General features: G+C 43.3%; 2 protein-coding genes across 4 annotated transcripts; both read left to right on the forward strand.

Annotated features, from left to right (window-relative positions):
- Nucleotides 1–7,070: 7,070 nt before the first annotated feature.
- On the forward strand, nt 7,071–9,135 carry evx2 (even-skipped homeobox 2). Of its 2 annotated transcripts, none has more exons than XM_076170089.1 (3): nt 7,071–7,464; nt 7,678–7,943; nt 8,521–9,135. In XM_076170089.1, exons 1-3 carry the CDS (start codon nt 7,071–7,073, stop codon nt 9,133–9,135), a joined length of 1,275 nt encoding a protein of 424 aa, XP_076026204.1. The 2 variants fall into 2 exon arrangements, with proteins under 2 accessions (XP_076026204.1, XP_076026205.1); XM_076170090.1 differs by having other exon boundaries at nt 7,711–7,943.
- Nucleotides 9,136–17,271: 8,136 nt separating this feature from the next.
- On the forward strand, nt 17,272–25,762 carry lnpa (limb and neural patterns a). Of its 2 annotated transcripts, none has more exons than XM_076170085.1 (13): nt 17,272–17,357; nt 17,885–17,940; nt 18,147–18,188; nt 20,394–20,581; nt 20,661–20,719; nt 20,814–20,854; nt 22,220–22,303; nt 22,396–22,447; nt 22,540–22,776; nt 23,787–23,892; nt 24,050–24,120; nt 24,563–24,718; nt 24,804–25,762. In XM_076170085.1, the coding sequence occupies exons 2-13, from the start codon at nt 17,914–17,916 to the stop codon at nt 24,971–24,973; spliced, it is 1,233 nt and encodes a 410-aa protein (XP_076026200.1). In that variant the 5' UTR covers nt 17,272–17,357; nt 17,885–17,913; the 3' UTR covers nt 24,974–25,762. The 2 variants fall into 2 exon arrangements, with proteins under 2 accessions (XP_076026200.1, XP_076026201.1); XM_076170086.1 differs by lacking the exon at nt 17,272–17,357 and adding an exon at nt 17,462–17,679.
- Nucleotides 25,763–71,776: the final 46,014 nt, after the last annotated feature.

Here is a 71,776-nt window from a genome sequence, read left to right on the forward strand (position 1 = left end):
CCGTGTAAACGCGTGTAACCTTCCTCCTCTCGCAGGTTTTACGGGCTGCAGGAGCCAAACTGCAGATGAGAGGAGCGTCAGTCTGGCTGCTATCCGCCGTCCATTGTCCTTGGTAATAAACTTGCTGCTTCCCTCGTTCAAGTTCCCATGCAGGCTGGGAAACGTCTCCGAGAAATGGGACCGAAAATATTCAACCACGCAGGGGTCCACGATCACAGCGGGTCGTTGGTTCGAATCCCCTCTGAGTTTAAGTCTGTGATCCCTGCAGCAGCGATGAGACAATTAGTTAATGTGCAGCAAATAATCACAACTCCCTAGAAAAATGATCAAAAATCTAAACTGTGTGTTAAATTAAGGTTGTAATTTTAGTAGTTAAGATAAATATAAAGAAGTTAGTGGATTAACATAAAAGCTAAATAGTATAAAGGCTGTAATAGGGTTCGTAAAGGCCTGAATGTGGCGCCGTCCTGTTTTTCGTAGGACGGTTCTGGCCGCAGTGGAGCTCTGATGAGGCTTTGATCAGTTTCATCAGGATCCATACAGTCTGATCTCTTCTTCTTCTGTGGTTTATACCCGCTGCTGAAATATGAACCAAATCCCTTCAGCTTGCTCGTTTGGTCCACAGCTTCAAAGTAAAGATCCGGGCCGAAACATGCAGAAGTACAGAGGGATCCGATCACACACACACTCACAAACTCTTTCTCACACGTACACACCAACAAAAGAATGAACGGGAGAAACAAAGGGGTTTGGGAAATATACGAAATGTCAGTCAGCGTTTCGTTTAAACAAACACAAGCTACATACTGATACACGCAGCACAAACATGTGTGCATGAGTGTGAGTGTGTGTGTTTATAATCATAATCCCGTGTTTATCATAACGTTTTAAAGCTGCTCAGAGTGATAAACAAGACAAATCCTAGTCTGACTGAAAGTTAAACAGCGCCTGAAGCGTTTAGCTGCAGAGTAAACTCACACTTGATTCAATATTTAACACGAGAACCTTGAAAATCTGATTCCTATTTTGTCCATCTCACGCCAGACTGAAGCACATAACCGGGTAGAATCTTTAACCATAAATATATTAGTATTATAATTCAGATTTGCTTCAGATTTGCTTCAGATTGACATTTCTCTCATTTTAGATAGGAGCACACTGAGTCATCATGTTCGGCCTTCAGCAATCTAATAACCTAACGAATTGTTATAATTATAGCATATAAAGAACAAATGCATGACTTTATATGATATAGAAAATATAAGCTCCTCAAAATGTGTTGAAATCATTCTTAATTTCCTTTTTTTACCCTAATTTTGCTTTCATCTCCATAGAAGAATGAGCAGAGCAGTGAAAGGAGGAGCGGCTCGGTTTGTCCCTTAGAGGCATCCGTCTCTTGTCCTGCGGCTGTTTGCATTCACTACAGGCGGCCACTAGATAGCGCCCTCGCTCAAGGTAAACGGCAGCGCGCAGAGGAGCAAAGGCCCAGGCAGTACTGAGACGTCCATGTGGCCTAAAAGAGACTTAGAGGCGAAAGAAACAGACAATTATGACAGAAATAAACATCTTTGGTCAATTATAAGCAACTAAACTATTACTTTTTAATGTTTTCAGGTCTTTTTGGGTGAGTAATTGACCTCAGACACAGAAAATAGTTCCTTTCTGATCAAAGGTTTCAGAGTGTAAGAGGACAAAGACACAGTTTAGGCTCTTACTCAACTCTGTGCTATTAACTAGTATTAAAATATGATTTGAAATCCATATTTTCCTGCACATTTAATTGGTCCAGATATTTTATGTGCTGCAATTAAGGATTTGTATTTCTTTTTAATGACCGTATTGGATTCAAAGATGTATATAAGCTTCTCTGGCAGTTTAAGATGGAAGATCCAAGATGGAAGTGTAGGCGTTTATACAACTATGCCATTAAACTTCATAAACATCATTCAGCCAGAGGGATTTAATTATACACACCTTAAAGTTCTTCTGACAGCAAGTTTTGTTGTCATGCCTGGAATTGGGAAAGTTTATTCTCCATAAACTCTGGGACGGACATTTGTGTGAGTCAGCAGAGCAAAGCTGCTGGAGCTCGACATGAAGCTGATCAAGCAACAAATCTGAGTCACATCAACCAAGTGAGACTGACTGTGCTTGCAGGGAGTTAATGGTGCAGAATTCCTCCCACATGCCCACTGACACGTTGAAGCCACCTGTGATGTTCCACGTCTGGAGCAACGTTCTGTCCAAGAGGCACAACACCAACAAACCTGAGGCGAGCGGTGCAGCGGTGGGGCGCGGTGAGGGAGCAGAGGGGCGATCTGGAGCTGCTGGCTCGCCTCTGAGACAGGAAAACTCACAAACACTGAGGGAACAATAAATTTCAAAATGCTTCGAGGCATTTTGACATAAGAGTGAGCTGTCAGCAGAAGCTTGACTGAAGATACAAGAGACCCAGACACACTAGGAATGGACAGAATGCTTTATCAAGAAGGAAACAGCCTCCAAACCTCCATGTCACTGAAATACTGTGTGTGAAGAAGAAGCTTTAATGTGAGCCTCATTACTTTACAATATAGGCTGTATATATATCTATATCTTCAAACAATTGAGTCAACAGTTACACACATGCATCTGTATAGTTAGTTAATGATCCTGTGGCGTTCTGCAGTATTGTGGAAACAGTATAATGCTGTTTGGCTGACTTGTGCAATAATTAACACACAAATCATTTGTAATTTACATGAATGCAAGTCAATTAAAACCTATAGGGAACACACAGAACATTATGTACAGTGTGCATCCATGGTAACATTTTGTATAATTCATTGAAATCCTCATTACATCCTGATAAAAAGAAAAAAGAAAAATATGTCTTTGTAGCGCCTACTCATGGAGTCTTGAGTCTTTCCCCTATGTATACATATATCTAAATATATATACTATTCACATGACTTCAAGTCAGGACTAAACTAATGAAGACGTTTGCTTGAGGTTTGTATTTTCCTTCAAGCTGTGCCATTAAAATGTCTGCAGAACAAAGGTGTGATTCTTTCCAACTTCTCGTCGGTGTATAACAACATCTCATGTGCCTTTGAAAAAGAATCTGCAGGAGCGGTGTGTCTTAAATTAACACTCAGCCTCTGGTGATCTGGACACAGAGAGCTTATTCTACACTATCCTATCTACTCATCAAATATTCCATTATTAAAGCTGCATTAAACAGTTTTTGGCCACCAGTGAGCTGAGGAATTCCAGCAGAAAGTGACTCACGCAGCGCTGGCTTGCAGCATTATCACCTAGTAAAGCTTGTGTGTGTGTGTGTGTGTGTGTGTGTGTGGGGGGGGGGGGGGGGGCACATTGACCAGAGACGGAGCAAAGTTATCTGGAGTTGTTTTCTCTGTGCAACAGATTGTTTTACTGCTGGAACAGAAAGCAGCTGAGACACGAGGCAATGTGAAGGCCGTAAAAATAGGAGGCAAAAACCTACACAGAGCTGCCAAGTGCACTGATAAGTCACTGTGGATTTGATTCTACAAGCAAACACAAGCTTTGGCTGCTGTGCACTTCATCCTGACATTCCTTTCCTTAAAATGTCACTTTGTTCTACATGTGTGATTTTTAGTGGCCACATTAGACAAGAAACTGAGATAAATGAGTAAAATGTCAAAGTAGAGCCTGACAGTGAGTGATTGTGATCCCTGACCTATATTTGTCACCCTCTACTGGCAGCAGCAGGTCATGACATGAAATGTTTGCCTGGTCCAGAGGGAATTCTGCTATAATTTGCATGTTAGAATGTAAATCACATCAGCCAAACGTGATAAAACTGCAACTAATATTTGCTCTGGTTTGAACTGTTTGTGTACATTACATTTTGTTTGCACACACACACACATGGAGAGAAAGAGCGAGAAAGAGCGAGAAAGAGCGAGAGAGAGCGAGAGAGAGAGATCCAGATGATATTTTTAAAACCACCAAAGTGTTTTTATGAAATCTGAAGCACATAACAACACAGCAGATAAATCCTTGATATGAGAAACAATACAATTGCTTCCACCCCAAAATTTCACATCACTTTTGAACATGATGGTTCCATTAAAGATATATGAAGTCATAATCTCTGGCAGGTGCCATCACTGTGTAGCTTGATCGTCCCTCCATCCCAGTTAATAACCTGCTTATTTAAAGACACAATCTGTAAAATGTGGGTTTGGCCCGAATAAAACATCGGAATGGGAATGACCTGCATTCAACACCTAAATATGTGGAATATGTGAATATTGCTGTTTGCTTGTAAGTCCAGATTCCACCAGTAGGGGGCGCTACAGATATATGTTCTAACACAGCACTCAATGTAAAGATTCCTATGGGGATGGAATGAAGATTTCAGATAGACAGGTTTTGTTCATGAAAGGTAACACAATTTAAAATGTGATATGTTACAGTTTTTACAAGGCTTTGGCACATCTGTGACCCCAAGTGTGTGTGTGTGTGTGTGTGTGTGTGTGTGTGTGTGTTTTACATGCTTATTTGCTACAATTATACAAGCTTCATTAGCTCACTTATGTCATGATGTTGAACTTCCACTCTGTGCCTATAGTTGAGATCATCAGTTGAGACTCCTTTACACCTTCATTTAAGCTTCTATTTATATGTAGAGCTTCTAAATGGACTTCATTAAAAAAGGTGAAGTATTGTAGATGACTGTGCCTCTGGATCTCATCTGTCACAGGAGGGAGTTTGTTTCATTTACAGTTTCAGTCTTGGCTCATGTGTTAGATCACATTTTGTAAATCTCAACGAGAATGATGTTTATTCTAATTTTCACTGCTTTTTAATAACAGTGTTAATTTCTCACCTGTTTGGATCAGACTGAGTTTAAAGCAACTTTGAGGCATCTTTATGTGAGGATTTGTCTCTAAACCAGCCAGTGGGCCCAAGATGTCTCTGAAATACAGTTGGACAACAATTATTCAACCAAAGAAACATTAAATTCAACATGTTAACTATCTGTTTATTGTGATGTCCAATACATGTCCAATAACACATACATGGAGAATATGAATGTAACCAGGAACTAAGACATAAACCTTGACACTGACTGTATTCGCATGGGGGGGATGAATGTTCCTGCACGCAAATATGACATCATGTCTGTTATCCCCTGATATGTTGAGCAATTTCATATTTGGTTTACCATCTTAACAGAAATTGGCAAAAGTCAAAAAAGTAGCACGTCCACATGAATGAATGCCAAAGAAAAATGTACGCACAAATATTTATCTAACTTATTATTCACTTATCCTGGAGATTGGGGTTGAAGACATGAACAGATCTTAATATGAAGGAAACGTCAAATTAAATAAATGTGCATCATGTTCTGTCTGTGGTACTGATTTTGAATCTGATATCCAGTAAACCAGACAGACAGACAGACAGACAGATTTAGGTGCCACATACTGTACCTAACCTTCACCTCCCAGCACCCAACACCGAGCAGTTCCCATCCTGACCTGCAGGAGGCGCCAGAGCACGCTCATAGAGCCTTCAGACGGCGGCTCGTGGCTCGGTGCTCGTTTCATGTGAGTGGAGCTCCGCGCTGTTGTTACTCTGCGTTACAGTTAATATGATCCACACACGAGACAATCATTTTAGATATAAAAACTCAAACTAAAGCTCACAGAGAGAAAGAAAGAACTGAGACGCTTCATCACAACACACACACACAGAAATACTGCTCAGGGTCAAGTGTGTGAAGTTGTTCTTATACTCAATAAAAACACGTGTAAATATAGAAAAATATGAAAACGTATGCAGAAAAATTACATTTAAAATGTCAGCTCGGTATCGATTGTTCATAATGCGTTTTTAACGATGAATTAGTGAGAACAGAAGCAGCCGGTGTGCAGGCACAACAAAGCTATTTTACACAGCAGAATAAATATAAATGTGAGTGCTGTTGTAGTTATGCTAAACCGGTAATAGTGTTCTAATTATCACCACATCAAAATGAGCTTCTAACGAATAAAGAGGAACCAAATCTGAGTGAAAACAAAAATAAATGTGACAATAAACAACAAGGGGAAGGAGATTACGATGAGGATAATAATGTTTATCTCTCATCGCTTAACTTGCACCTTGTTGTTGTTTAATTCGTTGTTTCACATTTAGAAACTAGAGGAGGAAGTTGAAAAAAATGATAATAAACGAGAAAAAGAAAGATTTAACGAGATTAAAGAGGAGAAGGGCGATTAGAGAGAGAGAGGAGAGAAAGGGAGAGAGAGGGAGGGAGAGAGAGGGAGGGCCGAGAGAGAGAGAGCGAGAGAGAGAGAGAGAGAGAGAGAGAGAGAGAGAGAGAGAGAGAGGGAGGGAAACAATAGAGAATCAAAGCATGATAATATTCCTAAATGAAGAGGGAAATGTTGCGGCGCTCATTTTATTAATCAGACTGTCAATTTCACCCAAGAGGCCGAACCCAGAGCGCGATCAGAGGCAGACTGAGGGACCAGGCCAGGGACACGCACCTCCTCGCTCCTCTGCGCTCCTCTTCCTCCCTCCTCTCCCTCCTCTTCTTCCACTTGGATATTATTCGTCTGACCGAAGGCCGCCTCCATCATCAAGTGACAGCCCTCTCCTATTTATTTGCTTATAAACCTGTTACAATAAATGATCATTGGAGCGACGTCAGCCGAGCGTTTTAACAGCGAGCAGCAGCCGCACTTTTTGATGAATGACATTTCTCTCCGCTGCACGCAGGGAGGACGCACGGCTCGTCCTGAGCAGCCCGCAGCAGCAGCAGCATCAGCAGCAGCACCAGCAGCACCAGCAGAAGCCGCGGCAGACGCCCGGGTCCAGATTATTCTTTTTGCGTCTTGCGTGTATAAAACGCTTTAGAGCCTCATATTTACAGACAGTTGCAGAGTTGCATGAGGTTTTAGCTCGGACACAACTCATCGCTGCTCCAGCCGCCTGGACAAAAGTGTTGTTGTTGTTCCTCTTCTTCTTCTTCTTCTTTCCGCCCCCTCCTCATCCTCCTCCTCCTCCGCCTCCTCCTCCTCGCTATAGGCTTAATGATGGAGAGGATAAGAAAAGAGATGATATTGATGGAGAGGAGTCTGCACAGTCCCGTCGCGGGGAAGAGACTCACAGACACGCCGGGAAACTCAGTATTGGAGGCCCTGGAGAACTCCCAGCACAGCGGCCGGTTAAGCCCGAGAATAACTTCAGCTTCTCTGCATGGAAACCTGGGGGACATCCCGACCAAAGGCAAATTTGAGATCGACAGTCTGTTCGGAACGCATCACAACAGCGAGAATAACTCTGCGTCTGAAATCTCGTCTTCGGAAAACAGAAAGAAAATGAGTCTTTATTCCGAAGTTTCTCAAGAATCCGATATTAACAGCGATGTGGAGGTGGGATGTCCATCGCACCGCTCACCCAGCCAGCACAAGGAGAACAACAAAGGTAACATTTACTACTATAACACTATTTTATTATATTTTATTTCAATTTTATTTTTGAATAATTTTAAAATGAAAGTAAAAATATTATTAATATTACTACTACTATTATTTCATTATTTGTATTATATTATTTTGTATTATATTATTTTAATTATTTAATTACATTATTGTATATATTTTTGTATTTAATTGGACGTATATCTTTCTATCAGAGCCCATATGCATCATGTCTTCTCCTCTTCCTCAGGTTTCTCTGACAGTAATTCGGGCTCTAGCTCAAACTCCCTTTCCAACATGAACGGAAATTCGGCAGGAGGATCAAACAATTCCAATGCAGACCAGGTCAGACGGTACCGGACCGCGTTCACCCGGGAGCAGATCGGCCGGCTGGAGAAAGAGTTTTACAGGGAAAATTACGTTTCCAGGCCGAGAAGATGTGAACTCGCGGCAGCGCTCAACCTGCCGGAAACTACGATTAAGGTACAGAGTCATCTTTGATTCATTCTCGTGTCTGTTTTCTTAACGCGTGTTAATGCTGAACATAGAATATTAAATAGAAAATGTAAGCAAATATTTCAATAATACAAATACATATTTGAGTCCTATAAATATACAAAAGCACCTGTCCTACAGATGAATAGTCTACAAGCTGCAGTAATTCATCTTATTTACATTTTAGGCTGAAGTGTAGTGATTTAATTGGAGCTTTGGTCAATAACAACATTTTTTTTTTTACAAATGTATTCAGTATGATTATTTACAAAAAATATATTAATGTAATGTATTGATTGTTTAAAAATGAACTGCAAATGTAAATGTGGAACAACTGCTTTAAAAAAAACGGGGGGGAAAAAGAAAGAAAAAAATTAGTAAGAGTGTATTTGGTCATTGAATGCAGCATCGTGTCTCTGCTCGCCTGTGGTGTTCAGTAAGAAAATGTTTGAATTGAACGCGGGGTCGAGTGGGTGTGTGCTTCATGTGCACACACTAATTACCTGCAGAGGTGTGTGTTTATGTGTGTATGCATGCTGACCATGGGCCTTGTTTATGTGTGCAGGTGTGGTTCCAGAACAGAAGGATGAAGGATAAGCGGCAGCGCTTGGCGATGTCGTGGCCTCATCCGGCGGATCCCAGCTTCTACACTTACATGATGACGCACGCGGCAGCTACCGGAAGTCTACCGTACCCTTTCCACTCTCACATGCCTCTGCACTACTACCCGCACGTAGGGGTCACCGCGGCCGCAGCAGCCGCCGCCGCCTCGGGCGCCGCCTCGTCACCTTTCGCCACTTCCATTCGGCCCCTCGACACCTTCCGCGCACTGTCCCACCCGTACTCACGGCCGGAGCTCCTGTGCAGCTTCAGGCACCCGGGACTCTACCAGTCACCCGCAGGCCTGAACAGCTCGGCGGCGGCATCGGCGGCGGCGGCAGCGGCAGCGGCAGCGGCGGCTGCGGTGAGCGCCCCGTCCTCCGGGCCCTGCTCGTGTCTCAGCTGCCACAGCAGCCAGGCGGCCAGCGTGCTGGGCGCCAGGAGCGCCGGAGCGGACTTCACCTGCACAGCTTCCGGGCAAAGATCCGAGAGCGGATTCCTGCCTTATTCCGCCGCCGTGCTCAGCAAGACCTCAGTCCCGTCACCTGACCCGCGAGAGGACGCGTCACTCAACAGATAACTCAGCGTCCCGTCCAGTCTGCTTCCAATAGCACCGAGGGTAAAGCATCCCAGAATTAGGCTGCATTCGAAACCCAAACACACATACACACCCACACCCACAGACAATTTTACATCTTAGCCCAAAAGACTAAATGAGCACACACATCCACACACACGTACACACACGGCACCAATAAGTCTGGATTCACATCTAAAATAGGTTTGTGTAGTTGCTCCTGTGTTGTGCCAGTTGAAAGCATATTTCAGTGAGCTGAGCTGGGGGGAGAAGAGTGTGTATCCACCACCCTCACCTCACCTAACATGTCACTCCAAATTAACTTAGGCTCCTTGTCACCTCTCCTACAAAGGCCCCTTCTTAACTAGAGAGGCCCCACAGCAATATCGATACACTGGAATCGATCCCAGCTCCATATTTATCTGGGTCAAATCTCAAACAATCAGAATAACAAAGCCAGCCTGAGCCATCTCGACTATAGAGGGGAGGGGATCTTTTTAAAGATAGGAGCGTCAGATAATGATGTCCCATATCCATTTAGATACTGTAGCACCAGCTCGCTTCCTCCACCCAGCAGCAGCAGATCTTTCTTCACTAAAGGCCTAATGGACTGGGAGATGTTTGGCAGCATTATAGCTTGTCCAGCACCCAGCCTCAGCTCCAGGGACGCGCCTAATCAGCTACAAGGTGCATCTCATTTTCCACCGCGCACACACACGTGTCAATTTTTATGTTAATAATGAGAGGATCATGACAAAAATTGCCAATCATGTACCTAGATGGAGCTCCTTTGAATGCGTGGCTGCAGGAAAGTTCCTCGTTTTGAGACCCGCTGTCAAGTGCTAACAACCCGCGGAGGGAAGTCATTAGACATACAAAAGAGCCGGAGCCAGCGGACATCCGGGGTACACAGAATGCTCAGTATATTAAGGGGTAATATTGGAGATATGGATGGTTCAAAAGTGTGATTTACAAAATATCTCAAGCCCTGAAATGTGTTTACTGATAAGAGAAAATACCTCCACACACACACATACACACACACTCACACACTGCAGTATAGCCTGTATGTTTTATTTACATTGCTGAACCTCATTATATCAAAGCCAGTATTTCCATAATCCCTGCAGGACCTCCTCACTCAGCACACACACACACACACACACACTCATACACACACACATACACTAACGGGACCCGGCAAGGCTTAAGTTCAGACCAAACAGCCTTTGCTTTACAATCTGTCTGCGCCTGTAAAAATTGGCTACGTGCTATTTAATTTGTTCCTGTTGGGACATCACCACCAATATGTTAATTATCTAACATGTCAACTGTAAATCGTCTGATAATTTAAATTTTTTTGGTTTGCAAATATCCTACTGATAGCTGACCGAATTCGATTTCTTGTGTGTGGATGGTTCGAGGCTATTTGAAACATTTTGATTTATTTATTATTCATTTATTTATTCTATGTGACTTGCTGAATGTTTTATTTATTTTAGTTTTTTTTATTTATTTGTTATTATGTTAAACCACTGGATGTAGACGCTCAATAGGACCATCACATGTAGCCTATAAACCAATTTGGAACTGTGAACTCGCAAAATAAACCCCACCCCCTAAAAATTCCTAATCTGTATTTCGTGCCAAAATTTAAGAGGAAATGAAGGTTTTTTTTTGAAAAAGAGGCTTTATACTGTAAAGGGCTGAAGAACGAGCACTGGAATCTAAACACTGAAAGTACTATTGGCCTTTTGTCCCCATAGGGTCTCTGTGATAACTCTATATCTCTGTATTTACAAATATCAATGACTGTATGAATTTAAATATTTTAACTTGAAAATAATGTGCAATATGAAATGTAAATCATGTTATTTATTGATCGTGTTTGTTCTTGGAAAATAATAAAAAAAAAACTTTACACAATCCTGACTCTTCACATTAAAAGCACCTAAATCCTCACCTTATCTAACTATTACCTGAAACAATGTTAATATCTGGATTTATCAGCGTGGAAAATACACAAATAATACATATTAATTTTCTATAAGGGGAAACTCAAACTATGCATCCATGTAAAGACGTCTGAGCCCATACTTGGTTGCCGTGACACCATTTCTATACCGGAAACGCTGCTTCACATTAATTAAAAAACGCGCGAGGTGGAAAAACAAGAGGGAATATGAGGCCCGCGTGCCATCACGGGTCATTCCGGCCCTATAATTTACCATTATTTTTACATTACCTCTAAATGATACAAGCTGATACTGTCGTTAATTGCGCTTGGTTAAAATATAGCCTCCACCAGAGCGGCCCCGGGGGACGCGAAGATAAGTTGCTTTTTTGAACGTCCCCATTAAAAGAAATAGGATTAGGGCAGCACATCCGGCCGTGATGTATCACCGTGTTTCCCTGCTCTTTACTAAAGCGAGGGCTGCACCCCGCACACAACAAAGGCGCCGAGATAGATGGAGGTGTGAAGAGATGAAGACAAGAAAAGGGCCAGAAAACACTAGCCACGATAACGCGATCAGCCCGGTGCAAGAGTGAGAGAAGAAGAAGAAGAAGAGGAAGGAGAGGAGAGGAGGGAGAAGGTGAAGAAGAAGGAGAAGGAGAGGAGGAGGAAGATGATGAAGAAGAAGGATTCATCATAAAGGCGCAGAGAGAGGAGCGTCTGTGTCTGTCACCTTCGCTGAATGCTTTTTGACAAGAGAATAAATCTTTGGCTTGTTTAATATATTTTATATTTTCTTTATTTCGGTGCTAATAGAAAACCCAAATTAAATGTCCAGCAGCGAGATAGAAATGCAAAGATCGATGATCCCGCTCCTACTGTCCAATCAGCCCTATTTAATTGACTGTATTTTCAGGGTAATTGAACTGCTTGTTGTAAATTGAGGATTTTATAGAAACGACATGAAAACTACATTTACTGACATTCATCGCATCTTTGACATTGATTATCTGATCAGCGCCGTGTCATGCTAACCTCCAATTCTTCATTACACACTGTTTATGAGCTGTTACGGAGCAACTTGCTTGTTCCAGAGTGATTGATTGCCTTATTAACGCGTGTTCTTGTAAGTGTGACCGGACTGATTACGATGCATATGTTTAGAATAATGTTTCATTTAGCTGACTGCGAGTAATGCAGGGTGACAGCTGCTGCGGGAGGACAAAAAACCCAAACTACAGGGAGCAAGCGGGGCCAAAACGCATTTAAGGTGGAACTGGAAGAAACAACACAGAGGAGGGAAAGGAGAGACACGCGTGGTCCAAACGCAAGACAACTGCACGATCAAAGTTCCGCGGGGACTCGAACGCAAAGCGAAACAGTGTAACACTTGTTTCCCTCCGAGCGTGTGTGTGTGTGTGTGTGTGTGTGTGTGTGTGTGTGTGTGTGTGTGTGTGTGTGTGTGTGTGTGTGTGTGTGTGTGTGTGTTTGTGTGTGTGTGTGTGTGTGTGTGTGTATGTGAGCGATGACTCCATCATAGCTCCTTCTTACAGCATATTGTCGTCACATTCACATTCAGAAACTACAGCGCATCATCTGATGCGCTGTAGTTTCTACCACTGACACACCAGCTGTTTCATCATTTGTCTGGCCAAATGCAAAAGCGCAGCCAAAGTCAATCAATTCTCATCAAAGATCCCGTCCCCCCACAACAATTGCCAAAAGGCACTCCGGCACTCTCTCCTGCAGGTTAACGGTGAGCAGCGTGTTGGTGGAGCAAAGTGAACCCTCTGCCCTGATGAGGAGATTTATGCAGCCATTACGCTTGTAAAGCATCTCTGCTCTGTTTGTCTCAAATCATTGCCTCTGTTCAAATGTTACTTTCATATATTACATGACATTAATTCAACTATAGCTCATTAAGACAGAATGAAATGGTTAAATTAACTTATCAACTCATAATGATGATGAATGGGGCATTAATTCAGATACAAGCTGGGCAATTTGCAATTTTGCGCGTTTTGATGGTTCTCAAATAACATTTAATATAGCGGGTCATCCCCTCAATCAATTACACGCGTGTATGAGTCAGTCGAATGGAAAATCCTTGTTTCATGCATATGTATTGAAACGTGTTCTCAATTATCTTGGGAAATTGCTTTTATTGGCTTAAAGACTGTTTCTTCCAGTGGCCATGTTCACGCTGTACACGGTTAAGGTGGTGCAATAAATAAACAGTCTTTTACTTTAAACATGTAACATGGATACATCATCTATATAATAAACAGTGGTGCTTAAGGGGGATTATTTAAATGATCATCTGAGACAACAAACGATATAAATAGATGCATTTATTCAAACAAAAATAGCATTTATTTTGCAGCATGTGGTTTGTATTCAAGCTTCTTCTTTATGACGTTTACCTTTAAAGGGTATTTATCAAAAAATCTAAGATTTGATTGCGTCAGTTGATAAAAGCGAGGAAAAGATCCCCCCTCAGGCACTTTATGGAGCCATTCAGACATACAGTATGAGCTCTTATTAAAAGGTAAAGAAGAAGAAGGAAGTGACTGAAATATGTATTTACAAAAGGGGTGGAATCTGAAGATGTTTCTGTTCATGTCCAGAGTGGATTTCTGTTCTGTTCCTCTGTCCCACTTTAATTATGACTGTGGACTCACTGAGGTTCACCTTGTCCATGTCTCAGTGGAATTAGTGTAAATGTGCAGCTCTGTGGGGGTTTAAAGTCACAGCTCTCCCTCCCATTAGCCCCACTGGCATCACTGCGGCACTGCCAAGCCACAAAGGGGATTTAAGGGCTAATTTAGATTTTTTTTAATCACAACTTTGATTATAACGACTCAACCTGAATTGTGAGAAAGTCATTATTCTATGGTTTTTATGGTGGAATCTGAACCCCAAGAGTATTTCATTTGCAATTCAAGAACACGAACATGAAAATTATTTTATTCCAAACATGTGTAAGAATATGGTAATTTTTGAAGCAATAACACAATTTTAAAAACAGGGTGTTTGAACGCTACAACTTCCATCTATACATTATTGACAACCAAGCACATTTAATAGGGCGATAAGGTCAAAAAGGAAGAATGAAGAATGGACAAATTTGATTGTTTTTGTGTTTGTTATTCATAAATTATGTCGTGGATCTAAAACACAAATCTGGTTATGGCAGATGCATGGCACACACAGCCATATTCCATAATGGCGTAAAACCATTCATTTCTCCAAATAAAGTTGGTTGCTCAGTCAGTCAGTCATGTTCTGATACACTTGAGTGGAGCTGCAGTTCAACAGCATTTTTTTTATTTTTCAAAGCAAAGCATAAAAACAAAGCAACAAAGCACAAATATTGGTCTTGCATTTATTTAGCATTTAATTTATTGCAGGAGATGTTCAAGTATCCAAGCAAATATCTGTTTTGGTTTATTTTGACAACATTTTGGAGAAATAATATCACTGCTGTTTTTGCTTTGTGTCCATTGAGCCATGAGTGTTACTGCTGCTTATTCTCTGGATTCAAGTGACTCTAGTGTTCTTGGTGAATGAGAAATAGACGGCAGTAGCTGATTGATAATAAATAAAGAACGTTTGTAAAAAAGGAAAGTTTGGTTAAATCAAATTGTGACACAACAACGGGAAGCAACTGTTCAAGAAGCCCATGTGGATGCGTTCAGGCACCGGCTCTTATAGGGTCATTAACTATCAACCCTATCAAACTAACACTTTATCTAATTATATAAATGTAAAATCATTCAAGTCATGTTCTCTATCAAGAAAAAATTATAATAACAATAATAATAATAATTGTAACCCAGTTTTTGTTAAATCAAATCTGCTACTTTCCCTTTCTCTCTCTCATTCTTTACATTTTGTCAACTGGAGGTTAAAATTGAAGCTATAAAGTATGTTCTATTATATTAGAGTAAAAGCGAGTGTAGATACAGTGCAGATTAGCATGAGCTTCATTAGTGTTTGTGTTAGTGTACAGAGGCAGATGGTTCTGGGACTCTATAATGAGTCTGAATATGTATAATGGAAACCTGGTGACCTGCTGGACCCAAACCTCCAGAAGGAAACGTGTCTGTCACTGATGGGACATTAAACTGGCCGAAGCTGTTTGCTTTCATCGTGAACTAGGAGAACATTAGAGCCTTTTTATGGTGATGTGTGGTGGACGTTCTGGTGTTGCTGCTGAGTCATTACCTGTAATCTGAAGCTGAGTCCATGTTTCTTGGGCCGGTCTGCACGTCTGCTTCACCTCCTGTCTGAAGCTGAGATTTTCCAATTCTGTGGTGTAAAGAACAGCAACACATTTAGCTTGCAGTTATGAGTTTGTGCCACACCCTCCTGCTTTTTATCACAATATTCAGTAATGTCCCAGATTTACACAATATTTTGATAAAGCCCCTCTAAAACTGATCCGTTTTCTGAAGCTATTCTTTGTATAAACCGCTTAAATTCAGCTTAAATGTAGAAGAAAGTGACTACATTTACCTGCACTCAGTACTATGATTATTTGGAAGTACAGTACATGCTCATGATTAAGATAATTAAATGTGTGTCACATATACACCAGGATATGATTGAGAACAGCATAAATCAGAGTATGCTCAGATCATCACCCATATATTCTCTATACACGCTTTTGCTGTATAGGCGAAGTACACACCTCTGAATGCATTACCTCTATGTGTGATCTCTCCTCATTCAGTACTTATTACTCATATTTGAGCTGTAATCACACTACAAGTGTTGTGTGACTTGAGGGAGGTGTGTTTGTCCAACCAAATGTATCTGTGGTAGACTATTTTAAATCCACAACTTCGCAAACAGAGAACTGAACCAACATCTTTGTGACAGTATCAACACAACCATTGATTCATTGGGTTCATTGATTGATAAGTTCTAAGCCTACTCAGTTGTTGCAACTCTTCATTTCTCCAACATCATCTCCTGACTTTGGTAGCTCTGGAACTTGTGTCTTAACTCAAAGGAACCCTGCAGATGTGCCATAACACTTAAAGAGCGATGCCACGTTAACATCAAATACAGCCCTCGCTCACTTTCATATATGCCGGGCTCAAAACTTATCAATCACACCTTTCGTAAGTTTCATAGTGAGAGGATTTATCTCAGTGCTATTATATTGGGCTGCGACTAATTGTACATGTGCTTCTATTGAAGTCACTGAGTGCAGAACAGGACTAAGCTGTCCTGTCCATGGCCTGATGCTTAATTGGCCTTTTTCCTTTACAAAAAAAACTAAAACTTTAAATTATCTACGTACCAGAAATGGTTCTTGTTCCTCCGTGAGCGCTTTGTCGAGATCACAAAGTGGCCCGCATTCATTAGTGTCCGTCGCTCTTGGCGTTCCTACAGGGTAAGAGAAGGTTTGTCTGAGGAGAAATGGAAAAGGACGCAACCTACAAACAGAGTGTGTGACCTTTAGCAGAGTCAAGGTTGCTTAAGTTAATTGTAGCACGTTTGTTAGAAGCTGAACTTAAACCTGGACCGTACCAACTCAGCATCCAACACAAATATGGCCAACTAAGTGCCTAACTAACCTAACTATGCTCTCTCATAACACAATTACACATATGAACTCACAATTAAACAATATTTCCAATACAAAATGTTTTAAGTAGCTTTATATAACGCTTATCTAAAGATGTGTTTACGTAATTAACCAGCAGCTGAGCTTTGAGTGGATCGCTTAGCAACCAATCAGAGTGACAGCAGTGTTAGCAGTTCACTAATTAGGTTCTAGATGATTTTTCTCGGCAACCACAGACACGTTATTATTCACTCTTCATCTTCATCTGTCCCTCTCTTCATCACCTTCAATGCAAACCTCGCCTTGAAGCTTCCCTCTCTTACAGCAGGACTGAGCTCACTGAGTGTATACGTTCACTGTGTAACTGTGTGGGCCTGTGACTGTACATGACTATGGACTTTGGTAATGAAACTTTGCTATACTACTAGTATTGTTACTACCAGTACTCACACTAATAGTGCAACAACAACAACAACAACAACTAATACTCCTATTTAATGGAGTCAAAATGGAAGTTAGGACTCGAAATGGAATGTTCTGTTCTTAGTTCCTCCCCTCACCACACACACACACTCTTGCACACACTCTTACCCACACACACCTTCACACACTCTCTCACACACCCCCCTCCTGTGTGCAGACAGTAGCAGTGCTGTTTCCCGGGACTCAGGCTGGTCTAAGAGTCCCGTTAAGGTAAAAAAAGCCCCTTTACTTCTGTGTGTCTGCACTCTGAGCTAACTCGTCGTCTCTCTCGTCTCGTCGCCGTCGAGACTAAACACTTGAAACTTGGTGTTCGGATGAGGAACTTGCAGGCTGCAGGGACGTTGGCGCCGCTAGCCACGTAGCCACTCCGCCGCGCTAGCTGCTAGTGAGCTAACGGGGAAGCTAACGGGTTTACTCTTTAACTTTGTACTGTTCAAAGCTCCAGGCGAGTTACAGCTACGGTCACCTTTGACCCCGGACTGTAACTAGGCTGCAAAGAAATACGGGTAACGACCACAAACGAGTTAGCAGCGTGAGTGTAAAGTTTGCTAACTTAGCGGGAGGAACTTGATAGGAGAGTTAAATGTCTGGATGCAACAAGATCGCGTTAGCCAAACACGACTGAACTGTGCAGTGACTGGAGTGGGAGAGAGTGTGTGTGCGTGTGTTTGTGTCGCTCTCTCTCTCTGTGTGAGTGTGTTTGACTGTAAGCTTACTGGCGCTCCTCTGATCAACAGGTGGTCAGTCCTCTGCAGTAACAGGAGCCATGGGGGCTGTGATCTCACGGTGGAGGGTCCGTATACCTTATTATGACCTCATCTCTCTCTCTCTCTCTCTCTCTCTCTCTCTCTCTCTCTCTCTCTCTCTCTCTCTCTCTCTCTCTCGCTCTCTCGTCATAATATGGGAAAATTAAATAAAAACTTTTCTCTAATGTATTTTCACAGTTTTAATTGTTTTAATTAATCTCGGATTTTGATTTCTTCATGTTTTCCCTCACAGGCTAAACCTTCCACTGTGGAGATATTGGAAGGAATCGATAAGGTACGTTAAGATGATCTTAAGTGTTGTGTTCTATAGGAGCAGAATAGTTTGATACAGATTTGTTTCCTCTTGTTGCCTTGGCGGGTTATGAAACACTGCGGTGCAATATGTCAACATAAGCAGTGAGAGGGTTGGTTCCTTGTCTAAACATATAGTGGCTTTACTGCTCTGGTAATATGATCGCCTGGATTTACATTAAGGACATGACAAGGACAGAGGACAGGACATTAAGAATTAGAAGCATGGAAACAGTTTGTGGGTCTTGAGAGATGAGTTAAGATTGTTTGTTGTGATTCACAGTATTAACCCTAAACATATTGGGCCTTAACACAACTTAAATGTATCCCTTACTCACTCACACACACACTGAGGGTGATATTCATATTTCATTTTGGGGAAACACCTTAAACCAGGGAGGCAGTGGCTCAGTGGGTAGTGCTTCCGCTTGGGAACCGGAGGGTCGCCGGTTCGAGCCCCTGCCGAGGTGCCCCTGAGCAAGGCACCGAACCCTCAATTGCTCCCCCCTCTGCGAAGGGTGGTAATGTAATGTAAGTCGCTTTGGATAAAAGCGTCTGCCAAATGATCGTAATGTAATGTAATGTAATGTAAACCCTGGAATCTGCCAGCGTGTCATTGGATCTATTTGCTATATTTGCCACAGTGTTGCGTCATTTCAAACAGCTTCCTCCCAGGCAGAGCTCTGGCTCTCTTGTTGTTTGGGCTCCAGTTCCTATGAACACAGGTGATCCTGAGACGGTTCATACGACCTCCGACCTCACCGGCTTGGTTTAAACGGCCGCTTCAGTCTCACAGAGGCAGCGTTTTCTCTCATGTTGTGTTTCTGTACGCCGAAGCTGAATAGGTCATGTAAATCCCTGGTGGGTTTCAGATATAGACTGGACTGGAGCTGTGCACAGGAAAGGACCAGAACTTAACCCTTTAAGGCCGACTGGACATAAGGCAGCCATGTTGTGCTTAGATAAGATAAGATAGAACTTTATTGTTGATGGAAATTGTTGTGCAACAGGAGTGTGTGTAGGACAGATCAATGTTTATCCCCATGGTGACTGATCGGACTCGGGGTCTTTCCCATACCTCCTCCAGTATGAGTCTATTTCCAGCAGGTGTCCTTGGCTGGAAAGTATTGCCTGTATGTATGCAGGCGACGCGTCCAGGCTTCTATGCGTTTCAACAGCGTCGGTATTAATAGCCAGCAGGATGAACTGTTCACGCCAGGCTTTTGTTGCTAGGAGCACATCTACTGCCCTTGTCTCTTAGAAGGACACACACACGCACGCACGCACGCACGCACACACACACACACACGCACACGCACACGCACACGCACACACACACACACACACACTCCTCAGTCAGGAGGAGGAGGAGCTCTGAACGCTTCGTCTCATTTGCTTGATTACACACAATTATGCTGTTGTGTGACTCCCTGGGTTTGAGATCAGCGTGTGCTTAGAATGACGCACTCTTATATGACACACACACACACACACACACACACACACACACACACACACACACACACACACACACTGAGGCCTCCAACTATATTTGGATGTATGGACCCTTTAAAGCAGCGGTGTTACACTTCCATCATTATACAGAGACAGATGAGTCGTGTTGGATGCAAAGTGGCAGTGAACTGTGTGTGTGTTTGTGTGTTTGTTGGTGCTGATACCGATATGCTGCACGCTGTCATAAACCCGAGGGTGAAGCCAGCATGTGTCTCCAGTGTGGAGGCGTGTCTGGACCCTCTCTGCAGCCTGATTGGCTCTCTGTAGGCGCGGGTCTTGATGTCTAAGCCCATCCGTCCTCCCTGCTCCCTGCACAATCCACGTCCGTTTACTAAATGAACTTTCACGCTTGACCTGCCGATGTCCGCCATCATTTATGATGAGTCGCAACTCTCTTTAGGTTTATGGAGGAGAGTAGAGCGGACGAAGCAGGGGGACGTTTACAACTCTAGTGTGTGTGTGTGTGTGTGTGTGTGTGTGTGTGTGTGTGTGTGTGTGTGTGTGTGTGTGTGTGTGTGTGTGTGTGTGTGTGTGTGTGTGTGTGTGTGTGTGTGTGTGTGTGTGTGTGTGTGTGTGTGTGCGTGTGCATCGTAGTTACACCTGGCTGTTTAGCCTGTGTGTGTGTGATGTATGTATCCTGTATGAACGTGTGCTTCTGTCTCGGCCTCCTCAGGATATCCAGACTCTGGAGGAATACAGCGAGAAGACTCAGCGTCAGTTGAAGGTGTGGCTGGGCCGCCTGCTGCTCTACTCCTCTCTGCTCTACCTGCTCACATGTGTGTTCGTGTACTTCTGTTACCTGCCCGAGCAGCTGATGGGCCGGCTGGTTCTGTCTGTGCCCTTCCTCATCTTCCCCTTACTGTAAGTAAACCCCCCGCCTCCTGATCCGTCACGTCTGGAGCAACTACACACTCTGGTTTACCCGTTTCTCTTCTCTCAGAGTTTGGCTTCTTCGGAAAATGCTTATCGTCCTGTTTTCAAGAAGATGCGAAAGAAACGGTAAGGGCGTTTCTGTTGTTAATGCATCCAGACGGTGCTGTAACGCTCATTCTTCATGTCTCTAACCTCATTTTCTACTAATGTTTTATTTCAGATGACAATTTGGAGGATCTTAAAGGGCAAAAAAGGAAAATAGTAAGTAACCTTGTATCAAACCTTGTGGAGGATTTGATATTTGTCGTCTGTGCGTTTCCTGCACGTTTCCCTTTAGAGCACCTGTGACACCAGGAGCGCGGCCCGCTGCTGCCAGCCTCCTGACGCTCGTAAAGCAAAGCTTGTGAGTTACGGCGTTCACGGCCGGACCGAGTCGCCCCAGAATGACTATAACAGAATGATGGCGCGTGTTAAATGCGAAATAAAGATACAAAAGACTCGCTAAGACTCACACTCACCACAGAGCCAGATTATAGATGGGACACTTTCAACACCAACGGATTCCTCCTCCCCTCGCACGTCTTCCTCCTCCTCCTCCTCCCAACTCTCTAATAACCCCCCTTGTAGATTCCTGCGCCTCCTCCATCCATACGTAAAGCAAACACGGCTACATTCCAACATTAAAGAGGGAAAAACATGATGTTTATGCTTATTTAACACAATTTCCTCTGACCCGTGCTTCTGCCCGGCTTTTGCGAAAAAGAAGGCGGCGGCTGTTCAGGTTTAGCTGCTTCTTGATGCCATCAGAAAACTGAAATATTTGCCGCCATGCGTGCACAAAGCGAACGCTGACAGCGCGTGGCTGGCAGTTTGAAACAATGGGCGCCAAGCATGTCAATTTTGATCTTTAAGACTTCGCCGTGAAACAATGAGTAGCGTCACTATTCACTATTTCAATAATTGCATTGTATTTCCCGCGTTGAGAAACCAAGAGGGCCGAGCAAATTATCTCTGAACATCAATCCCAGCAGCTTGAAGGAACTGCGACGCGACGCGACGACTGGAAGCTCACGTGTCAACGTCTGTGAGTGGCAGCAAGCCGGCGCGTCACCCACGGCAACACACAACTCGTAATTGTTGCATTAATTGCGCTTTAATTTGGTTGTCTTGGTTGTGTTTTTTTTTGTGAGCGCCGCGAGGAACGTGTTGGAAACAACGGTATCGCAACGCCGTTATCGATCCTCCTCAGTACACACACACACACGCTATCTGATTGGTACCGTGACTTTAAAGCACTTTGCTAATGTCATTTTAATTAATAACGTCGGGCGCTGGAAAGGAATGAATCTGAGGAATAGCTCTGTCATCCTCTGTCAAGTGTAATAACTTTCAATAATTAGGGCTGATGGATTTTCACACTCTTCATTATCGAAGTAGTGAATGTAATTATTCTTCATATTAAATGTGAATAATTAGATATGTTTGCTGATGTTGAATTTAAGGGGGGGGGGGCGGCGGCGTTCTCCTGCCTTCTCCCAGTCAAAGTCACGTCATCGTTGCTGCCTTCTATGATATCAAAGTTACCTGAGACGCTGATGTCTGAATGTGTCTCTGTCCTCTTTACAGCTGGAAGAAGTGATGGAAACGGAGACGTATAAGAACGCAAAGATGATCCTGGAGAGATTTGATCCTGAGTCCAAGAGAAGAGTTGTGAGTTCTGCCTTCTTTCTTCGTTTAGTTTGGAGATGTGAAGCTGTTTGGTGTCGTTGTGTTGCTTATGTAACTCTTATTTGTGTTTGAAGGAGCTGGAATCCACCGCGCTCGTATCTCAGATGACTCCCAAACCAGGACAAGGTAGCTCTAGAGTTGTCACAGCGACGGGTTCACACTCCAGGATGCTCCCGCTCTCCCTCTCCCGTCTCTTACCTCCTGTTTCCCCTCTCCAGATCTCCGCCAGCGTCACGTCGGCCAGAGGATCCCCCCGGCGGCGGCGGCCCACCTCCCTGGCGGCGGTGGCGGCGTCCTCCCTTCTCGCACTCCGCTCGCCTCGGGGCCCACCTACCCCGGCCGAACTTCCCACTCTGCTCCTGGCGGACCCCCAGAGAGGGGCCTGTCTGCCGCCGCAGCTCAGCAGAGCTTGATGAGGAAGCCCGTGACCCCTGGAACACCTGTTCCTGGAGCCGGTGAGCTACCTGCACACAGGGGGACCACATCATAATGTGCTCCATTAAGGTGTGATTTACTCTTCCCCGCCTCGCCGTCCCCGCTCGCTCAAGGCTCTGCGGTGTGTGTGTGTGTGTGTGTGTGCTGTCAGCCAGGGGTGGTGTGTGTTGTCGTTGTAATGTATAATTGGATGATAGGAATGTAGTTTTGTGGAAGTTTAAAACCTTTCTTTAGCGGTTTTGATCTTCGGCAGGAACGTCAACTCCCGAAAGCGACAGAATCTCTGCAGAGGAAGACGGACATCTGTGGAATGAGGAAGTTTAGCATATTCCCTATAAATTACATCCGGACTTTTGAGCGTTCAATATAAGATGCAAATAGGAGCGAGCGGTAAAGGAAACGCCGCACCTGGAGGAAGCAGCGCGGCGTAATTGCCATGCGGAATACCAACTGTGAGGCGAGATCACGTTAACTATGATTAATTAGCCGCGCGCGCATTTGTTCTCAGGGGCGACGGCGGAGGAATGCGGCTAAATGTCTTTTAATGCGCGGCGAAATTACCTTTGGCATCGGGCGCGCCGCCGCACAAATGGCTTACATGACTTGATGTTATCACCTGCATCCGCTGGAAAATTGGAAGTGAAAAGCAATTTGACACAAAGAGTCACCGCAGAGTTTCCATATGTTGGTAAATTAATAAGCAGCAGGAAGCCCAGGCTCTGCCAAGTCTCACAGAAATGACCAGTCATCTTCCTATGATTGCTCTTGATGTTGGATTATATTAATTACGACTCACCGACACAGCGGGGGACCTGGACGTGCTCTGCAAGCGAGATCCGCTTCCCCGAGTCATTATGAATAAAGGGGGAGCCAGGTTTTTTGGGGGCTGAGATTCATCACGGCTCCGGCGCCTCACTGTGAATCTCCTCCTCCTCCTCCTCCTCCTTCTACCTCCTGTTTACCGCCATTTGTATTCCTTGGCTCTGGGGCGGCGTGCAGCTAACAGGCGTGTGTGTTGTGCTTTTTACAGGGACGCACCCCCCAGGCCCGCCCCTGGCCAGGCCCGTGTTCCCCCGGGAGAGAGGCACCATGGACCGGGTTATTGAGTATCTGGTGGGAGACGGCCCTCAAAACAGGTACGGCCACCTCGCACACGCAACAGAGCCTCACTTTGGAGCCCCGTCTCGACCAATCTGAGGCTCACGCAGCGCCCAGATTAAAGTCCGAATCATTCCCGGAGATTAGCAGCGATCTACTCAGACTTCTGTGACGTCTCTTGTTCCCCCCCTGCAGATACGCTCTCATATGTCAGCAGTGTGTGTCCCATAACGGCATGGCATTAAAGGAGGAATTCGAGTATGTCGGTAAGACTCGCACAAACACACACACACGCACACATGCACACACACACACACACACACACACACACACACACACACACACACACACACACACACACGCACACGCACACACACATGCACACACACACACTCTCTTCTTTGTCAGTCTCCATCAAACATGGCCTGCGTGCCTTCATTTGCCCTCTAGCGTTTGGCAGCACAGTATATCACGCCGCTCTTTAAACGCCTCCGCCACCACCGACCTCCGTAAGCAAAATCATAACAAGATTGAATATGCACGCCGCCGCCGCACATCAATCTGCCGCGTTTATGCATCTCGGGCATTTTCGCCATTGGTTTCGTATTCATGTATATTAATCTGCGTCTGTTAGGAAATGTGGCGGCGCCTCCAGTGACAAACTGAATATAAACGTGTGGACGCCGTGTTTTTATTTCTGTCGCCTAGCTTTCCGATGTGCGTATTGTTATTTCCTGAATCCGGCGAGAAAGATGAGGCCTCAGGCTCCCAGACTGCACGAGATGGCCGGCGAGCACAGGATGCTGCCTGAGACGCCCGCGCCGACGACCGACGCCAGCGCAGACGACGGCCACGCGACGTTAGGTAACAGCTCCAGATCTCAAACCCTACAGCGATAAACAAAGACCTGTAGATTTGACTTAAAGGAAAATGTCTCTTTAAATCTTAGAAGCCAGCAAGATGGCCGACAGCAGCGCCGAAGCAGACGCCCAAGAGCACGACGCTCCCGCCCCAGAATGCACCTCTGCGTCCGAAGAGCAAGCGACCCCAGAGTCCCTGGACCTCCCGTCTGACAAGTCAGACCTGGAGCAGGACGTGTCTGCCATGGAGGTGGAATAGAGGAGCGGGGGGAACGCCGCCTCGACTCCCAACCAACGCTGGACGTCACCTAAGCCAGCAGAGATCATGTTGAAAGTGACGTTCAAGCGTACAAGCAAGCCTTTTCTTTTCAGAATCGCTTTTATAGTCGTTTACAACAAAGAGGACTTAAACACAGAAGCGGCACAAACACACTGGTACTGTAATCTCTCTCTCTCACACACACACACACACACACACACACACACACACACACACACACACACACACACACACACACACACACACACACACACACACACACACACACACACACACGTTTACACAGCAGGTCAGAGGAAATCCGCCAAAAGCTTTCATGTCAGTCTTGAATGTTGTTTTTGAAGAGTTTCTTATTTCTTTCTCATTTCAATCTTTTTATTTGTGTTTTGACTGAACGTGTCGTATTATATTCTATCAGGTGAACGCAGAAATGCAAACTAAAGAAAACAGAATACATTTCTATTTACGGGGAAAAAATAAAGTATAGATTTGTTTCTGTAACACTGTAGCACAATGTTTACACAGCCATGTTACCATAGCAGCCAGGCTCGTATGCGTCTATGGCTCAGAAAAACGAGGAACGGAAATGAACCCGGGTGCCTTTTTACGCTGTCTCTATGTCCGAGTGTCTGTCTGTCTGTCTGTCTGTCTGTCTGTGTGATGAACTTATATACACGTTAGACAATAAAGCTATTTAATGAGTTCAGTTTGGAGTGACAGTGTGATAGAATGTCTGTTTGTGTCTGAATCATTTGAAATAAACGTTTTGAGAACATTAACGCGTCTCCTCATATTCATACTAACGTGCAAATGGAGTCCGATCTCATGCGTTTAAGCGTTAAGTGTGTGTTCGTCGTGTCAGTTATGGTGAATTGCTCCCCGTGTGGCGTTGAGGCGGGGGTCATGTTGAAACATTCCATTTTCATTAGCGGGCCAATTTTAGCTTGTGATGATTTGATTTTGTCTCATTGATCATGTGGGACGGTGTGAGATAATGGTGCTGACACAGAGCCTGACCACTCTTGATTGCTTGACCTCCGCTCATTTGCCACCAGAAAGTCATTGCAGCTCCACGCCAAAGTTGCCCTCGGCGCGTCACGTGACTTCACTCCCTCCTCCCCTTTTTTGTTTCCTCCCCTGAAGATACACCGTGAACTATCGGTGAGGTCAACATCCCCGCCGCTTCTATGGGTTTTGATAATGTATGTTTACAGAGACGTGACCTCCCGGGCTTTGTAATGCATCAATGTGACACCGGCAGTAACGCCTGATTCCACCGCATGCTGCTTGAGGTTTGACCTCTGACAAAGAGCCGAACAAGGGGAAAAAAATGGGACATCAATAGGACGATGTTTGGCCGTGGCACCGTCGGGAGGTTGCTCAGTATGCCACGTGTGTGTGTGCGTGTGTGTGTGTGTACATCATAGCGTGTAAAAGAACATCTCTGCGCACATGTGATGGATTGAAAATGTTTGAGTAATATGTTTGGTTGCACTGCTCACGTTTAAATCAATACGTTTCACTTGACAGTCAGTAGAATTATTGTGCGTTTTGGTTTTTTGAACCGAGCGAAGCAGCATTCCATCTTTTTTTTCTCTTGGCTGGCAGTTTTTGCTCAAATCAAAAGCGTATCATTTATGGAAGATTTCACACTCAGGACAGATGGAGTGATTACACTGAAACAGTTGGGAATGCTGTTAAATTGTGTTCTTTGCTTTTAAAAATCTATTGTTACTGCAGCGCTGCAAAACATTTGAGTGCTGAGATGATTTTTATTGGGTGGAAAGTTTAAGGCCTATTAAGGTTCAATCAATATGTGAGACGGCGTCGAGACTCCACGCCTATTCCACATCATACCGACCAATCAAAGCTATACTCTTTACATTACGGCCCAAACGGCAGAGAGGCTTCGGTGTCCGATTGTCCGCAGCCGTCACAGAATTCCATCTGCGGGCGCCGTCGCAGGAACGCTAATTAATTTCCAAGGATGACAAATGACACAGAAAGCGCCGGTGCCAAGGTAATTCTGAACAAGCGATGAAAATGTACAGCATGTTCCCCCCTGAGGTCCACAGTCCTTTTCATACTCATCTCTCACATGTGCATCGGAGGCCACTTGACTCAAATTTATACTGATCTTTTATATATACCCAGAAAAAATGGCAGATAAGAAACATAAGTGTTCTTGATATTGTGTTTTGTCATATCTAGCAGCACAAAGATTGAAATCCTGCGAAACAATTTTCTGAAGAAATGAAAGAGCGTGGCCTCCGTGAACCCTGGAGGAGAATAACCCCGCCGTGCGAGGCGGAATATGAAACGCAGCCACGGAATAAGTAAAATAGACAAGAGCGCCGGGCTTGTCACTTTTCCATTTGCTGCCCCCGGAGTGTGAGCACTTCACCATTCGCTTCATCTCAGTGAAGACCTTCATCGATATGCTCTATCTACAGTAGAGAATGCGAAAAGAGCAGCGAATCACACGGAGGTAATAAAGGAGGGAGTCTCTGCACATTTACAACGTTTCTGTCAATCACCAAATAGACTGCAACATAGGAAGACATAAATACGGTGGGAGGAGGCTGAGGATGAGTGTCACACAGGCAGTTAACATGGCGGGGGTATTAGACTTCACCACTGGCTCTTGACAACAGCATCATTACACAGTAATAAGAGCACAATCTCCTTCAGAGAAGCATTAAAATCAAATTAGATGATACAAGAGCTTTGGCTTGATGATGGGGCTCCCGAGCAGTGGATCTTCTGCTTATTAGATCGTCGCCGCTCGGGCTTGAATTACCACCCGACAAAGTTGAACAGCTTCTCACAAAAGGTCATCAGCCTCGGAGAAATGAGTTTTTAACATTCGACTCATTTGAAACCACCTCGCCCCAGATGGATGACTTCCATTTTTTCCACTTTCTATCTGTCAAATGGCGAAGGCGCGCTGGCGAATGCATGATGCCTGCAATAAAGCGCGGCAGTTTACAGCAGGAGTGACATTCAGGGATCAGGGAGCATTGTCGTTCTGTGTCCTATCTTGAACCCATTACACCACTGAGCAGTGACATCTGTTTGAGCGCTGATACAATATGACAATTATTACTGCAAACAATCTACTCTTGTGTCTTAATTATGTGCTGAACTCAGAGGACAGAAGAAGAAGAAGAAGAAGAAGGAGGAAGAGAGGAGGGAGAAGCCTGGAGCGATCATATAGGAACAGTAGTATGGAAATGTGCATAACGCCACAGGATTAGATAACTTAAAATTGATCTACTATCATATACTGAATTAGATTCCCACACAGTAATGGAATTTATCTGAGCGTTTCTTTCAGGGGGGCTTTTAATGCGTCTCTACATACATAATTTTCTACTTGAACATTGATATATTGATTAATTTAATGCAGTGTCGGCCCTTAGAATCAATAACAGGGTTTACTCAAATTTACAAGTCCCTTCAAATGCAGGATAACAAACAAATCAATTATAGTGCAGAGGCAAGTAACAAAATAGCCTCTTCTGTTTTAGTTTTCACGCTGTTTTACATATTTGCGAGCGGGGAGGAACGCCTGTTATTGTGAGGAGGGGAAACGGGGGAAAAGTGGAAATGGAAGGCCGAGGCAGCCCCGCTCCCGGTCCTACCTCATGTGGAAATCATACAAAGCATCCTGCAGGCAGCCGCTTCATTTTATAGCTTCATCTATTACCACACTGTCATTGTTAATTGTCTTCTTTTTACCTCTGCAGGATTCTCCAAATTGGTCCTATCGAATGTGACAGGAGGAAGAGCATTAAGCATCTGACAAGATGATATCTAAGTTCAATTTCCTACTCCTCACCTGATTTATACCTGCAGCAGATCATTTTCCTTTCTGTCATAAAGACCTCTATAAATCAGTGGTGCTTATGGAGGCACTACAGAACAGGGTCCCTGGATTTGTATCCCCTGTGTTTGCTATTAGGAAGCCATTACAGCCACATTTTCCTCCTTCAAACAAAAATGATCAAATCTAATACAGGCAAGATTAGGGAGATAAAGAGAGAAAGCGCTGGCAGAGCGTTTCAGCACAGTCCCCTATCTAAACAATATGCTCTAAACTCAATAAAAACAGGGCTTTTTCCTGGTGACACCATTATCCATCTGTTTGGACAAAATTGCTGTATCATGGTATAAATCTGCGATACAAGTGACATATCCTCTAAAATAAAAGGGAACATTAACTGCTCTATCTTCTAGAGGCCATGGGACTCGCTGGCTATAAGCTCAGTCAAGTGTGATGGCAGTTATACTGTGTTTTACTAGACTGCAGACAATTATACTTTGCTCCTCTCCCCTTAGAAGACAAACTGCCATGGCTTCAGCTGAAATGATTTCAAATAGATTTTCCAAAATGTCTGTCGCCAGATTGCTTCCATACATTATTTCACTTAAATGGAGAGAAAAAAAGAGGGAGCAAATCCACAAATCAATCACAACAGCCCACTTTACCAGATGGAAAGAAGAAGGCTTTCCGTGTGCGCGCGTGTGTGTGTGTGGGACCTGCATGAGGGACACCTATAGAACGTGCACAGGCTCTTCCACGTCCTTTCCATCTTAAAAAAAAAAAAAAGGACAATAAGCACATGCGCAGGGTGAAGTGGCGGTGCTGTACGAGTGGCATCATGGGTAATGAACTGATCCACTGTCTTTGTGTATGGCTTTAACTCGCTTCACTCAGCCCATTACGTGTAATCTATGATGAGAAGTCGGGCTACACCGCACACTTCACACAGGACAGACGACACACACAATCTGCTCTGAAAACACAGTCTGTGTAAAAGTGCTCCATCTATATTCACAGCAGACTACTAAGTAAAGTGATGCATACCAATGGTGTCTGTGTAACGCAGGAATATGGGAGCGTATGTGTGTGCGTTTGTGTGTGTGTGTCTTCAAACTGCAAAAACACTAGCAAAGGTTTGTGGAAAAAATAGCAAAGAGGCAGAAAGTAACAGAAAGTAACAGGAAGGAGAGAATACAATAATACAACTTTAAACTAAAGAGCGCATACCAACGCCAAGGCCGAACAGGCATAGACAAACGTGTTTTACTTTAATAGCCTGGCCTAAAAACAAATAATGAGAATATTAATAGGACTTTTGAAGCTTTTAAAGTAGCTATTCCAGTGCTTGTGTGTCTCCTTGAGCTTCATGTTTTTATGCTTGAAGAAATGGAGACAAATATCAAAAACATTCCAGGATTCAGAGCCACAAGGTTTCATCAAAATCAATCAAAAGTTGTTGAATATCTAGCATGACCGTCCTTGCAGAGGTGCAGATAAAATGACTCTGCAGTATATAAAATATGATGCAATGAGATTTAATTGCATTGCATTTGAATCATAGTGTGTTAACTTGCATCTTTCCTTATGTGGATACACAGAGATCACATTTTAATATAAGGTGTGAAAGCGTTAAGGGCTGTTTTATTGCATTATATTGTACAGGTTACCTAATTGGTAATTGAGTTGTGCCAGGTGCATTCTGGGAGAGACCACTTGTCCCATGTGACGGTATAGAACACATGTGAAAATGAATGAAACAATGAGAAACGCCCCAGAGGAAATGTTTCAGTGATTTCTGTTTACCGTGTTGTGTTGTGGCTGTGTGTCACGTGGTGTTTAGACTCGGTGCATCAGCAGAACGACACCAGCAGGAGGGAAAGTTCACGGCCTGAATCTCCAACATATTCATTTACAAACCAAAAATAAACCCACGCACAAGCACAGGTGCACCCAGAATCCTTAACGCACACTTTGAACAGTCAAAGTCTGAGCAGGAACGCCTCAAACGTACATATGCATCCACCTGACAAGTCATAATGTATTCTCAGGTAAGTGTATCTTTAATTAAAATCCACGAGTGTCATTCAACGGCAAAGAGAAAACAGCAGCTCACATTAAGACGCGACTGCAATTCAGCATTATAGTCATGCACATTTATTACATTTACTCTGGATGACTCAAACAGCCATGCATGACTTCATCCATCTCTGTTTTGCCAAGATAGAGTTGTGTATATGAGATGAGTAGATGAGAAAACAAAACGCCACAAATGTGCAGAAATTTGTGCTGAATTGAAACAATGGATAAATGAAAGAGCTGCTTGGATGATTTTCACTTCCTAAATCAAAGAATTAGAGCCTCTCATGGCTCTTTATCATCATTTTGACTCCCCGCCTCTGTAATGTGTCTGTTCTATTGCATATGTCTGCATGCAGATATACAATAATCTGCCTTCATTTCAACCAATCTGCATCTGACCCATGCTTACTGCAGAGATACAATAACTGAAATGAAGCTTGAATACAATTAGCTTGAAGGCCCTGCACCAATTCGACACATCAGATCCACTTCCTTAGTCTTGCAGAGCTCCCAGCATGCGAATAACAACTGTAGTAAGGCTTGTGTGGCTGTAGGGGGCGCTGTGGGTAAAAGTGGACCTCTATGATACCACAAGGGCCACTTCCTGTTCGTGGTAGACGACAAGTGGCAGGACCAAACCAACTCTACGCAGCCAAAGAGGTCATGGTGGTGCGTTTATGTGACTCTACTCTACAGCCAGGTGAGTTGTTTTCACATGTTGGATTAGTGGCGCTTGAACACAACACGATCACAGTCAGGAGCTCTGCCTGTAATGCTCCATATTTGTCACACTGCAGTCACAGTTGCATGGTTGTTGCAGTGTATTTTTCATGGGACCTCCAGCAGTGGGGAATGTGATAATATGCATCAACAATACCAACAACAAACACCAACACACACAGAGAGTTATTTAATAACTCCTTCATCTGTTCTGCTCCATACCTGACTCTTGTTTTCTAATGTAAACCTTCTGATCAGGTGACTCATGTTATCATGTCTGTGTTTGCTGCTGTCCTCTGCTTTTTTTCTCCATGTCACCTCCATAAGATGTTACTCTGGACACTATTCATTCATAAACTGATCAAACACATGTACATTTTGTTGTTTGAGTGTGAATTGATAGAATGTGGTAAACCCCATCCAGATACCTGATGTATTCAGTAACTGACAGACAACACACTCTATGTTGTAACTAAACATTACAGTCCCTTGTCCACATACATAATTAAAACCTTTCGCTTAATGATAGACATTTATCTTTATTAACTGATTTTACAGTCAAACATAAGCTTATTTTGGTGTTAAACAGAAAAACTGATTTATAACAAACATTTAACTGTTTAAAAGAGGCTTATTGATAAATGTTATTGAAGTAATTGCATTTGTATTCACATTCTTGATCAGTTTTGGATTGATTGTAGTTTCCATCCATGTTTGTTTGCTTAGATGTTGGACATATCTGCATTTGTAGAACAGATTGAACCTTTAAATAAGCTAAAGGCCTCTTCAATAGTTTGTTGTGTTTACATGCATTTTCTTTGATCTGCCTCATGTTTCTGCACATCCATCACATATGAATGCAATTTCTACATGTGCTTATATACTGAGACTACATGGACCGTGAATGTGAAGTCAATTTAGATCATAATTTCTTGAATATTTGTTTGTTGTCATGACGATTGCCTTGCCACAATGTCAGAATTATGTTGGTTTTAACTTGTAGGCTTTAATCTCTGCATTACTGTTCCACTTGGGAGGGATTCAAGTACCACTGATACATGTATCACAGTTTGAGAACCACTACCTTGATGCAGTTTCAGGCAAAACTTTGTAAGTGAATCTACACGTTGCATCGTTTTAACCTTCACACACACACATTTCTCGTGACAGAAGTTGTTCCCTTATGTGAGTGGAACATCAAAACAAAACATCTGTGTGGGAAGACTGTGGCAGCAGAAGATGAATCCGATGGCAGATTCTAACATTTAAATGCAGTTTTCTTGCCGTGTAGCATGTGTGTGTGTGTGTGACATCCCCATGACAACGTTCATGGAAGTAATGATCTCGATGAAGCTTTGCTACAAAAGCAAAGCGCAGCGTCGTCTTTGTGGACATTAGCCTGTTGGCTCCGCTGTGCTGTGACTGTGCACCAGATAGTCCTTTACGGGGATATTCCCTGTTGCCAACCGTAATTAATTGCTTTACAGTCTTCAAGGCCATAATGCTCATCAGTTATTAATTAGAAATTCATTTCACTGAATAAATAATGCTGATGATTGATGATGAATCCAGTAATTAGGTTCTTGGAGTAATGCACAGGGGAGAGAGCCTTTACACTTGAATCCAGGCTATTAAATAGTGCTCATTTAAGGGACGGCTATAGCTCTTGTCGTAACGCTGCGGCGCCTCTGTAGCATCTGGATTCAGGAGGCGGGAACATCACAGAGGTCATGTTAGGGTACCTGTTACCTGTTAGGACCTCTGTGCCGGAACATTTCACACACACCACTCTCTTCCCAGAGCGTCAAACCAGAGGAGCGATAAACTGCTATCAAGCTCAAAACACACACACACACCCAAACACACACCCTGCAGTGTTTTCACCAGTGGCGGCTCAGATGAGGTCATTACTAACCTGTGTCTCCCCCTCCTCCCCAACATAATACCTGGTCGCTATGTTACTGAAGCAGGCTCCTTCAAGGCGCCTTTTTAAATGACGAGAGAGAACTGTGAAAACTCCAGCCATCTACGGCTCACTATTGATTTTACACAGAACATCCAACCACTCTTGATGGCCTTTTTGATATATATTCTCCCAACCTTCAGTCCTTTGGTGTTTTGTGGAAAATAACCAGTCAATACGCCCCTATTAGGATTCCTTGATTCGAGCCCGTAAAGCGACTGAGCTCGATGTTTCCGACGCTCATGGCATCATAATAGCGCGGAGAGCAGAAGCTATTACTTTAGCAGGACGAATCATCAACAGTCTAATGGCTTGGCGTAATGTTGTAGCGTTAGGCTAATTAGCGTGATAGACCGGCGGAGGAGCCGCACCGCGATGTGTTTTCACCAGGAAAATAGCAGCTGATGATGGCGTAGCCTCATCAAGCAAACCTAGTATTGCTGTTTCCTTTCACCTGTCATCACAGGCGGGGAGTGAGCAATGGCGCCCCTCCTCCTCCTCCTCCTCCTCCTCTTCCTCCCTGGCTAAGCAGTATCTGCCCTATTAGCAATTTATAATGGAGATCAAAAAGTAGTCAGTGGAGAATGAAGACGACTGTCTGCACTGGCTCCTAATTGGCTTTATGTTCGCTTCCTGATAAATGGCTCACAAACTGCTATAGAGTCCTGTGGATTTTATTGCCCTAATAGGACTCAGTAACTGGATTTACTAACAGATAGCGGGTCAGAAAGGACATAGAGAGCAAAAATGTTAATTAATATCAATAATGGCCAATTATTAGTTTGACAGAGGGATCCAAGCTAGCTGTGTGCTCTAATGACTCCGAGCTAACTTGAAGGCAAACACTGGCGCATTAGCATAACTGTGTGTGTGTGTGCGCGCGCTCCACCGAGGTGCCCAGCAAACATCTGTTATGTTAGAAATTCAAATAGAATTCCTATTAGTAACCCTGGCTGTGGTTGCATAATCAGTCATTCTTCTGTGGTCATTTTGGAGGCGCTAACAATGCCCCTGTGACTGGTAGAACTCCTCCCTCTGGGGCTTTGCAATCAGGCCCGGGCCCCATGTGGACCGGGTCCTCACGGCAGATGAGGCAAAGTGGACTTGTGAGGGGAGCTTTGTGATCTGACAGGAGCTCAGTCTACCCACCCATGACTCATGACTGAAGAAAGGAAAACTCTTACTTATTTATTTTAACACCGCAGACACCAAGTTAAGGAATTAATGCCGGAATATCGAATTTTTCTTTCCCTCGCCCGGGATTCAGCCACTTGTTTTCTTCTTCCCCACTTATTTTTGACGTTTTTGAATTTTAACCGAGTTGTATTTATGCCGCGGTTTCTGCTTGAATACTGAATAAATACGGCGCATTAAAGCAGATGGCACGCAGGGATTCCTTAATTCATATTGAAGTCATTGGAATGCAGCTGCTTCTTTAGGATATTGAAAACAGAAAAGATTTTGCTAAAGGAATTGATTTTCTATTTGGGCAAAATAATGTTAGTTCTCTCCACCTTATGGGAATATTACTGCGTTCTGTCAATGCTACCGGGCCTCAGCATGGCCCCGGCCTTTACTATGTGCAATCAATGACCGATGTTACACTGAATAAATGCATAAATCCTTAATGTGTGTATGTGAGAGGGCAACAAGAACAAAAATGTCAATGCAGTCCATTTCTAAAGTATGTTCCAGAATTTATGGAAAATCAATTTTTTTGTTTCTCTTGTCTTCTCCTGCTGGGTTTGACTGGAAAATGATGAGAAGACAAAGGAGTTTTCTGTGTGTTTTGTGTTATTTACACTCATTTAAACTCAAGTTAGAGCGGCAAAACACAACAAGAGAAATTGTTGCACGCTGTAAAAACACAAACCATTATGCAAATGATTTTCAAGGTTTCAAGTTTGTATTTTCATTCAATCTGGACAAAACTGTGGGACCCAACTTTACAAAATCGTTCGCCAGAATCAGTTTAGTCTCCAAAATAGAGGAATTAATGTCAGATGGCAAACTGCAAAGCTTATGGCTCAAAAAGTAAATGAGTGTAAATGTTCATACAAACGCACAATAATGAACTTGAATTAACTACATTGTCAAACCAGCTTTTGCTTATTGTATATTTGTGGATATTTTCCAAACCCCTCCCTCCCCCCGCAGGCCTGAGGAGGTGAAACAGGAAACTGGCCTCACACTCAGGCTGATACGGCTGCATTAATTCTTAAGGTAATATCAGGGTGCTATCTGCAGGAGCGCTGTCATGACTTTACAACACGGCTGTGACCTTCTCCGTTATAATCTGAACATGTAATTCCCTCCAGTGGAATGTCATGTTTGATCAGAGGAGGAACCAGCGTGTCCTGATCTCAGCAGAGCACAGCGGGGAGCCGTGCTAAGTCAAACGGACAACCAGAGGTTCTCCTTAAGGGCAAACCATGATGTCATCCGCACATTCTGCCCTCGCCGATCTATCTATCTATCTATCTATCTATCTATCTATCTATCTATCTATCTATCTATCTATCTATCTATCTATCTATCTATCTATCTATCTATCTATCTATCTACAGTTGTTTAATGGGTAATTTTGTTTGACCCCAGGGGGCGGTTGTCGTACCACCACTGGTCCACGCCCCACAGTTTGAGAACCCACACACATATCCACATAAAAGTACAATTTTAAATCAGTATTCTCTCTTTTTTTTCTTATTGTTTGTTGTTCTTTCCTCCCTCAAACAAAGAAACGTCTTTTTTTTTCATATCTGAATTAATATCGGCTTCCTGGTTTGCAACGACAAAGCACATCTATTAAAAAAACAACATATGTTTCCTTGCACGTTGCTGCATCCAACAGATTTGGGAGCAGTATACATGACTGGGCGACTCCATGCTTGCATATATGAAGTAGCTCCAGCTTTACGCTCCTCTCCGTTCCGCGGCCTCCGGTGTATAAATTTGCTTGATGGTTTCGGTTTCTCTTACTTAATTCATTGCAGTCGGGTTCCTCTTTGATGCAGCTCTGTTGTCCCCCAAACAATTGAAGTGGAGACAATGGAGGCATAATGATAGATCCGTGTACCCACCATCTGTAAGAGCAGCTGCTCCCTTGCATCTGTACAATATGCTGGAGCGCGGAGCCTCAGTAATCTGCATAATAAGGAGAGGGCTTATCTCAGTCTAGTTAATAATCACAAGCAATCGATGCACTTCATTCCCTCATCTTGACTGATAAAAAAAGCAGCAAAGTTTTGGTGTGTTCGCCGTATTCTCCAAAGACGGGCAGAGGTCATCGCGTAACGCAATGCTGTTGATTTTGCCTGCAGCTACAGATTTACTCTGCACTCGATTTCATCTTTTCATGAATACTATAATTACAGCAGGACGCCGTGAGTTATCGCACGGCTTCTTCTTCTCCTTCTCCCTGGTAGACTTTGAAGCCGTGCCGCACCCCCTTATCAGAAATGGGCGAATGATACAAAGTCAGTAATAAATACCAAAGCTTGTGTAGTGTTGATCAGGGTCTGGGCTTAGATTCGATTCTGTCACGCCGGCGAGGAGATTGCCCTCATAAAGCACTAAAAAAGAGTCATTGGAAATTCCACCTCCTGTCTGGATTGACTTCTTACTACCTGTGTGCACGCGGCCATAACACAACTGTGCTGAGATGTTTGCTACAGTAGGAAGCATCCATCTGTCTGAGTGGATCAGACTTTTTACTGCCTGTGTACTTGCTGTTTATTGCCTGAACCAAGGAGGTTATGTTTGTTTGTTAGCAGGTTAGGAAACAATTTCAGATGAAACTTGCCTGCGTGGCTGCGCTGGTGCAGGTCTGGACCCAGGGAATGATTTTGTATTGTTGAGGTTGGGCGAGAGAGAGAGAGAGAGATTATTGACAATTTTTCAAAAGTAAATCCAGCCAAAATCCATAAAGAAAATCAATAAATCAGACATAATTACGCCTGAAATCTTATGATATCAATGGGAGCAGTTTGGTTTGAATCTGGATAAGCTAATAACTACTTTTTTCTGATAATAGATGAATTTAGTTTCATCCACCTTTTGGTTCATATTTCCACAAACATCATAACCTTATTTTTAATTCTCCAAACACTCCTATAAATTCAAATGTACAGTTTCCTGCATGTTCAGTCTCCATACATGGCCGGTGCACCCTCTATACATTGAGTCGGCCGTATGACAACATCGAGCATTTATCCAAGCGATTTATTAAATGCCTGCGGGTTTTCAGAGCCGGCGTGCTACTTTGTATTTATTTTTTAAAACGAGCTCCTATTTATTAAACTTGGTAATGGTTCATAAGCAGACACTAAATTGATTGGATAGAAAGTATGCAATATTATTGATCAATTAAGTCTCCCCTTGGTATTCTCTTGTTGAATATGCTCATTAAATCAAGTTTATTTAATACTCTGCAGCCGGAATAAACAAGATACTGATATGGTTTAATTTTTCACTTGCTCAGACTAAAACAGAAGCATTTTCCACTTTTCAAAAGGACACCAAGGCTTTTTTATTTTTATATTTCAGCAGTGAAACCGTGCAGCTTGTAGTCCCTCTGTTACAAAGATGAAATAAGACTTAATTCAGCCACACAAGCGTTACACGTAGATCACTTTGAGAGCGTGCGTGTGTGTGTGTGTGTGTGTGTGTGTGTGTGTGTGTGTGTTAAAAGCCTCCCTCCACCTCTCCTGGTTCCAGCTCCTCCTAATTAAGCATGCATGATGTTCCTCTCCCAGCTGCTAGGCTGCTGAGATGCACCAGGCAGGTGTAGTGAGTCCCCCAGTGAGGGCAGAGAATGGGAATGGTGGAGAAGTGCAGGTGTGACATGTTAGGAGGAGTCCAGGTGCTTATTGAGTTATCAGAAGCAGCCACAGCACGTTTGATTTATCATCTGGGGTTTAGCGTCGCCATGTTTGAGCTGCAGTATATCAGACGACAAAATAAAATGTAGAGAAAATTACCTGCTGCAGTGGCGCTCCGAGCCGTGATAACTTACTTGGAGCGCGCTGTCGGATGTAGTGTGGCACCGACTGGCACTTCATGTGAAAAATTGACGGTGCTTATTGAAGCTGTATAGTGACATGGCGCACTAAATCACAAATGCAAAGACTGCGGCGCAGCCAAACACTCACCTTGAATTCACCCTTAAAGTGTTATGATTTGTCACTGATTTGTAGTTTATGGTTTGTTTGTCTTCTAATCAAATGACGAGAAGACGGCGAGAACGCGGCGAGAAGACGGCGACGGATACGCCGAGACGCCAGAGGGGACATCCAGGTTTCCAACTCTTACTTACATTTAGAGGTCTACTTTGAACACTACAATTGCACTGTTCCTTGCTCTTACACTACTGTGCCAACTGAATGAAAAAAAACACATTATTTTTGAAGTCCTGTCTCTCTTTAAGGTCTTTCCTCTGATTGGCCAGCTGTATCAGACAGGAACTGGCAACACACACCAGCCCCGTATGGATGAACTTGTGTCTAACATGTTAAAGAAGTAAAGGAACAATCAAAACAAAGCATACAGGACCTCTCCCAGCCTAACACATGCGATTCTACAGGCATCAGCTTTTGACAGTGTTCAACATCAACTCCCGCTGTGTTTCTCATCACGAATGATAGAAAATAACCCTTTCAGATCAGTTACAGTTTGTGTGCATGTGCTGTAAAGCGTCACAAATGGTTGTGTCAGAGCCTCGTCATAGTTGTGCTCTTTGACATGAAAGGCGTGCTTACCTCTGCATTCTTCAGCACTTACTTAGAAGGAGGCAGCCAGTCTCCACCAGCACATAAAAGGTACCCAGATTTATGTGAAGGTTTTTATCCCAGACTCAGGCACCATCTGATAAACAAGCAGTCTTTGCTTGAGGCTAAATAATACTCTTTGAGGTGCTGATTTACAATGCTGTGAAGTATCCATTTGTGGTCGGGCTCCGAGGCGCGCGTCTCTGTGATTGGCCATCCATAAGCTCAAAGTTTGAGCTCAGAACCGCGGCTCAGATCACGAGCTTGAGGGTTTATAAATGGACAAATGCCCTAAATGATGGTAGGTTTTTATTCGGAGTTAATAGATGAAGAGAAATGAACTTTTCAGAGATGCAAAAGGCTCTTTGGTTGAACACAATCCTCAGCTATTCCACTTGATTGAGGCGGCGTGCAGCCAATCTGGTATTCCTGCCTCTTAAGAAGGGAACTCATGGGGGGATTGGTCCACTACACAGACTCCTAAGAGATCTGATTAAAGGGAAATCCCTCAATGCTCTGCCCTCACCTTCTCCATAATAAATTAGATGCACATTGCAAATGACTAAATTCATCTCACATTGCCTCACTTGGCGTAGGGAAGAGAAACTTTGCAGCCAAAAGGAAAGATGCCTAAAATACTAATGCTATTATTCCCTTGTTTCAAATGTCTCATACATACTTATTTGTCTCGTCCTTAATTTGTGATTGGACTTGTCCACCTCAAAAGTCACCTTGCTCCTTTCTAAACTTACTGTTAGGATTCACATCACCACAATACACACACACACATATACACTGCACCTTACAGGAAACTAACTGAATTGTTCTGTAAATTGCACTGAATTCTACTTTCTTTATATTTAATTCATATTCTCAGTTTGTCATTGCAGCATTACACAACATCTGGCAGACATTATACACTCCCTGTAATGTAAAACAGACACATTTCTTTATGCTTTCCAGCTAATTTCAACCAAACTGTATGTTACCTGTTTTTTAATTGAGAATTCTTTTGTTGTGTAATTTAAACCAACACTAGTTTGATTATCAGGAATGCACAATAAAAGAAATATGTGATGTTTTTAGATAGATAGATAGATGGATAGATAGATAGATGGATAGATGGATAGATGGATAGATAGATAGATAGATAGATGGTGATCCAAGGTCAGAACTTCCTGCTACGTCGTTAGCAGATTTGGAAAGAAGAACAGACTGGCTGCTCCTGCCTGACATGCATGGATCGTATGTTTACATACTCTGGTGCATGGCAGGAAGCTCTGTCTCTTACATATTAACCAGCGAATTACATCCTAATGATAGCTTCAAGTTGCATTAATGAAAAAATAATAATCATGGATCATTGCGTTCATGAGGAGTGCTTGTAAAGAGACGTTATGTCTGTGCTTTCACATATAAGCAGTTTTAATGTGATGCAATCAAGGATGTAAACAAGCCGTTCCAATCAGAATACGATCAGATTCTCCATCATATTGAGATTACTCTCATTTGTGCCTATTTTAGATTTTCACCATTTCAATGTTTACGAAGAATCCCACAGTGCGTCTCTTAGCTCAAACCTGATCTATATTTGTCCCAATCTGCTCATGTTGCAGCCTGGCCCTTGACTTTAGGGCCGCACCTCTCACAGATATATTTATCCTCCTATCATGTGTCACTAACTTAACTTTAAACCTTAACAAACATAACCACCTGCTCCATTTCTTCTTGTTTATTTGGCTTGTTTAAAGAAATCAAGAACTGTCATTGTGGCTCAAATACAAACACTATGAGCCTTGTGTTTTTATTTGAGGTCCACAGGGTTGTGAGGAGGCCGTGACATTGCCGGGTCATATTTTGACACATAAAGTGGACTCGGGCTTTTCCATCACAGCTGTTTGGGAAATTAAGAGAAGATTGAAAGCCTGTGATGTCGTGTAATTACTGTTTCATGTTGTGTAGCCTCACTCACTTACTCTGATAAATGGGCAATAAAACCAATAATGCTGCAGCGTTCATACCAGAGACTTAAGAGTGGAATAGGCTCGAGTTGGAACGTGTGCCTCAGCTCAGGAGCAAGCAGCTACTTTCCTGCCTCACGTATGCTGGAGACAATTATTTTATTGAGACAATTTGACATCCTTTTTTAGTATTGAATTAGTTTTTGAAGCCACACATCTATTATGTTTAAATTAATCATTTCAGTTAAGTTATTTTTTATAATTTCATATATTCTAAAAACAAATCACATATTTTCAATTTTTTTATTTTATTTTATTTTATTTTATTTTATTTTATTTTATTTTATTTATGCTATTTTCCTATTTAATTTCCTATTTTGACCAGATCAGATCAGTAGAGTTGTAGTTTATGTTGGAATCATCTGATACAAATAATTAATTGATTGATTGATTAATTGATAACAAAACATCGTTCACATTCAAGTGTGCAGAGCAGAGGGGCGTTATTAACACGGCGGCGGCGACAAACAAGTATTAGCACAATTAAATCCACATTTCTGGCAGCGTGTGTTGCAGAGGGGACGGCTGCGTTCAGAACAAACCTCTGTCCCTGATATCAGCTGGGTAATCCTGTCCTTTTAGTGGCTTTATTGGTTCATTCAGAGGGTCTGTTGACATTCCCCCTGCCCTGTTAAAAGGCGACTGCATCTCAAGTGAAATCTGGAGTGTTCTTTACACAGGCGGGGAGCCCCATGTGGCTCCCGGCTCCCAGTGGGCCTGTGATTTTCCTGCTTTAAGTGTCTACTGTCAACACTAATTTGTCCCACTCCTCCTCCGCCCCCCTCCAGAGGGGGACGCTCTCCTAAAGTTTTAATAAAAGATCAGCCATAACTCCCTGTTTTCTGGGGTGCGAGACAAGAGCTTTAAAAGCCACAGAGGCAATAAGATGCCAGGTAATGATTACAAGGCTCGAACAGAAGCAGTTACCCACACCACATACTGTTTTACACACCACTACAAGTGTGTGGCTCATATAAAGGCCGCCGGCTTTACAGGAGTCATCTGCAGACGAGATCCACTCCGGGCCTTCTGTTATTAGGAGTGAAAATCAAACTCTTAAATGCAATCTGGAAATGCTGAATGTTGCATGATGGTTCTTTTGTGTGTGTTCTCCTATCAGAACAGCGTAAAAGTGTGCTTCCTTTTTGTAGCGTCTTAAAATCTATATTTGCACCCTTGTGACGTACATTTCTTTCATTTTCTTTCTGTGGATCATTTTTCCAAAATAGCTATAACGTCTTTTGTTCAAACTGTCACTCTCCATGTTCTAGCTTCAGGTGGCAAAGATGTAACGTTTGATTCAAAATAACTTTATTAACGGGAATGACTGTCGCCGGGAAGAGGAGGCGTGGTTGCATCCACATGAGCTCTGGTGAAGCTGATTGCTGTATGTACACACAGGATGTAAACAGGCCTTAAATGCAACTATGACTTGAACCTATCCTGATCGTGGAACCAAATTGGACGATGATGTTGTTAAACTTCCTCTCCTTCCTTGTGTTTACCTGCGTGGCTCCTGTTTGTGTCCTAACACAAAGCCAGGCCGCGTCGCCCTGTAACCCCCTCTGTGCCCTTTTCATTTATCCCACCTTTTTTCCCCCTCCTGGATTAATGAGAGCTACATGATTATAAATAATAGTTTCTGACATGTTTTGCTTGAATACCATTTTCGGGAGCGAGACGAAGTAAATTGCTCCATTTCATTTATCTGCCTTTGATGTCCAAAGGAAAAATCGATGAAAAAAGTAATTCCTCTCCTGCCATTTAACCAAATTCCCATCTAGCTCGATGATAGCTCCCCGGGAAAGCGGTCAGGAGACTTTCTTTTCAATTATCCCCGACTTGTTTACATAGCGGGGTTTGTTCGCCGGACAAGATGTGAAACATACAAATCTCACATGGGCTCTGCTGTTATTGAGGAAGCTTAATACAATTTCACTTCCAAGGTGGGCAAGAGCCCTGCAGGAAATTGTTCAATATCTCAGCCGCGGCCCAATTTTCCCTGCATTGTTTTGCGGGCACATCCTATTGTAGGGTTATGGTAATGTAATATGCATAATTCATACACCTAGGGCCCCCTCCTCATTTTTGATTCTGCTGCCCTGACTGTTCATCTGAAGCTGAATTAATGCTACATTGTCCATTAGGCGGCCATAACACAGGGCAATACTGTCACACACTTTGTTTGAACTGAAACCCCCTGGAGACAAATAGTATTCTATTCGATACAGGAATTGCTTTGCAAAATACTTCATTCCTCACACTGAGTCCAGGCTGATACGTTGTAGAGAGACACGGCCATCATAATTCTCCCCCTGTAATTGGAGGCAGCGTTTTCACCAGGACCTGGATGTATGGTTTCCACGGCGGCGTCAGATGTGTGCTTTTGCTTTGGCGTTAACACACGTTTTAGCTTTGCACTATTCTCAGGTGGAATAGGGCGGCGGTGAGAACACAAAGAGAGAGCTGGCGGGCTGAGATGTGGCTTGTTATCCTCTCCAGGGTTCACTCACAGAGCCCCAGACTACTGCAGTTGTGACCTTCACGAGGCACCGTCTCCCTGCTGGGAGCACACAGACACACACACTAAGCGCAGACACACTCACACACACACACAGGCTAAGCACATCCACTCCACAGCCGGCGCTCATTGGGTCATGATGGGGCTAAGCAGGCCCATTAAAGCATGCTCATCTAGGCTGGGATCACGTGCACAAAGCGTGGAGATGGACTCCAGCCAAGAGGTCCTGGGTGTTTGGTTTCCACTCTTCCTCATCCAGGGCTCCTCTTCACTTCAAGCTGCAGGAAATAAAGAAAAGCCATCTTGGAATACGGCAACTTATTGTTCTTTTTGTGTATGCTATAACTGTGTCATCTCTTCCTCTGGACGGCGTTCTGGTGATGTTTCAGGCGGTGCTCAGTGTATTATAAATCCATTTTTTGGACATGCTGCGGTCAGTTTAATGATCATTATGTGGCTCAGATGGAAAAACAAGGGAATAAGGTGAATCAATGATCGATTTTACAACGCCACTTGATTCATGGCTAGCGCTGTGATAAATGGCCGTCTTATTGAGCTTGAGGGTAACTGTTGTGAAATAAATTTGTATGTTGCGAGAGAGAAGCCGTAAGATACTTCAGACCTTTTGGCTTTGCTCTCAGAGTTCCGTTTATCACTCGTAATAACCCACATCACCAGAGAGAGAGGAGTGTGTGGGAGTTTACTCTGCAATCATAACAGGAACCTCAGAGGTATAAAAAGGTGGAACTGGCCCAGTGTTTACCTCCACCTGTCTGTCTCTGCTTTGGGTTTGGTTGTGAGTGAGGCAGAGACTGACTGACTGGCTGACTGACTGGCTGACTGGCTGCTTGGATTCCTTTGGATCTGTGTTTAATTTCTGACGTGAACAAATCAAAGAAGGCAGAAATCCTCCACGTCAGTAAATCACTGCCTCCTCTCCCACTGGGGAACGTGGAGAAATGAGCCATAATGTAAACTTGTTTGAGAAAAATAAGTGCTTGTGAGGCAAAAACATGAATGAACAGATGCTGCCAAATAATGCACTTTAATTACAGACGCAGGAAATTGTAAAACCATTTCTTAACATGGTGTTCTTTGACGTATTTCTCAATTTTGGCAATTTCGCAAAAGTAAAGAAAATATTGCTTCTTACAACAAATGTGTAAATATGATAAAGTACTCCTATATTATTATTATTATTATTATTATTATTTCTGTGGCTTGTTTGGTCTGATTGCTTCAGAGTAGGATGGTTGTGGGTTCAACGCCCTGTTTCCTGTGTTGGTTGTGATCCTTTTTGTGTGTTTGGATGGATCGGCCTTGGCGGAGGTATGTACTGGAAAGAGTGCTTTCAAATTTTTCCCCCTCTTTTTTTTGTCTTTTTATTTTTATAATTAGCCAAATAACATCCGGAATACTATGTGCTCTGGCTGTGTGTGTGTGTGTGTATAATATCAAGCAGAGGATCTGTCTGTGATTGTGGCTGATGGGAGGGCGAGATTCACCTAAACGTACTGAAGCAAAGAAATAATGGTACACTACACTGCTCGTGAGAAGCAATAGGAGAACGGAGGGGGGTTCACATTAAAAGTGTCTCTCTAGGTAGCTGACATGACGCGACTAGTCAGACGTAAATAATGACAGACGGAAACTATCATGAGGTCTGTGAAGCATCCGCGTGCTGCCATCATTTTCTGTCTAACCTTGCATTGCCAGCAGCTCGCCGCCTCTGCAGATCATTTAGAAAGCAGACATAACGACGCCGCTCACGCCCCAACACCACTCGGAGGCATTTGCATGAGTTCAGATCAGCCAGATAGGTTTTTTTTTCTTTTATCTCAGCCCCTCATTTTGACTTTTGCATTGATTTGCCATCTTTTAAATTCATGTAATTCACCTAGGGTGGGTTTTTTTTTTGTGTTTTGTTATTCTCTACATTCCACACGTGACTTTGCCTCTCCGCTGCTGATGCTGATGAGGAGAATGGCGTTCATTTTTCTCTTTAAGTGAACGTGTCACTTTCTGAATGAGGCCAAAATGATGATATAAGAGGACTAAAAGTTAATATCAATCCAATAAATGACCTGGCTCCTCCTCGGGTTGGGTTTTTAATTATATTCTGCTCATGTGACACACACTGGGGTTACTATTTGCAAATCAATTTTAAATCAGGTACCATGAAGGGCACAATTATGAAAGATGGTTCTTATTCTGAAAGGATTTCTTTTTTTTATTGCATTCCAAGAGACGAGGAAACTTATTTACATTTTCTTATAACACACAAATCATCTCAAAATATAACATTCCTATAATTACACTGGGCTTGTATATATTTTTCTATATGTCATCCCTTTATTATTTCAAACCTGATCCAGTTAGCACCTGTGCGTATGGAGAATATTGATGTAGAATAATGTGAATATCTGCGCACAGGCTCTCATTATGTGTCCCAGTTCACCAGATCCTGAGTGGAAGACAATAACATTGCGAAACAAGATCCTATTCTCTAGTATAATTAAAATAATCTTCAGGGACATGTTTTTGCTCTGCACACATACACACACACACACACACACACACACACACACACACACACACACACACACACACACACACACACACACACACACACACACAATTTGAAACTTAAAAAATGGTATGGTAATGTATTTGCATAATATAACAATGAGTCCCACTCAACAAATTTATTAGTGTAGATTCTGAAAAACCCCCGGCAAAGCAACTTGCGCTCTATAATTGGCATCTTGTGGTTTGCTTTCCTGAGGAGAAAGTGAATTTTTCTCTGCTTTTATAATAAATAGCTTATTGAAGCACCCAGGAAATCACTGCAAGACATCCATCCTACATCGTTTCATTTATTCTAGTGTGTTTAATTAAAGCCAGGAAACTACACGCAATTTGTGTCTGAACAGTGTCTAATGTCTGAGACTGGTTATTAGATATTAAATTGATGCATAATTCAGGCAATTAAGAAAGTAATCACACAAAGTAATGTAATGGAAGTTAATTATTACTGCATAAGCAAACAGTTCATCAATGCTAGTTAACGCTGTGACTGCATCCCTAATATGCTCACCAAGCAGGGAAATGCCTCTCCCTCAATGTTTTGATGTGCTGATTAAACAGAGGAGAGGAAGATTAGAGAGCCTCCTCGCCCTCCCTGCAGCTGGGCTGAGGACTCTTTCTTTCTTTCTTTCTTTCTACTCTATATTCATGTATCACCTCATTTTGGGAATATCTCTATCTATTATCTTAAGTGAAGCATTGCGTACCATCTGTGGTACACGCACCTCTGTTTGAGAACCATAGATCTACTGTACATAATAGCACATTTTTGAATAGAATAGAATAATAGCATATCTATCTATCTATCTATCTATCTATCTATCTATCTATCTATCTATCTATCTATCTATCTATCTATCTATCTATCTATCTATCTATCTATCTATCTATCTATCTATCTATATATCTATCTATCTATCTATCTATCTACGTTTTTGCCGGTGACACCATCGAGCATTTCTTTGTGTGAACAAAAGCTTAAAATCACAATCTCTTTCTCTCTCTCTCTCCCTCTTTCTCTCTTTCGCTCTTTCGCTCTCCCTTTCTCTCCCTCTCTCTCTCTCTCCCTCCCTCTCTCCCCTTTGCTGTCTTTTGAAGACATCCGATAAAACAAGACCTTCCAGCCTCCGGTTGTTTTCCTGAGTAAACATGCGTGTCACAGTTGACCTTTCTCGGGGTCAGGCTGCTTTTATATTGGCTGACATGTTTCCAACTTAATAGAACTGTTTAGCAGAGATCCCCTGGGCCCCCATATTTATTAAGCTACAATGAGTTGCATCTGTCTGGTTAAATCAAGAGGACCAATCGGCTGAGGTCACACACACACACATAGCGAGAGAGATATATAGACGTGGACACACACAGGCTCATATGGACACACACACACACACACACACACACACACACAGATGTACACTTGTGCACAGGCACTTAATGGGACAAAGTCAGTAAAGTGCTTCTGCTTCCTTATTTGCGATGTCGACACTATAAAACATATTGCATATTTGTCTTATTGCCTGCTGTCATATCATTGCATTTGTATTTCCCTCATATCTATAGGCTGCTGTGTGTGTGTGTGTGTGTGTGATGAGAGCAAGCAGAGCAGTGTGTGGTGTGTGTGTGACACTCTTTTGTCTTGTTTTTCTCAGCTGTGTTGTGTGAGGCGTATTGATTTACCTTTGTTCAGCCATTGTACAACATCCCATAATGCTGGTCATTTTCTTGGACTGATTTTAAGCCCCTGTCTGGTAATCAGGGATAATTGTCAATTATCACAAGGAACCATCAGATCAATTACTGCAAAATCAATGCGGCCACTTGGCTCGTGCTGCCTCCTCCTCCTCAGCAAACTACCACCTGGAATGGTAAAGCGGCGCGTAAATCCAAAGACGCGGATAAAAGCTCTAAAATATGAGGTTTTTAGGAGCGTTTTGGTGTTGAAAGCATAGCTGGAGAATCATTGCAGGCCGGTGGTTTATAGTGATGTTTCTGAAATAGCGAGGCACCTCTTGTTGCTGTTGTTTTATAACACCTAATGGAGACAAAACTATTGTTACCCCTTAAACTGAAGGCTGCGTATTATATCTTTTCCTTTTTATGAGCCGGCTGGAGCGAGCCTCTATTCCTGCTGGCTGAGATGACTTTTGTGATGAAAGTTAATGTCAGGGAGTCCCGATGTCCTTATTTTCCTCTCAGAGCCCAGATTCCACTTTCACCTGATGAAGGAAAGGCGTCGGCTGAATGCCTCCCTGCTTGTATGGAAACAAATGTGCTGCTGTAATGGAATGGCCCGGTCAGCAGCCTAATGTATTATCTCCTGCTCAGCGTATTTATTTACACTCAACTACTCCGCAGATTGTCTTGTCATCTCAATGGGTGACGATTAATCTGTTGCCATGCAGGCTTAGGTGAGTGAAAGAGATTGACTTTCCCCTAAACTTTGTTTGTGCTGCTACCAGCAGAGTTTAACTCTTTAGCGCCCAGTCAGCTGCTCTCTGCTCAGATGTGTGCTTCTACCTGATGGACATTAAGGTGAAATTACATCAAGGTAATCATTAATCGGCCTTCATATGAAGTACAATTATACACAATAATACCTGTAATGCCTCACCACATGGACGCTTAAAGCTGTTTTATTAAAACCACAGCACGTCTCTTTCAAGGACAAGCGTTACATTTTGTCAGTGAGGAAGGACGAACTATATCAAGACAAATGGTTAGGTCATCATTGAATCTATTGTGCTATATCTGTAAGGTTCAACACACAGTATATTGTGTCTACATATTAGATATTGAATCTTTGTTTACAATGGGCGCTGCAATCATGTTGTCCATTTCGATGTATGTCAATTGTGCTATAATCATTTTTAGTGAATCTAGCAGAGATTGTCATTTAGCCTGTGTCCAAACTGCTCATATTTCATCCCCACCTGAAGGAGGCTGCCATTGAATATAATCACACACACACCTACTGCATCAGACCAAGAGAAAACAGAGTGTGCACTTTGTGCACAGCTATTTATATCAATAAGTCCCGTGCTGAGAGGCACAAAATGAGCGTTTAAGCTGCAGGGCCCAGAGAGCTCAGTAGCAGGTGGGCAGGCTGCTCGGAGGTGCCTGGGCGGAGGGGGTACTCGCACTTTTACAGGTGTTGCCCATCTTACTGTGCATCCACGGCTCTGGGAAGGTTTCCATTTGGGGGGGCGGGTGGGACAGCTGGAGCAGCAGGCATTGGGGAGACAGAGAAGGAGCCTCCTCTCGCTGTCGGGGCCTCCGCAGGTCAGTGCCTCTACCCAAAGGGACGGCGGAGCGAAACGCCATCAATTCACAAACAAAGGAGCCACTTCACCCGCCACAAAGGAAACATATGTGATAGAGCTGACTCCCGAGCCGCAGCTCACTTTAACATGTCAGCCTCTCCTAATTAGCTTTGTTAAGTCCCTCTGCTGTCTGCCCAACTGAGGCCTCTTTCAGTCACAGGCGGGCTGAGCGCTCACAAGGACAAACACTCGCACTGCCTAACAAAAAAACACACATTTTACTCTCACTTGATCCGCCAGCTTGTTTAATCATTCTTAAAACGAGAGTCCTCTGCACTTGAAGACCACCACCCCCACAAACAATTGCCCTGTTATGGATGGACTGTATTGATAGAATATTGATATATTGATTTCTGCGGTGGTTCCTAAAGATACGCTGCAGAGATTTACTGGCCTTTTAACCACTGCATGTATGTGTGTGTATGTGTATGTGTGTGTGTGTGTGTGTTGGGGGCGACTTGTTCGAGATGAAAACAGCTGCCCCTCAATCTTTATGGTGGTGTTTTGGAGTCATTACTGGGCAGCCTTCAGACTGAGGGCTGCCATGCGTTACATGTTGCAGTCCACATTGGGCCTCATGTGACCCCTGCTGCTTACCCACCGGCAGTGCAATTTAACCAGGCTGATGACATGCAGCAGACATCCCAGAGAGGAGAGGAGAGGAGAGGAGAGGAGAGGAGAGGAGCGTCTCCCCCAGCCCCCCTACACAGCCTCACTGGGGGGGGGGGGTGTGCTGCAGGGTTTCATCGCTGACCTCTCTCTCTCTCCCTCTCTCTCTCTCTCTCCGGCACAAATTGACTCGGACTTTGAATTGCATTTTGTTTTGGTGTAATATGTGTGTATGGCAGCCGCGCTCATAGCTCAGTGTGTGTGTGAAGAAAGGAGGCTGCTTAACTTGCTCAACTTTGGGCAATGAAGGACTGTATGTTTACACTAGATCATACCGTGAGTGAACTTCATTACCATAAGGCAGCCTCAGTTTGAATTCATCCATAACTAGATGCGTGAACACTAGGTGGGTCTGATGTCTGACATAGCTGAAATATTTATATCCTCCTTCATGTTTACTTCTTTGCCCCACTCTGTTTTCCTCCGGCATGTGGAGAGCTTTGATGTATTCACACTCAGCTTTTTTTTGCGTAGCGTGCAGCGCAGTAACTAGATTCAATCGGGGTACTACTTAACTATAGTATGTGAAGCTCAACCTCTGGTCCTGCTGGCTGCCAGACAGTCCAGCACTTGAGAAGCATCGGGCCCAGAGCTGTGTGACTGCTGCTGACTGGGTGTCATGATCCCAAGATCTCTGCTTTCTCTTTGACAGGAGGGTTTGAAATTCTTGGGTTAAAAGTTCTCTGAGATTATATCTCAGAAGGCTTATGTGATGATGGTTCATGACAGGTATAGCTTTGGAGCGGGTGAAGGGATTCTGCTGAAAGTCTTTTCTGCAGAGAACTTCCGACAACAAAACACAGGAGCGAACCTCAACCGCCTGCCCTGATGGTTGATCATTAGCTTTTATGATACGCTCCCTTTTAATTGGATTAACTGATTGATTGAGTTTGAGGTTTATTTTCTCTTAAACTGTTTCCAGAGTGAACTCAATAAAATCCACTCTCACATTACAGTATCAATAAATGTCAGGACATCTAAGAGGCATTCCTCCTCTGAGATAATGATCATCCTGCTCTTATGGGATGTTGCTCTAACTCTGCTATTATCCGTGTGCGTGCAGAACTCAAGCATACCATCATGACCTTATTTACCATTAATGTATTTATCTTGCACAGTCCTTTAGCTCCTATTTATATTACCAATGCTTTCTTACCCTCCTTTTCTTTCTACTTCTCATGGTAATGGTGATGCTGGTGTATACATAATAATGACCCATATAACATTTACACAGCCGCCGTCTTTAAGCAGCAAAAATAACCCTGCACAACCCTTCTCAGATTTGCTATTACTTTTATTAACAGATTATATTTTGTTTAAGGTTGGTGTCAGTCTAGCCGGTTCTATTTATAGACGAAGAATAAGAATATTTATCAAGCAAATGTGTATCAAAATATGGCATTATTCCCTGATAGGTGAAGCATACATACTTTGACATGCCTCAGCAACTCAATGTATTCTACACACTCACTGCCAGCCATGACAGCAGACTCCTTTTTATTCTTTTTCCTCCTCTTTTCTTCAGCACTTAGAATATCAAAAAAAAGAAAGAATCACAAGTGCTGTTGTGGAGGAATACCAAGGTAACAGTCTGGAGATGTCTGGCCAAAAGGGATTTGTTCCTCCAGGTACAAGATAGGGGAGCGGCCGGCCTGCCTGCCCGGCTGTTTTGCATTTCAAGAATTGCTCAGCTGCCCAAGCATGCTTCTTCACGTGGGCCCCCGGTCTGTGGGAGTGTGTCACGCCGTCATATGACCCTGCCCGTAACGCTGGAAGAGGCTCGCTGTTGGACTTTACCCAACAAATATGGATTATGTTAAAGTGGGCCGGCGGATTGACGAGGATATGCTAATATGTCCCAGATGGGTATGTGAGGAGCGGACAGCAGGGACGCGCAGACAGTATATGGCGGAGGCAGTGTTTGGCAGGTCCATCATTCCGTCATTAAAGGCCACATTATTACTTACAACCAGGCTTGCATGACAATTGCCGGAATAAACGCGGGGGCCCCTCTGAGAGTTCGCCTGTTGTGTCCTTCAGCCTCTCTTTGCCTTTTCCCTTTTTTTTGTTTTCCTTGCAAAATATGCTCTCGGCTGCTGATACTGTAGCTGTGTGCATGTGTGTGTGTGTGTGTGTGAGAGAGAGAGAGAAGGAGAGAGAGAGGGAGGGAGTGTTGTGCTTACTTTGTTCAAACATCAATAAGGCTGCCTATTACTAGCCGAGGCCATTCATTAATATAATGAGATGCTTTTGCTTTAATTGATAACCGATCGGCGCTGATGAGACATAATGCACTTGTGGATATCATATTTTGCAGCATTTTTTTTTCTTTCCTAGGTTGAACCCGGGGGCGATTGCATATTTGTTTTAGAAACCCTCAGAAGCCATTACTCTGCTGCTGGAGTGCCTGGCCGCCCAATGAGCTGTCCCCTCTGCATTATTATTGAACTAAGGTATTAGGTTTTCAGCTGCACAAGCAGAAAGATAATGGTGGCTTATGTGTAAGTGCGCTTTTGGGACGGCCGTTGTCCTTTTGATGTAAACAGCCATATAAATGACAGGATTAAGGAAAACAGCTAAATGATGTGAACTGTATTCCTGCTTGTGCCCGGAGTGTCGCTGTGTTTTTACAACTCTAATAAACCATAAGCAGCTTTATCCTGCCGGGGGAAATATTGTAACTCAACTTTATAGTACGGTTTCAAACTTACTTACTTACTCTTTGATTATTTATTTATCTTTTTTACGGTAATTTCGCGCAAATTTCATGGATAATGTGAGGAGGCGTGTGTGTAGAGATGTAGTTCAGTATGCAGCTAATGACTGCTGACACGGCGTCCTAACACATCAAGGATTATCATGGCTAAAATGACAGAATTAAAGATGTCAGGTTGGGCTTTGAAGCGCTCTCTGGAGACGCGGCGGGGTGGGTGAGGAACAGAGGGGGCGTACATTTGTTATGGACTTCACCGTGTTGTATTTGCTGGGGGCATTGTTAGCACACACACTGCCTCCAGCTCAGGATTTAGGCAGGCCCCCAGCAGATGTAGACTACCCTCCCTACACACACACACACGCATACATGCAACCCAACCCCCCCCCCCCCTCCTCCTTCTGGCCCCTGCCTTCTACTACCCCGCCCCTTTGGAAGAGGAGAATAGATGCCCCGGGGCAATTCAGCTACTGTGGATCAGTTCAGATGAGGCACATTAAGTGGCTGGTGATAAATTTGGCATGACAATTGCAAACACCATCGCTTTTGTCTGTAATTAATTCCAGTGGTGCCCGAGGCCTTTTCCCCGTGTTGCTACTGGTGTGGGCCAACAGTGCTTACCTAACGAGGGCACATTACAGCCAGGATTACAGCCCAGATGAAGGTGCTCTGAGAGGGAGAGAGAGCCGGGAGAAGGTGCAGCCGTCTCTGCTGCTCCGCCGAGGCCTGGAGATGTTGTTGTTGTTGTTGTTGTTGTTGTATTTTTAGGGTGAAACTTGATACGTGAGGATAACAAAGAACAACACGGCGTCTGTGTTTTAAAGAGGCTCCTTTGATTACTCACGCAGCCTTTCCCCTTTTTAAAGCAGCGATCCAGGGCTTTTACATTTACGAGATCCATACATATTAATAAGAGGTAAACAAATAAGCTCTCCTGCAGACAGCGTGAGTCTAATAAAGACTGATGTGCGCCGCAGTCATCAAAGTTTCACCGCGCTGCTTTAGAAGTTTAGCACAGGGGTGTATTGTGTCCTAGAGAGGCTGATGTGATGAATTAGCACTGAGCAGGGGAAATTATGGGCCTACAGATTGCACCTTTAATATTTGGTCCAATGGGTCCTACAACTCAGTTATTCTCATCCAGCGGTAATGTGGAGGCATTAATTAACGGCTTGTACTTCTGAGTAGTTTTATTACAGCTAATGTTCCTCATTAAGAGAAATATAGTTACTCAAGGACATAAAAGAATCCCTCAGCAGCACCATTAATCTTGATTAAACTTGTGAGAGCACTTGGAAATCTTCGGTGAGATTCTCTGCAGCGTGGCACCTCTGGATATTCTCCGTCTCTCTCTCTCTCTCTCTCCTTCTCTCTCTCTCTCTCTCTTTCTCTCTCTCTCCGCCTCCTCTGCAGCCTCCAGCAGGGGGGGAAGCTGAACACGCCACCAATCTGTGTCATTACTCTGTCATTGCATCAAATCACATGATTAGCTTCACGGGGCAGTGGAGGAGGCCCGGGCGCTGCGGCTGGGCGTCGCCGGCCCTGGGTAATGGTCCGGTGGCACCGTGATGGAAGGTTGTGTGTTGTCCTCCACTCAGGGCCAAGGATGCGCCATCATTCAGCCGGCCGGAGATGGCCTCAGGGTGAATCCTGTTCTTTACTGCTCACTTATGTTAGATTGTAGCGCCGTGCTGTTTCCCTCCAGAAAATATTGTTCCTGTCTGATTCATGCCACCATAAACACAGCAAGCGCAGATATTGGAAACAGTGGATTGTTTCCTTTAAGCAAGATTTGGAGCATTTACAGACGTGTTCATACAGACAGCGCTGATTACATCTTTACATTGGATGTAAAAAAGTTACCAAAGCATTAATGGGATGAGGGGAAGCCTACAGGAGCAGCTAACAGGGCCGGCTGCTGGGGAGAAGGCCAATCCGACAGTTTGTCGATGCAGCCTTTTATAATGCAAAGGCTTATAATTATCTCACGCTTGCTCATTTCAAACTGACATATCGCTTTCCTAAATGTCAGTAGGAACAGCCTGTGCACTTCTCTCCCCCCGGCTCAGGAGAGCCCTCTCTGCACCCTGCACACAGCCATGATGATGGCAGTGCTTTAGCCCTGAACGTGTAGCCCCCCGCCGGGGAATAGCGGTTCAGGCATCACCGATCGTTGACCTGGCTATTGTTGTTTGTGATACTTACTGGTAAACTTTTGCAATCAATACAACATCAGCCAGCAGAGCCCCTGGGAATGAAAACCTGAAACAGCGCACTTAATCTTGGAGCCGGCCCCTGCTCCCTGCTCTGCCGCTAAACTAGGTAGTTGGCCTACTTGATGCGGCATTATTGCCGCAGAGGTCAGATGTGAGCTGTCTCGCACAGTGCCTGATGAATGGCTGTTTTTGATAAAGCGCCTCTCCCATCCAACAAGAGACATTTAATAATGATGGACCATAACTGCACACAAAAAAATCCTTGTAGAGGAAAGGAAAAAAAGAATCCCTGTTGCCTGCCTTTCCCCTCTCAGACACACTCACACACACACACACACAGCAGCTAGCCACGCTCATGGCACCGCTGGGCTTTCATACAAAGCCAACGCAGCAGTATGGAACAAGCAAAGTTACATTTTACATCTGAAAACCCATAAATATATCATAATAGCACAAATAACGATTAACTTTTTTATATTTATATTTTTGGATCTGAGTCCCCTGCAGTGTTTTATAATGTAAAACGTGGGAGCATAGTCTAACAGCAGAGTATAGGCCTATTTCCCAATGTGCTGCTATGGGAAGAATTCACAAAGGGAACAATGTTAAGTGATAGCATTATGTCTATCGTAATCCAATTTAGCATCCACTCAGACTGCAGAGGCCTCCTCTGAACCGCCATCTCTGGAGGGGCCCACCAGATAATTGAATGTCTTTTAAACTGCGCATGATGATTTAACAAGCTCAATGGTCGAGGCAACAACTAGCCACTTTGCAATCTGCCATTGTGATAAACAATCAAATCAGCATGCGTTTAGTTTAAGTGGCTCTAAATAAAATGCACACCTTTTTAAATGAGTATAGTTACGAAAGTCTTGCGGTGAAATTAAATGCCATTCTCCAGAAAACAAAGCCCCAAAGCGCTGTGACAGTTTTGACATAGACAATGCCTTTAGTGACAGGAATAACAAATTAATTGGAACCATAACACATTCTCTCTAAAGGTGAGGTAAACACACCTGACTGTATATTTTTCACCATCAGTTAAATCTCAATTGGATCTAAAAATAAACCCCAAGACACTGAACAGTTTAATGGATTTTGACATCTCTGCATTATGCTGTCACTCCAGTATAAATGAATCATAACTTTGCTCTGCACCAAGGAATTACCATGCATTTTGAGAAAATGCATTGTGCGCCAAGCTGTGAATTATGATGCGAGATCAAAATAAATGTGTAATGACTTTGGAGATGCCCAGAATAATTTATTGGGTGGAGATAGTTCCATATTGAAAAGGGAGCCAAAGAGGGGAAGCGGCGCTGTGTGCACTGACACTGCCCTGAATGTGTTTGAATTCTGAAATGTCAGCGTTAGATAGGCAAAGAATCCAGCCTGCTTACTGAAGCTTGCTAAATGAGGGCTTCATTTGAGATGCAGCAGTGTTCAATTACATGGTTATTTATTGATCAGAAACAATATGTGTCTGTCTGCCGGCATGTAAAGATGAATTCGGGGGATAAAAAGAAAGTGTCAGGGAAATTGGCCGATGAAGGATTGCATTTGATCTGGGTGGGAATTCCAGAATGGAGACAGAATACCAGGGTGTTAAAAAATGGGCCAGAAGTGGATTCGCAATTAAACTTTGCCACAAAGAAGTGTCAGGTGGGATTAACTAAGGCGAAGGAAAGAAAGGGGCTAACAATATAAAAATAAGCCCTGGAACCACATTATTTGACTAATAACAAAAATATGAAATATATTGTGTCTTTGTGTGTACGTATTTGACCCAATTTGACTCAATTATATGTACTTTTTGTTGTGTTGTTTTGTCTTACATAAGTCAAAAAACAATAACAAACATTTTTTATATATTATTATTAGTATTAGTATTATTACTTTTATTATTAGTAGTATTACTGGTAGTATTAGCATTAGTATTTGTATCAGTATTAGTGTTAGTGTTGCTAGTATTATTAGTATTATTAGTATTATTATTTCTGTTGCCATCCCTGTCTGTCTTTGCTTCTGTCTTTGAGTGTCCTGGAGCCTTTTTGTGGAGTAAAGAGTGAAACTTTACATCTTCTGGTCCTCTGTTAGCTCATTTACAGGGCTCAGCTGAAGTGTGCTGGGGTGTGTGATGCACCAGCGCACTCACTTTACATCCCCACTGTAAACACTGTCTATTATATTATTCACAACAGAGTTCTCCAGAGAGATGGAACCCGGTGAGGCCCCTCTGAATATGGAACACCGGCTATTGTGCTTACCTGCTGCCCCATATCAGCGTGGTCCACGGTGGCCCTTAGATGGTTCTCGTTCAGATCTCTTTAGCTGGGCTGGAGGGTAATCCCTGGGCAGCCAGGGCTTGTGTGTTGTCTCCTGGTTGTTTTCTGTGTAGTTCATAAATTATAGATGGGCCATGTCGAGGGCCATCATGCTGCCTGATCCCTGTCTGTGCTGACAGCTGTATGATGCGCACTGAGTGCAGCAGATTGGGAGCTCAGAGTTTCATCAATAAATATCACTCTGACCCTCACACTTGGCCTCGTGTCAGCGGTCAAGGTAATGGCTTTTTATTATCGTGAAGGGCAGCCCAGCGTGGGGTAGTCTTAAGGTTGCTCGTCCATCTCAGGTCTGGAGAAGCAAAGACAGACAGAGAGAGGAAGAGACGGCGAGAGAGAGGGGGAGAGAGAGAAAGGGAGAGGGAGAGAGAGGAGAGCTGGCCCAAAGTTTAAATGGACTGAGCTGTTATTATGTGAAGCCTGAGGATGAGTGGTGTGTTTGACAGTGAACAGCAGGGAGCTTTTGTGTGTTGCGCCAGAGGAAGTAGTGATTTTCATGGACACATTATTGGATTAAATTAACCTTATTAACCAGCTGTGATGAATCCTATTGAGTTAACCGCTTCTCACAGATCTACAAAGAAATTGTGCGAGTGTGTTAAAAAGGGTGTTGCTCTTTAGTTTTGATTGCAGAGCCTGTCTGTGTATGTGCGCTATGTGTGTGTGTGAGAGAGAGAGCGTGTGTGTGTGTGTGTTAGCTCTAACTGCCTGGCCCTTAGCTGACAGGGCTTGAAATGCCATGATTGTGTACTGAAAGCTCAGGCAGCTGTACATGCGGCATGATGTCTTCAGAATGCAGCTTTTTAGACAAAACAATATAGAACAGAACAGCATTTTGTCTAAAGTTCATTCATCAGAAAAGCTGCATATTTTTTGAAAAGGGTAAGAGCCCCACACAGCCCTGTCAGGGAGGCGCAAAGGCTAGATACTATAGATTACTTTAATCCCCTGCCAGATATAAAAAGGATAATTACATATTTGTGGTGGAGGCTGTGTGGTGAAAAAATCAATACAGCCTTTTTTTTTTTTTTTGTATGACACTTCATTAGTGTGAAAAAATCTCCGAGCTGAGAAGAAGTGCACTGCAATTAAATGGTTCTGCTACCTTAGACTTTGTAATGGCTCTATATTATTATCCAGTTTATTTGAAATAGTGGTTGCACTTGTGGAGTAATTGGAAACCATTGATTATGTACTTTTATGTCTACACTCTTGCACATCATTATGGAGAGAAGCAATAGTTAGTTAGCCTCTCTAATGAAGCACTAATTGCACTAAGTAGGTTAAGATGTTAGTCAAACTGCACTCAACTGAAATCACAGCACAAAGACTCCCCCCAATTAATCTGCATATAGAGACGGGCCTCTGTGTGTGTGTGTGTGTGTGTGTGTGTTGTAGCCGTTGCTGCTTATCGTGCACATCCTTGTTTGCGTTGGGCTCTGATGCGGTGGCATAAATAAAAATCGTATTTGTATCAGGCCATTGGCAGCAGATGGAATTTATCGGGAAGATGGGAAATAAGAGGAGCCGGAGGTGATGGAATATAAAGTGGCCACTTTGGCTGAAAGACCATTTGTAACGTAAGGTTCCTGCCTGATAATGTCAGCGGTGTTACACTGGCTGGTAATTGTAGCCGAATGTCTGTTATCTCATAGCACTAGTGTTAACATTTATTTAAGACCTCGCACCGCCGTTTAACCTGTGAGTTTACCTCCACGTGTCCAGGGCTAATGTATATGGAAATGTATGGAAAGTGGAATAAAAGGTTATTTTACGTCTATTTTAGTGGAGACTCAGGATGACACCTTACATTAACCCACCATCCAGACATTAAGGCATAAGAGCACAAGCACATGATTAAAGTGATTCCGCTCTAATATCTGATTAATTATTTGTATTTATTTCTTAAATTCATATTTCCAGGTTAAATCACTGAAACTCTACCTTACTTGTCTTTTGTTTATCAATTTTACTCCAAGTTCAATTTTGAAAACAACTAAAAAGCAAGTTATCTGTTTTGTTTTGTTTTTGCAAATGAACTCTTCACATATTGTAGCTGTAAACTATAAACTAATTATTCATACAATTACCACTCCTCACTGCTGTTTCTAGTTAATGAAATGATAATTTATGTACAAATGACTGTAGCTCAGCCTTTCCAATTTATAGTCATTTACATTGCATTTTCTATATTTAACTGACTCCCTAATAACCGTCTCAGTCTCAAATGAACCTGTTACACGCGGGGGAAATGCATTAAAATGGCCCACTGCTAAATATCACTTAGAGCAATTACAACACATTCTCATCGATTCCTATTTGAAAAGGCAACATTATATATTTTTTTTGTCGTGTATTGAAAACTAAAGGCGGCGTCCAGTCAGCTTGGTGTGGAATTTATTGTCCGCAGAAATGTGATGGATTGTCCATTTGAGCAAATGAATTACCCTGTCTGGATATTAGTGTAGCACATTACCCACTGAGGTCATTATGGGAGAGGCATGCTGCTGCAGTGATGCTATTGGTGTTATGTGTGTGTGTGTGGGGGTTTGGGGGGGGGGGTTGGGGTGTCCACATGGACTGCCCTGCACGCTGTCCCCCCCATCATGGTCCTCTGTGGAGAGAGTGATGCTGACAGTACACTGCTGGCAATCAGTCAGCTCGCCACCCACCACTATGCGCCAGGCGAGATGTGGCGAGCAGGTCTGAGCTGCTTCGGGCTTAAACCTCGGCGGCGGCACAGCGACTCGCCGCCTTTGATCTTTTTCTTTCACAGGGCTCAAACGCTCACACTATTGTACGCTTGAGAGACACTGCAGCCTTCACTACCCAGAAGGGGGAAATATATATATATATATATATATATATATATATATATATAAAACTGCTGCCTGCATTTCACCACACACCCTCAAATACAAGAATTCAAAGGAATCCATGTTTAAATAGAGCGAAGGACAGAATAATGTTGATTGGTTTAATAAGAGCCATCTGTTGAACAGGGTAAGTTGGTGTAAACTAGAGCATTAAATGTGGGGTGGAGACCTCTATCAGGACCTCTTATTAGCAGCAGTGTGTTCCTGGTGGGATCTTGAGAAATCTGCAGGCTTTGTATGGCTGTCTGGGGAGCCGGTCAAACCCTGTAAGCTGTCATTGCACATGAAAGGATTAATGTCAACTTATAAGAAGGGGTGAAAAGCCGTCTTATAGTTATTTATTCTGTTTCATTCACATTCTGCTGGCTCTGTAAAAGAAAAAGGCTAATGTCGGGTCTAATTTGTAGCCCTTTAAATTCCAGACAGAGATTCTTTACATATCTCTGGAGCTCATGGCTCCTCTCTCACCAGCGCTCCTCCGCTCCTTGTGGGATTCCTCTTAAACCCGACCAATTTACTATCTGAAGCAAAGTGAAGATTTACATGAGTTTGTACTTGAATGGCTCCAACTCTGGCTTCATGCACTAAACACTCCCACTGTAATTACCATCCATGGATCCTGCTCTCCGATACCTCCCTCTCTCTCCTCTGCACCTATAGGCCAATTGAAGGAGAGAGGAGAGGAAAATACTTATTCCCCAATGCTGATTCTTAGTGCTCCTTGTTCAGGATCTGTAATTGGATCTGTGTTTTCGACTCTCTGCTAATAAGCAGCTTACTTTGGCTCCCCCTAGACTTGACCCACCACATTTTTGTTTTATGAATTTTACAAGGGGATTTTAATAGATGCTTTAGGCTATGCAAAACATAGGCTGAAGGGGAGGCATAATGTGGGAGCCTTGACACAGAGTACGCCTGAGTGGCTGCTTATCATGGCGGACAGGTCTCATAACTTTCATAAAGATTGATGTAGGACAAAAGGGAGCGCGTGAGGAGAGGGACATGAGAGAATATTAACCTGTGCTCCTGTAACTAACTATAATTGTTTTGCATTCAGTCTCTCCTCAGGCAGCCGCCCTCATTATCTTTACCCGGACATGACGGCGCAGCTGATTTTTAGTAGCCGGGCTTGTTAGAGGAGATTGGAGGTCAGGGCAAACTGTAATCTGCCTTCGGTTATTTTTATGGTGGAATTGGAGGGCCGGGGGGCTGACGCGGTGTATGGCTGTATTTTACAAACATAACACCTCATTTCCTTTCATTTTACATTTGTTTGTGAAGTTTCTCCGCTCCGGGGCTGTTGGGCGTCGGAGCGTCTTTCTTCATTAGGAGTATATTATCTCCAAATCAAGATTGTTCTTATTTTCTCTCGTTAACATTTGAGGAGATCTGTCGCGTGACGTTTTGAAAAAAAAAAAAAAAAAAATTCAATATCAGAACATATCCCAATCCCCCGCTCTCTCGTTTCAGCTGGAAGGCAAAGCAGACAATTTTCACGCCTGCGGTTGTCTTCTCCGTGTCTAATGTAGAGTCTGCTGTTAGTCCAGAGCTCATTTAAAAGTGGCAGAATGACAGTGTCACCCATACAGGGTCACCGAAATGAGAGGAGAGAAAAAATGTAAAGACAAGTGCTGACCCGTAGCCTACCCACAGTCTCTTCAATCATTAAAATACTTCCAGGAAGCATGGATGATTCCATAATTCATTGTAGGTTATATCTAAGTGATTTTTATCATGCCTGTCTACTCACCATGTTTCATCTCTACATTAAGCCCCTTCATTTGCCTTATAAAGGAAGGGAAATTAAGGAACATTCCCAACGTTTCTGGGGATGAATGAGACAGGTGCAGTCATAGAGGTGAGTATCCGGTGAAGATGGAGCTCTCCTGGAAGGTACTAACTAAGACACTCTGTTGGCTATAGGAACACTAATGACCAACACAATCACCTATCTTGACATGAATACCAAAGATAACAAGGAGAGGTGGGAATAGGTGGAACGCTCTCTCTTTCATCCCCTCTCTTCCTTCCTCCTCTCTCTATGGGAATCTACCAAGCGCTCTTTTACTTCATCACAAAGCTAACGTGGCAGAGAACTTTAAAAACCCGCCTTGGCTTTTGTATCTCCCCCCCCTCGTCCCCCCCTCCGCCCCCGTCTCCCACTCTCTCTCTCTCCCTCGCTCTCCTGGTTGGTAATTCTCCCATCTGGAGGATGTTTGAGAGAAACAAAGAAACAATAAGAGGAAGTTGGGAGAGGGGGTGTCAGGCTGTCAGTAATCTGACAGCTATGGTAACTACCCTCTAATCCAGACGGCTCCAGCCACGCTCCGGCCTGACACCCGCGCCTCTGACTGACAGCTGAAGACCGGGCACATTCCACAGGCAGAAGTGACATCCAGTCTATTAAGGCAGACAAGCACAAAGCAGAGATTTGCCCTGACTGCCTGGTACTGAAGCTTACTATGAGGGTGATTGGAGAGGTCCAGGAGAAGGTGTCAGACTCAAGCTCAGATGATAACCATATTGTAATGATGCTGCTGGACAATGAAGTGCCATGATTGCCCATGCTGACAGCAGAAGTTTATGTCTGGATATCCCCCCTTCTGCATTCGCAGGCAGCTCACAACACACACACAGTCTCCAGGTCCCAACTGCCAGTCAAAAAGCCCGGCCGCGGACGGGGTGCACTTCTTATTCCAGCACCAGAGCACACCAAACAGTGATCTCTAATGGACTGACCCGAGGCATGCTGTGCTGACAGGGAGAGCAGTATAATTGTTGTTTATCTTCCTCCTCTTTAGATCTCTCTGAGCATAAAGACACTTCTCAGTGTTCATTTGTTGCTACAGAATAACCCAGAATCCACTGCTTAGTTTCTTTATCAGCGAAACAATCCTGGAGGAAGCCATACATGATTGCTTCTGGAGGCTTTTCCATGGCAGGAAAGTATGTAATTGGTTTCACTTTAGGTTAATTATTTGCACTGGCAGGTCGCATTGTTGTAAGCCGTTCATTAGAATACACATCCAACACACAGAGCAAATGAGATGAGCCGGTGGTGCTTTAGTGTAGGTTTGCTTTAAAACAGTCCCAAAAACCAAACTCAACCTTAATGATGCTCTCAGCAGCCTATATAATGGAACAAGTTTACATAAATTAGCCCACAGAGCTGCAGAGGCAACAGACAGGCCAGACTGTTTGTATCAGAGCGGTTTGGATAATTAGAACAGCTCAAATAAATGAGCTCCAAATATATACGCTGCTTCATATTCAGGCCTGCTTCTGCCGCATATATAAAACATTTTCCCCTGGTTTCCTGTATCAAACGCCTTTGGTTTTAACTTTATTTTTCTATGAATCCTGATGGTTTAAGATAGAGATGATTTGATTTCCTCTGCTCGCAGAGTCGACACACGGAAGGAGACTTAAACAGGGACGAGATCAGGCGGGATGGGGATTTTCCTGTGAGTGCTTCCAGTACCAAGCAAATCCTTTTAACGCCTATACCTTCACATTTCTTCAATGGAAATTATATTAAGTGTGTGAAAGACACACACTCCGTATCCTCTCACCCTTAGCACAGCATTCAAATAAGTCTGAGAGATTTGGGTCCCAGGCGGGTTCACCAAAGGTGGCATTTCCCGTCTCCTTTCCAGCCAAAGCCCGCTCGTCTTCCATCTTACTTAGCCCGTCTTGATGGAGACTCAGGGTGCATGGCTGACTAAGTGACAGGGAGTTAAATATACATTCACACCATCCCGGGCTGCTAGTTAGGCTGACGGAGAGCTTCTGCATCCAGTCGGTCAACATGAGGCTCATTCACCATCCAATCAGATCAATGATAGGGACGCCAATGCATCAGGGTCACGTTTACAATGTTTTTGTTTAAGTACAAATGTTCATGTGAACTCAGGAATATGATACGTAATCGACTCAGTAACTGTTTGTACTATATGTACGATGCACACTATGGCACACTGTAATGTAAATAAGGCTGCATACTAACTAGGGCTTACAAATGGATAGAATGAAGAGGATTCTGTTGTTCTCTGAATGTAAATGAGTCGTTGCTTCATCAGCTAATGAGAGGAAGTGAGGAAATACATATGCAGAATACATAAATACACACACACACACATACATACACACATTCACACATACATACTTGAGTACGGTCTGTTATTAACAGTACAAATGTTCATTTATGATGATTTCAAAGTGATTATTGTGTTGACATGACATTTGAAAAAAAATCGTCTCTTTGCCTTTTTTTGCATTAGAAAGTTTTGCCTGTGATTAAATATTTTAATCAAATGCTTCTCATCTTTTACGCCAATTTCAATCAGATTAAGGTGTTTACATCACGTGTTATTGATATTTCCAATGTTTTCCTTTTAATTGGAGTAGAATCTAACTACAGTCTGGCTTTTATCATCATTCTCTACTTGTCTGCATTCCTAATTTTCTATATTTAAAATAAATATAACCATAATAATAATGCAGCCAGAGAAATTCCCTCCTGGTTTAGCAGCTCATCCTCTGTGCTCTTTGCTCCCTCTACATGCAGGCCAACGTAGCCATAATGAGACAGATAATTGAGGATATTTTTTATTCAATGGCTAGTTAATTGGTTGCCATGAGTGTCTCAGGAAAGGTTAAATTTATGGTTGCATGTCACCAATTACAATCCCAGCTGGCTTTGTTCATCTGGAAATATTTATGGCAAAAAGTCAATGTTTTGGCGACAAATGACAGGTTGGACGTGAACACATTGCAGAAGCACGCGTGGAAAAGAGCAGCATGTTGCATTCCCTCCCAGCATCTCTCCCCCGTCTGAGCTGTGCATAATCTCTCCTTTTTTGAGCGCTGAATCAATGCGTGCATAATCAAATTCCTATTGACAGCGCTCATATCCTTCTCCCCGGCGGTAGAAAAGAAGATCTTGAAGTGGTGGAGGAGTGAATGCATTAACATCCTCTCAGTCAGTCTAGCAGATAACAAAGCTCCATGCCTCAGTGTTAACACCGCCGATTAGGTCAAGTTTTTTACCCCTCTGAGTTTCTCTCCTGTAAATGACGAGTTTTGATGTGAAACAAGCAACATGTCAAGGCGAGTTGAAAGATGTAGGCATTTTCTGCCATGTCACAATGACAGGCTGCTGAATATTTGGGCCATTAGGGGCTTATTAGTGAATAAATGACCAGATGGTTCAGTGATGCACAGAGATGGACAGAACTGGATGCTACTAATCAGCAGTGTCTGTAGCTCGGTGTCAAATCACATGACATGGTAACCCATGGCAACGGAATAAAAGTTAACATTAGCAAGTCAATTTGAGATCTGGGTGCTGTAAACAGGGTTTGGAATAGCCCTGCACTGCTGGCTCCAGAAAGAGAGCAAATTCAATGTGAAACGGCTCAGATCTACCGCTTTATCTCTGCCTTTTATCCTTTTCTCTCTTTCATTCTCTATCCATATCAATTATTTGACACAATATAAATATTTCTAAGTGCTGCATCTGTATAACAATCTGTGCTATGAATTTTCTGTAATTATCACTCCGGGCGTAATCATTTTTTAAAGGTCAACAAGCTTTAAGGCTTTTTGTTATTTTCCAAAAACCCCAATTTTATCACACAGGCGGAAAGATATTGAACATTAGTTATTTCAGCAGCACTTCACTTTTGTGGTCGTCAATACATCGAATCAATTCCTATTTTTCAGGTGTTTTCATTAGTTTGATGCCCCTCCATCGTCTTTACAGGGAGGAGGCAACAAATCTGAAACCCGAGTGCGTTTGTGCTTCAGTATAATTGGTGATGGGTTCTTTTGTGACAGATGTGGAAAAATGAAAAATGCAGTCTGTGTGTGTGTGTGTTGCACCACGCAATACGCAAAACAAGATGCTCCATGTTGGAGCCGCATATGAATGTGTGCGTAAACATGCGGGGTCTTTTTAATTGTATGGTTTTCTTCCAGACCCACAGCTGACACAAACAGGCAGCTTGTTTAATGGATGAGGAGAGCCGCTTGAAGGCGGTCTGTCACTTCTGATCGCTTTGCCTCCATTCTACAGCATAATTGATCACTTGTCTGCTAATACCCTTCCATTTAACTCCAGTTCCCACTGTCATTAAACTTTAATGCATTACTTATAAAACAGGGATATGGTTAATATCTGGAGAGTGCTACAGATGCCTCATTAACGAGGCCTGCTTGTTTAATTATGTAGGTAAAAAGATTTTTTTTTGTATCAGACTTTAAATTCACAACATAACACACACACACACACACACACACATAAAAAAAACGATGTAATCCTGCCGTCATTATGTATGATTAAATTACAGACATTCTTTCTGCACATGAAGCACTTTGACTTAGTGATGTATTATAATAGTGATATTTTTTGATGAAGAAATTAATTTGAATAATTTATGCATGCATAGTGCATCCCACTCCATTATACCTTTGAACAACAGCGTGGGCAATAAAACATAGATATTGTGAGCTTTATATGGGGTTGAAACAGTGGGATTCCGTGTTATTATCCTACCCCCCATTACATCGAATGGGAGCGCATTGTTATTATTTGTCATCATATGCTAATTACACATCATTAATGTTAGACCTTAATGGCCCCAAGAGTGGGTAATAGGCTGTGAGGCTGAGCTGGCTGCTTGCAGGGAATCTGAATCTGCGGGGAAAGAACACATGCTAATGAAGCTGAGACCTTTTATCTTTGCAGATTAAAAGGGAAAAGATCACAACCCTCAAAATAAGCGTTTTGACATCTGTAATTGGAAGAGACAACAAGCTTTTGTTCTATTACAGAGAGCAGGCGGCATCAGGCTGGGTGTATAAATCTCCTCGGCGAGCTTTACTCCCTCAGTGCCTTCCGTCAGTTAGCCAAATGAAATCTCACTGCTGCTTTCATGCTTTTAGCTGCACTTAGACAGAAGATGGAGTGCTGCTGCTTCCAAAGCAGAGCCCAGGCTGTGATCTGGGTGCGCACATGGAAGAGGACGCAAGCATAGGGTTTGCAGATTAATGGACGCCCTTGTATGCTGAGTGGAAACGCGCCTAAGTGACCCTGACAATTACTGAGGGAAAACTAAGGAACTCTGCAATCCCAAACATAGATTCAGTTCTACACGATCATAATGTCCCTTCCTGCTTTACCGCCATAATCTCGGCAAAATAATACCGGAGCGCTGAGGTTGCACCCACATGTCGTTGATCTGTGGCGGAGTGTGAGCGTGTGCATCTGGAGCTGAGGTGAACAGCAAAACGACAGCTGGTCCAGCACGGCTCCATGTTTGACCCCCAGCATTGTGTGTAGTCCTGGGCGTCCGGCGACACTCCGTACCCCAAAGACGCATACGGCGTCCTGAACACCTGGTGGGAAGGAGCCCACCTCAGAGCCTGGGGTCTGCTGGCGCTCGCACCGGGTTAGGGATAAGTGTGGAGGTTTGTGAGATTTCAAGGTCTTTGACCCTCTCAGCCCCTGGCACCTCCATGCCCCAACAGGCTCTCCAACCAGGGGGCCTGCTGACTACCCATTTGCTCCGTCTCTGAGGTCTGAGCCCGGAGGTCCTGTCATCACAATGCAGCTCAGCAGGAGGCCATAGGTGTAATGACCTACATCTATGTATATAGAACAATATGTATAGCATCATCAGTTTGTTGGCTGGATTGACCTCTACCAACTGTGTCTGAATGCTTGCAGCACAATTCTACACTATGTTGACGCTCTACATAAGAGAAGTTTCATTTCCTCTGCTGTGACTAAATGTTTGTGTCTGCTGAGCGGCGGCACAATGAGAGGCGTGGTAATGAAAGAAATGCTGCTACCACGCGTGAAACGTTGATTTTGATTTTCCCCATGACTTCCTTCCTTGTATCTGTTTATGACGAATGTTTTATGCATGAAAGCAGAAAATGTTGATCAGGGAAACTGTATGGAATTTGTCTCCATTATGCATGCTTATCATAATCACAGCAAGATTATGCAGCAACAAAGTAGAAACTGTAATATGTCTCCGTGATAACGCAAAACAACCGAGAAATAAAGTGACAATGCACTCAGGCAGTGTGTGTGTGCGTGTGTGTGAGTGTGTGTGATCGTCACTCAGCTCCAGCTGAAACACAACACACTCACGCAGACAAACACACTTTGATAAGGATTCTGCAGTATGACGGTAAAAGAAGAGGAATAACAGGCAGAATGACGGTGCGGTGATGTCAGTTTGTTTAATTATTGCTAGTTATCACAATTACCTTCTCTTTGACTTTAGCATGTATGTAATAAGAATATTCCTGAGTGCCTTGGAGAAATGTGAAAGGTCAGATGTCAGTTTTAATATGACTAGAGCACCTCTAATGAAACACTGTTGCAATATGTGTTGAATACGAATGCATTAATTCCTTAAATGTCTTTCATATTTGCAGGCACCTCAGCCTTTTTAGCGGGGATAATTTGACAGCAGCCCCCTGCCTGCCTCTGACAGCTCTGAGGAGCCGGGGCTCGGCACCTGCGTCCACCCAAGCATTAAACCTCAGATTCTGAACTCTCCTCACAAATGAACTGTCAGATCATTACTGCGCGTGATGCAATATAATCTGTCTCAGAATTAGCATTTGGCCAAGTCCACGCAGGTTTTTTTTTCTTCTTCTCCCCTCCCTCCCCGTCTCTCTCTCTCTCTCTCTCTCTCTCTCTCTCTCTCTCTCTCTCTCTCTGCCGTACATTGGAGCCCCCTCAGAAGGCTTTGGTTTGAATATGCATCTCTTCACATTTCCATGAGGGACCCACGGGGAGTACAGGCAGAGAGCAGCTTTCAGCATTAGCATGTCAGGAGGGAAGGGTCCTTTTCGTTCGGGGTCCCACTGCAGATGCTCTGCCTCACTTGTTCATTACAATTGCATTTCATCAGCTTGATGATGTCCACATGTCAATTGAGTGTGAGGATTTTGCACACAAAGGAGCCTCTGGGAAAAGGACTTCGCCGGCTAATCAGCTGATTATCATACCTCAAATGGGGCTGCAGCCGCTGCGTTTCCAACAGCAGCCAGAGCGAAGGAGGTGTAGGAGACAGGCAGGACGAGTAGGTCCAGATAGGCAGGCAGGCGGCACGCAAAGCTGATTAAACAAGCTCCTCTTTTTGAACAAACACACAGGAATGCAAAGTAAGCAACAAAACTCAACAAACAGGAAGAGAGCAGAGGAATATTTATGGTAATCATAGTTTGGAGCTCATGATTTAGAATAAGAAGTAGCGTACTGGCCAAGGTTTGAACCCTAAACCAGAGGAGAATCTCACTCAAGACGCAGGACGTGTGGACTCGAGATTCATGCTCTGAAATGTTATTATCTACTAGATTTCCATATACATAATCTGGACAAAACAAACTAAATTCATCCAATATCAAGTAAACAAAAAGTAAAGTTACTGTACAGCCATATAATTGCATAACAGTCAGTACTTTTACAGGCACATGATACTTTGATTTCTGCCCGTACTGCACATTGAGGTGAAAAATATGAGGAAGATGTAGGATTCTGTTAGCAGAATATAGATGAATGGTGGCTTATGTTCAAGTCAGTAGAGGAAATGCCTGTGCAGAGCGCTTACACTGCGCAAAGCCAGTGGAGTGTTTACATGCTTCAGTAAATCAATTTACAATCGCATGATGCAGCCTGGTTATGCCGAGTTTAGCTTGATTATGGTGTTTACGTGAGGTTTAAAATACGCATTTCTTCTATTAGTAGGAGCAACATAAGCACTTTCCCTGTGGTTCTAGTGTTTACTTGTTTGTGTATGTTGCTACTTTAGTACAAATCACTATTTGAAGTATTTTTGGTTGGTAAACAGAGTATTCAGCACATGGTGGACAGAAATACACTATAGAAAGATGGAAGAAAGACTAGTCGACACTAAAGCAGTAAGAAGTTTGAACTACTAGCTAATGCTGGCTGAGCTAATGTGTAGGCTTTGTAACGTTAGCACAAAGTAGCTAACAACGCTGCACCTGCTACACTTTAAGCTTACCACTGAGCACAGCGTCACAGTGTTGCTAACCGAATATTCAAACACTCACTGGAAGACAAAAGAAGCAAATATATTTTTAATGAATTTATCACCAAACGATAACTAATGAGAAGTGACTGGTTATAAGACGTTATGTTAAATACTCCAACAGCGCAAGCACATTGATATCAAATTTTCCCCTTTATGTTCTACAATGGCAGATTAAAATAAAACCCCAGATTCCAACACCTCCTTCCACACCATTCTCTGTTTAGTTCACGCTCTGGTTCCAACATCATGTCACTTCCCTCTCATCCCTGCGTTCCATCAGCCGTCCCTGCAGAGCGTGAGGGATCAAAGATGGTAAAGATGTTGCTACTTCAGCACCAAACCAAGTGCGATCACTGCGGAACTTCAGTTGTCTAATAAAAGTGCTTTACACACAATTTCACACTCGTCTGTTCACTCTTCTTTGCATTTTATGAATACAACTTTGCTACCCACTGTATTTTCCTCTGTGGCCTGTTTTGCAGCTATAATACTTAAATTCACTCTCACTCATATTATTTGTGCAATGTTATTTTTCTCACTCTTAATCACCACTGATGATTTTTACGCGCTGATAAAAAATCTCTGTAATGTTTCCACATGTACAGGTGATGATGTTGTGGTGTGTGTGCTGCATGAGTGATTGTTATCTTATCCAGGTCTCTTTGGTGTGTCTCATAATCCATCAACATCCTTTTCCCTCCTGAAGCTCAGCGGGCATGTCTTTTTGTTTTCAGCTTCTTTTGTTAGCATGGAGATCAGCAGCCACACACAGTGGAACTCACAAGTGACCTGAAAGCCCAATTATAAAGTCTGCAATCTGCATTGTTCTTGGAGCAAAAAAGAATCAATGTGCTGAAGGCATATCCCCATCAGAAGACCTAATGATGTCTTTCTGGACCACAGCCTTGCACACTGCATAGTAATCTTCTGCTAATTAGGTTTATAATGCCTAGGCAGGCCTCTGCATCAGCAGAATTCCAGGGAGGAAAGTGAAGTTATTTATTTATCTCACTGCGGCTCATTGTTATGGCTGTTATAATTAAAGCAAAATTATTTAGATAGGAAAATGCTTTATTGGAATTA

This window comes from Genypterus blacodes, unplaced genomic scaffold (genome assembly GCF_046128005.1).
Source record: "Genypterus blacodes isolate CSIRO-AG114 ecotype Tasmania unplaced genomic scaffold, CSIRO-AGI_Gbla_v1 ptg000214l_1, whole genome shotgun sequence".
NCBI classification, from domain to species: Eukaryota; Metazoa; Chordata; class Actinopteri; order Ophidiiformes; family Ophidiidae; genus Genypterus; species Genypterus blacodes.

What these genes read in the sequence shown, in the direction of transcription:
- lnpa (XM_076170085.1), top strand. Translation starts at nt 17,914, where the DNA reads ATGGGGGCTGTGATCTCACGGTGGAGG. An exon ending in AAGGGCAAAAAAGGAAAATA is followed by an intron (nt 20,855 to 22,219) that starts GTAAGTAACCTT and finishes TCCTCTTTACAG; the next exon opens with CTGGAAGAAGTGATGGAAAC. An exon ending in CTGAGTCCAAGAGAAGAGTT is followed by an intron (nt 22,304 to 22,395) that starts GTGAGTTCTGCC and finishes TTGTGTTTGAAG; the next exon opens with GAGCTGGAATCCACCGCGCT.
- evx2 (XM_076170089.1), top strand. Translation starts at nt 7,071, where the DNA reads ATGATGGAGAGGATAAGAAAAGAGATGATATTGATGGAGAGGAGTCTG. An exon ending in GCACAAGGAGAACAACAAAG is followed by an intron (nt 7,465 to 7,677) that starts GTAACATTTACT and finishes TTTCTATCAGAG; the next exon opens with CCCATATGCATCATGTCTTC. An exon ending in TGCCGGAAACTACGATTAAG is followed by an intron (nt 7,944 to 8,520) that starts GTACAGAGTCAT and finishes TTATGTGTGCAG; the next exon opens with GTGTGGTTCCAGAACAGAAG.